The 72089-nt window shown below is 39.8% G+C and overlaps 1 long non-coding RNA gene across 1 annotated transcript; it reads right to left on the reverse strand.

Annotated features, from left to right (window-relative positions):
- Window positions 1–5940: 5940 nt before the first annotated feature.
- On the reverse strand, window positions 5941–25487 carry LOC145982149 (uncharacterized). The gene is made up of 2 exons (XR_014441025.1): window positions 25401–25487; window positions 5941–6471 (listed from the first exon to the last, which is right to left on the reverse strand). It is a non-coding gene; the product is annotated as an uncharacterized LOC145982149 (long non-coding RNA).
- Between the last annotated feature and the right edge of the window lie 46602 nt (window positions 25488–72089).

A 72089-nucleotide genomic window follows, 5' to 3' on the forward strand; every position in this document is an offset into this window, starting at 1 on the left:
ACGAATTACTAATTAAATTACATATTACCTCCCTTGCAAACAGAAGAACCATACATAAGCTTCTTTTTCTTTTCAAACTTCTTAACGGCAAATTGGATTATTCCTCTCTGGTTTCAAAAATAGCTTTCTATGTTCCGATCCAAAGTTGCGATCAAGAAAGCAATTCTTTGCAATTTCCCGCACCCATATAAAATCCGCAGAAATGGCTCCCCTGCGAAGAATGTGTAGCTTGCATAATGAATGGTGAGAGAGTGGCGTACACTTGAGACATATTTGCTAAATTTTCTGAGTATAAACGCTATTCATTCTTACTTAATTTTTAATTTTTTATTATTATTTTTTTACCTTCTTTATGTGTATATATATACCCATACATATATGAATGTAATTGTGTAAGACTTGATTCATTTTTATCCATGGTAATGTATAAGGATGATATATGTAACCTCTATATGTATTTTTTTATATCTGAAAATGTATATATATATTATTTTTATGTGTATAAATCCTCAAATGTAGGGCATTTACTGTGCACTGTAAAAGGGCAGATACCTGTTGTGCACAGGATAATAAATAAATAACATACTGCCTTACATAAATGACCTCAACTGGCTGAATATGACATGTCGCAGAAAACTACATCTGGCCTGCACAATTTTTGAAATTCTGCAAACAAAAACTCCAACACACTTATACAACAGACTCCAATTTAGACACGATACACAACTCGGCACTCGATGAAACTTCACCTGGACAGATTTTCACACTTCATATTCCTGTCATCTTTCTAAGTTGTTTCTGCATATTGTTGAAATATGCTGCCAACAGATGCTACCTCGTGTGCAACATACAACAGCTTTAAAATGGCAGTAAAAAAATACTTCTCGATGAGCAGAGACAGAGCCACAATACACATGACACATGATTAGATTCCGAATGCTTACGTTGAAATCGAAACCAAATAAATGAGATTAGAACCAGAAACTAATGTTTTGATATTTGTGAATAAGTAAACTTGTTTTATATGCTTTGTAGTGTTAGATACTGAAATATTTATTACGGATAAATGTAATGGAATACTTATGTTATAGTAGAATTTTTCAGCAAAAAATGCAGGCTCGACCAGGACTCAAACCTGGCATACCGTGCCAGTGCTATACATACCACTGAGCTACCAAGCCAGTCTGGTATCGCCTGTAGTATTGTATTTTTGTTTGTTAAATTGTTCAAGATTTTGCAGGTTAAGTGGTAGAACAGCCACAGGCTGAACTTCGCCCATGAATAAAGCATTTCTAATTCTAATTCTAAAGGAGCACTTAGCACATCTAAAGAGAAACACAGGACAACACAACACGTCTCCACAGAGGATTATCCTGCCTGTGGATCCACAGTTACCGGGGTGTCCTACGTGGAAGTGAGGTTGACACTTGGGTGCCTAATCAGAAGGTCACACCTTACATATCCAACATTTTACTTTTCTAATATCAGTATTTTACTGAAAAGTTTGCAGTAGTTCCAAGGTCACAATTTGCTTTGATGCATTTACTGTTGAATTGAAGAATTACAAATATTATGTATAGCATCAGCAGTGTTAAAAACACTAATCATTTACGAAGTACGTGTTTTACATTATAAAATAACATGATCAGATACAGGAGTGAAGGAGTTCCAAGTGCAATTTCAGTTATTTTAGCCACTTTTATATCAATTGCTTCATTTACTTTTAAATTTCAAATCAGCTTCAATCTATCATCAACTCGTAGATGGCATATCAGAATAGAAGTTCCAGGTAATTTTACCATTTATAGCCCATATATTAATTAGTACTTCTTCGGAATCAGAATCATTGATTTTCCTGCCTTAAAAATCAGCTTGATAATATATTGCTAGGAGGTTTTGTGTATCGCACTGTTCTTTATCTTAAGCCCTCTTCCACTTCTCCCCCTACCTTTTTCTTGCAAATATACTACCATAAAGCATCTCTATGGCATTAATTACGGTATGCATGATTTATTTTTCAACTAAAGGGAAAGCTCTCACACCAGCTTTCATTGTTTATGTAAGTTTGATACTTCCTGATACTCCCAGCAGGATCTTAAATTATAGTATTTGGTTCCCACATAATCACTAATATAGGCAAAGGGATGTGACGACCTCATTGCCCAGTGACTTGTTCACTACAGTCAGTCAACCAACAGAGTGAAATGGTCAACATTTTGCTCTGTTGGGATTTACAGAGCTGTCCTGTCATGCCTCTATGAGTGTCCCACAATCGGCAGAAGTGGGGTATGGTTGGTGGACTACAATGTGATCCTTCCAGCTAGATCCAAGGGATCCGCTGACCAACGACAGGTGCGGTCCTGCATTCATATTAGGGGTTAGGCGTAGAGCTGACAACTCTGCACTGTAAAAAGACATGTCAAGAAACAGCAATATGAGGTCATGGATGTTCCCAAGGTAAAACATTCCGGAGGTAAAATAGTCCAACATTTGGATCTACATTAGGAATAAGGATATTAAATTAGGCACCTGGAATGTTCTGAGCCATTAGCGGCCTGGGGCATTTCAGTGTACAGTTAATGAGATAGTTAAGTATAAATTAGATGTAGTAGCTGTCCAGGAAGTTAGGTGGCCAGGAGAAGGGAATTGTAAAACTAAAAATTATACTTTTTTCTATGGTGGTACTGAAAATCATAATTTTAGAACAGGTTTCTTCATAAATAATAGAATTATCTAGGCTCTTAAAACAGTAGAATTTATTAATGATAGGATATAATATGCAGTTTTACAGGGTAGGTGGTGTAAAATTATTTTAATAAACATACATGCACCAATGGAAGATAAAGATGATAATGCTAAAGATGATTTTTATGCAGAGTTAGAACAGGTCTTTGATAAATTTTCTCAGTATGATATGAAAATTCTGTTAGGTGACTGTAATGCACAGATCTTGCCATATCATGGCCATGATCCGTGTGCAACTTTGGTGATAGATTTGGCGGGAATTTTGGCACGTCGAGTAGCCATATTGAAAGAAAAGTTTTGAAGTTTATGGAAGATTACATATGAAGTACAGTATATGTCTCATTTCAGACTACATATATTTGAATAAGTTGGTGAACTGAGGTATAGCTTAGGTGACCAAGATATTTTGTAGATCACTGAAGTTTATGGGTAAATTTTCATCGGAGGGATGAAACTCATCCTGGTACATTCATTTGCACCCGCATCGCAATTTTCTAGTTGTAAGAACAATGTAAAATAAATTGCTTTTATTGAATTAGAGTCTTGTTCAACTCCACATATAAAATATGCGCTCATCAATGTAAATTCTTAAGACAAACATTTGGCATACAATTTGAATTAGCATTCACGAATGTTATAATGCCAAAACATTATATTCTTTCCTAATTGCTAGGAAAGTGAAATCGCTATGGAGCATTTGGTACATGGCCTTCACTGAGGATGCTCAATGACAATGATACACTAGTTCATGTTCTTGCTTAAATATTTGCTGTCAATAAACACATAATATTGACTTGGGATTTTGCAATTCATTAAGCCAATGTATGTCCATCTCGTAGGGTCACAAAGAATTTATGAATGCCTACCGGTTTAGTGGGTTCATGACATATATTGGAAAGGAAGGTTAATTAGTTGGGATAAGACTGAAATTTTGTTGGGTGTGGGGGGCTAAGTGAATGGTTTGACTAATCGAGACAAATTGACAATTGTGCTTCATATCTCTGTGGTCCCATTGTCATCGCTACAGCACTAATCGAAACCTAAACAAAACAGTAATTTTGCCTGTAGTATTATATGGGTGTGAAACTTGGACCCTTACATTGAAAGAGGAACATAAATTGAGTGTGTTTGAAAATCAGATCCTTAGGAAAATATTTGGGCTAAAAGGGATGAGGAGGCAGGTGAGTGGAGAAGGTTACATAATTTAGAACTACATAATTTGTATTCATGTCCAGATATTATTAGAATGATTAAATCAAGAAGACTTAGGTGGGCAGGCCATGTGGCACAAATGGGAGAGGAAAGAGGAGTTTACAGGATTCTTGTTGGGAAACCAGATGGTAAGAGACCTGTAGGATGGCCAAGACGAAGATGGAGGGACAACGTTGAGATGGACCTAAAAAAAAATCGGTAGGGATGGAAAAGAGTATATAGAACTTGCTCAAGATAGGGAAAGATGGAAGGCCTGTGTTGCTGCAGCCATGAACCTTCGGGTTTAAGGAGGCTAGAGAGTTAGTTAGTTCGTCATTTACTTTATTTTACTTCACTCTTCTGGCAAGTTTGGCTATTTCTGATGATGGGGGATGAATGGCGATGAGATGGGTGAAAGGATTATCATAAGCATACAGAAACAACACAAGACAAGCTCCATATAAATTATACTGACTGTGGATATAAATGCCACAGCCTCTGCAGTCTGCTACATTTGGTATATTTTATTTCGCTTCTCTGTCACTTGCGGCTAATTGTGATGAGGATGAATGATGGCAAGATGAAATAGATGAAGGGACAATTACAACACAAATCCCATAGAGGATTATACTGGCCATGGGTCAAGATGCCAGAGCCTAGTACAGTTCCGGGTGCACTGCATGGAAATGAGGTTGACATTTCTGTGCCTTTACAAAGAATTGCCCTTTAAATCCAGAATAAATGTACCAGGAGCCCTTATGTGCACTCAACGTAGACTGAAAGACAAGTTGGGAGCAGTACTCAAAGAGTTCTAACCTAAATTTTAGAAAAATCTTATTGGTATCAAATAAAATTAACTATTCTTATCGCATTCCATCAAGATCTGCATTGCTATAGCAAGATGTCTGAAATTCCACAATCTAGGAAAAGTACCCAAATCTCGTCATGCCTGCCACAGTTAACTCTCTCCGGTCCCACTGCACGAAAAGGTCCAAAGTGATAAATAAAATCAAGCAGCGCAAAATCTGCACATGGAAGTTCACAATGAAAGGAAGGCTGCAATAATAAGGATTGTGGCAATGAGTTCACCATGCGAACAAAGAAGAAAGGCTCAAAGCACTGCAGCTCATTAAAACAAAGCAAGGATAAAAGAAGAGAGCAAAAGTTAACTATGTACCCAGCAGCAAAAGATTTCATTGATCGATTGATTGAATTAGCTCATTTTAGTTCGCTTTTCGGCCAATTTTGGCTAATCGCAAAGATGTGGATGAATGGTAACGCCATGAAACAAGAAAGGACAAACACAAGTGGTGGAAATCATACAAAAAGTCCCAGAGAGGATCAAACAGACCATGGGTCCAGCCACCAGAGCCTTCTTACTCTGCAAAATGCTATTCAGGGTGTACTACATGAAAGGGTCATCCCTTACACCTCGGTTGACACTTGGGTGTCTTCTGAAAGATTCACTCCTTACACTCCAGATGCCTTGTAAAGCAAAGTGGTCAAATTGGTGATGCTAGGTGGGAAATATACCATGGAACCCGCCATGTAAAGTTTAACACAGGCACAAGTATTTGAAAAACACATCCCCAGGTAGAGTGGATGTTCTTCCCTGCCCTCTTCAGCATGTCTTTTGGTTGATTGATTGCTTTTCTTATATTATGGGCACATCAGCACATAGGCTATTTTTGGCCGGCACAAGACAGGCTTGAGTTGGTGTTTTAAGTCCACTTTATGTATAGTAAGGCTAATCAGGACTGGATATGCCTTCATGGCATGGTGCTGTGCACAGGGGAGCACTTTACCTTTTTACCTACAGTTTAAAGTGGGATCCGAACCACTTGTGCCTCCACTGGGGATCGAACCTGGGACCCCTTGATTACAAGGCAATCACGCTACCACTGCACCATGGGGCACAAGACAGGCAACTAACAAGAAAATAAAGTATATCTATTAAAAACTTTCTCACTCAATATTTAAAACTAATTCATTCATTCATCACTGAACAAGAACTAAAACTAGACTGCCTCTGAGAACTAAAACATCCTCAGCTGAGGCTCTAAAAGGGCACTTAGAACACGTCTCCACAGAGGATTATCCTGGCTGTGGATCCAGGTGTCAGAGCCTCGTTGGCTGCAAGAAGCAGTTACTGGGGTGTACTACGAGAAAGTGGGGGTGACTTTTAGGTGCCTTGCCGGAAGGTCACCCCTTTCACCTCAGCATGTGAATTGGCACTCTGCCACGCTCCTCTCGAATTACCACTTGCAAAGCATTCCCATCTGGAGTGTTGGTGGCGTACACATTCTCCTCCAGGCATCCCCAGAGTTTAAAATCCAATGGTGTTAAGTCTGTCTCTCTCTCTGGCCACTCAAGGTTACCACGACACCTGCTGACTCATCCAAGAAAAGTATTCCCGGTTTATGCGTATGGCATAAGAGCAAAATGGGGTGGTGCACCATCCTGCTTCAAGTGCTCATCCTCTGCTAAAAGGCCATCCATCTTTGTAGGTTCTCCCAGAATACTTTTTGGATCAACCTGTGCACATCATAAAAAGAAAGAAAAAAGTTACAAATGTTGAAAAAGGGCAACTCCACTACAAAAGGGTACTACTTAATATGGCATATATATATAATGTCTTAAATACTCAGTTCAGTTACTTATTTGACCTACTTCCTGTCAAAGGGCAAGGGGGTTTTTGAAAGGAAGAAACTTTGTTCAAGGTAAGCAAATGGCATTTATTTTCTCCTCCAATATAGTGTTGATAGATTGTAAACATGCAAACAAAAGTTACTGTCTTATTCAAGTACGTATGAAAGGGCAAGGGGGTTATCTTCTTTCAGACGTGCATGTATTCTTAATCAGCATAATTGCTGATTGTTGTAGTAAGAGATTTAGGAGGCTTCATTCTCTGCACAACAAGGTAAATGTTCATTCTTATTGAAAAATTTGAACATTGCAAGGAAATCATCATGCTTAACTTCTGTTTAAAAATGGCCACTTTCGTTATTACACGAATAACAGAAAATATTATGTGCAAACTGTTAGCTCTAAACAGAAACTGCCAATGCATGTTCTGAAGATCAGGAATATCAATAATGCAATGTAATGTTTACATATATCTCTACACTAAAGTTACGTAGCATGGTTGTGTCAGCAACAATATATCAAGAAATGCTTACTGATTCCTGTACTTACAATATGTTCACTTAACTGGACTAAGTGAAGACAAGAAGAAACAGAGCAGAGAAAGGAAGCCTGAATGGATAGGAGTCCAGAAGGAAATAAAGCATTGGACCATTTCCTGCACCCCTCAATGTGCATGCACTGTCTCATCCCCCACCCACTCATCATTTGGGCACCAGGATGACCGAGAACCAGTTTCTCCCATTGTCCTCTGTGCAACCTACAACGTACTTTTACACCCAGTGAAACCTATGGTGTGGTCTTGCACTGACTTCAAACAGAAAAAGAAAACTGAAAATGATTTTATCTCTCTCATGTAAAAAGTAGCTTATTTCTAAATTTCAAATGTTATTTTCACGTGGAATTAATTTGTATACAAAACGGTCAGTTTTTCGGTGGTAACTTAATATTTGAGTAGGTCCAATCAAATGAAAAGGTCCAACGGAAAACATCCTGAAATACGTGTTACCTGCGACAGTGCTTTTGGGTGCTGTGTATGCCCATAGGTGAATGTGACACGTCAGTGGCAGGGGACGAGAGCATGCGCAATGTTGACTCGGGTGGCGTTGACTAATAACCACTCTTTCTCCCCTCCAGGTGAAACGTGGTGCTGTGTGACGGAACAAAGGAGGTTCCGCTCACGGACGTGACCATGGAAGAACAACGTGGTGTGATACGCTTTTCTGCACACTGAAGGTACACATTCAGCGGACATTTACCAGAAAATGCAGGCTGTATACGGTGACAAATGTGTATCGGAAAAAAAAATACTGAGGAAATGGTGCCGACAGTTTTGTGCTGGACACAACACACTAAAGGACAATTGACAAAGTGCATTCCTGATGTGAAAATGAATGCTATTGACTCTCTCATTCAAGAAGACAGACGGATTTCCCTCTCAGCCATTAGTGACCAAGTTCAAGTGTCATACGGTAGTGTGCAGGACATTGTCGAACTAGTCTTAAAGCGGAAAGTCTTTTGACCTTGACAAGGCCATCTGAACCCCCTGTGATGATTATCTGTTAGCATAGCATGCTTTCCTTCTTGGCGTTTCGATGGGGGCGTAATGAAAGTGAAAACAATTGTGTTAACCTTCTAACGTGTTATGGTATTACATCTAGAATTGCTCAACTACTTTATAACCCTTGGCATATTTACTGGGGGTACAATGACAGGTGCTTCCCCCTCCCACCAAGTCCCATGATTAAATATATAATGAAAATAGATGAATGGCAATTGTTCCCACAAACGGAAAGACGTTCGAGCAACATAAAAATAACTTTCTTCAAAAATATCCTTTCAGACTGTCTAAGAATAGACAGAAAGCCAGACCGTGGTACTTTACCTTTCACCTTTTTTTTAAAGAAAGGAGATAATTTATTTTGTACTTTGCTCAAACATGGGTCTCGGAATCTCCCTCGGACCCTAGTTTGCTGTAAAGGGAGAATCTTGCACCACTATAGGCATTGAACTGGTTATGTAAATCATTTTGCAATATATTATGGGCACTACCAACAAATAATATATATATATATGTTAATATTTATCGTTAAAATAATTTACTTGACACTCAACAAACAAAAAGGAACCCGTGATTAATGATCAATTACTGCTATTTAGCTGTCACCATCTTGTATTAACTTTTGCATTAGTTTTATGGGGGAATTTTGTATGCTATTTACAGGATCTGCAGAGCTCTTATGACCGCCAGTGAGCAAAATCCTGAAACACCACATTCTCTTTCCAAACACCAGGGTTTTTTTACAACCAGTTACAGAATGGCTTGCCAGTAATGAGTATAAATAGGAGATTTCACCTCACAGCAGAAGAGTTGAGAGAATTATTTTTTTTGAAATTTTTTATATTTAAAATACACAGCGTAATACACAGGGCAAGAAGGTGCCAAACTGGGTGGCAACGATGGTTTAACTTCCCTTGGTATATAAGATTCAGCATAGCGTGGGGCAAAAGTGGCATACACTTCTTACCGTATTTGATGCGGTAAATAATTCATAACATTTGAGATATTTACAGTTCACAGGATGCCTAGTCTACATGAATCGTACTCCAAATTATGTTCCTTTCCAACAGAAGAAATACTCATCAATAGGCAGTAGGCCCGTACCCAATTTTTTTTTAGGGGTGGCCAGATCAGAATATGTGGGTGTGTGTGCGCGTGCATGTGGCGGACCTCACCGACGGCATAGTGGTGGCCTTGTAATCAAGGGGTTCCAAGTTCAATACCCCGTGGAGGCTCATAGTGCTTTGGGCTCCACTTTTAACTGTAGGTCCAGTCCTGATTAACCTTTCTATGCATAAAATCGATTGAAAATCAAACTCAAACAAACACATTTATATGTGGTATTCATAAACTATCAAATTAATTCCTTAACTATCTGGCCGGCCCCAGTGGCAGAGTGGTAGTAAGCACATCACGCTACGACGCCAGGGGTCCCAGGTTCGAATCCCGGCCTGGGCATGGGTGTTTGTGAGTATCCATTCATCATATCATCACTCATCTCCATTTTCGCAAATTGGTCAAAAGTGGCGCAGCAAGCGAACTAAAATAAAGCAAATCAATCAATCAATATGAAACCTTTACTAACATGTTCAAAATGTCAAGAAATGATGAAATATTTGAAAAGTTTGTATGAAGTGTGAGATTTTATTTAATTCTCGCTTTCTATTAACAATGATCAATAACATTTCATACTTCTATTAGTCTTGCATTCGTGTTTTACTTTGATTGCATATACGTATGTTGCTATTGGTGTAAAACTGTTAGTGGTTGCTCGAATGGAAATATTTCTTTGTCTGAGCTCAGTGCCGGATCTACAAGCTGCAAAACCCAGAAATGCGGGGGGGGGGGGGGGAGAGACAAGTAAGCCTTTAGGGGCCCTCAGCCATGTGCATAGTAGAGGGTTCGTATATGTGTATGTAAAAACTAAACGTAGTTACTCAGGGGTACAGAATGGAATATAATATGTGTATATACAGTTAAGGTAAAGTTAAAGTTCCCTGTGCATAAAGCACCGTGCCATGAAGGCACATTTAGGGTATGTGGGCACCACACATTTTTGATGTCGACCACTTTGGAGGTGATGTGACCAGCATGACGCTGTGACCACCTTTACCCTCCACCACCGGGTACCAGTTTGTTTGAGGCTGGGTGGGCCCTAGAGCAGCTTGATGCAGGGACAATGCCGGAAAAATTTTGACCATAAATCACCCACCCCAGGTCTCCCGTGTGGCAGTCAGGCTAAAATATCGAGCTCCATAACAAAGACTGTATACATATGTGTTTTTGTCCTCTTAACGGTCCAACCCTTGCTGATCAGAGCTATGGCACGCAAACCATCAAGAAATGACACAAACATGACCGATGTGCTGCTCTGAAAGTGTGTTGTAAGAAGGAACATTTTCTTGCCAGCTTTTATCTGCCACGCGGCCTTCGCGAACAACAGTTCCCGGTGTTCCAGTCCCAGTGACGGGAGATGTGCGTCCCTTAGGCACATACTCTGTGTTATATTGCTATCAGGTGATGTGTCGCTTAACCCAGGTCCTCCAGGATCGGTAGTGAATGACAGTGCAGTGTTTAACATACATTACCATAATGCCAGAAGTATAAATAACAAATTCCTACACGATTTTAACGTGGCTTTTGCTGGTGATTTTGACTACGACGCAATTTGCATCACTGAATCGTGGCTTGATAGTTCTGTGTGCGACAGCGAGTTGCTTAGTGACCATTACATGGTATTTAGGAAAGATAGGCAAGATGTGTACTCTGAACGTGCGGATCATTGTGGTGGCATCCTGACTGCTGTTATGTCGGACATAGGAGCGAGAAGACTGACCTCCTCCGAGACCGAAATGGAAATAGTTTGGGTGGAAATCCCCTTGAACGTAAGTAGGAAACTTTATCTAGGACATGTCTACATTCCCCCTCCCCCTCTCCCAACGATCTGGATAAGCTTCAACATTCTCTTCTCCTCGTACAATCGCAGAGTCAAAATGACATATTAGTGCTGATCCGTGATTTCAAACTTCACAACAATAATGTGGCAAAGAAGTAATAATGAAAACAAGTTACATCCAGAGTGTATTAAAGACTCAGGAATAAATCGGGACTTTCTAAAATTAGTATCTGAAGCAGGCCTATCTCATGTCAACCCCTTCCCCACCCGCAAGGACCGGTTTCTAGACCTTATCTTTGTGAATTCAATGGAAACCCACCCGAGCGTGTCACTGGAGGAATCCGCAGTTCCCTTCCCTCTGACCACATAGCGGTACAATGCAGTGTTGCCATATCTCGTGTCACCAAGGCTGCTAACATTAAAAGTGGTCACTCACATCCTTGGCATAAAGCGAGTATTTCTGAGATCAAGAGCCTACTTGAACGTGTACCATGGGACATCATGCAGCTGACAGATATGACGTTGACGAAATGTGCGAAACCTTCTATGAACTGTTATTCTCATCATTTGATGACACTGTCAAATTAGCTCACACTGACAAGTGGGGAAATAACATCAAAGCTTAAGGGCGTACAAAAAGGCAAATCCACAGGTTCAGATCTTCTTCCCTCACACTTCATTTCTGCTTGTGCAAATGAACTCACTCCCCCGTTAGTAATCCTCTACAATAAAATCCTGGAAACAGGTTCTTCCCCCGCCGATGGAAGAAAGCTCTCTTGACCCCAGTTTTTAAATCAGGAGACAAACACAATATTAGCAATTACCGTCCAATCTCCCTTCTGCCAATATTCTCCAAAGTATTCGTATCACTCATTTTCGATCACCTCAGATAGAATCTAAGAACTGTCATAGGCCCTCAGCAGCATGCTTTCGTGTAGGGCAGATCCACAACCACAAACTTAGCATTGATAACACAAAGCATAGCGGACTGTATAAACAACAAAGGACAGTTGGATGTAATCTACACAGACCTCAGCATTCGGCAGAATAAACCATTCCATCCTTCTCCAGAAACTACTTAGTGTTGGAATCTGTGGTAACTTGCACAAATTACTAGCAAGCTATCTTTGTGATCGCACACAAGCAGTTGTACTAAACGGGTTCACCTCGGCCGAGAGAAGAGTTTCGTCAGGAGTCCCCCAGGGATCCAATTTAGGTCCATACCTTTTCCTTCTGTTCATCAACGATATTTTGAGCCACCTACAAAAAGTCAATATTCTAATGTACGCAGACGATATGAAACTGTATTATCCAATCAGCTCATTGAATGACTGTCACACGCTGCATGAAGGCCTAAACTCCTTCGCAAACTGGTGTAATGATCATAAATGTGAATAAGTGCAACGTAATGTCGAACCTGTCGTTCAACACCCATTATCAAGCCTTAGTGAAAAGGTGTATAAAGCTAGTTGGTTTCATTAGAAGAAATTTTCTGTTTAATTTTTCTGTGCCTACGGTTGTAAAAATATACGTCGCACTCGTTTGTCCTGTACTGGAATACTGTAGTCCCATATGGAATCCACAGTACAAAACATAGCAAGAAGAAGTGGAGATCATCCAAAGGCAATTTGTGAAATGGCTGTGCTTCAAGGCGAACATTGAATATCACAAAAAGAACTATACATCTTATGCAAGCATTTTGGTCTGGAAACTTTGTTCAACAGAAGAGTCGTCAGTGATGTCATTTCTTTTATAGAAACTGATTAATCACGGCTGTGAGTGTTCTGCACTGTTAGCAAGTATACACTTTAATGTAGGCGGACACAGTGCAAGAAACCGAAAATTATTCTACACGGAGAGGTCATTGGTCAACACGCATAGGTTTTCACCTGCAGTGCGCATGGAGGACACGGTGAATGAACTATTAAAAACTGTAGACTTTGATATGTTCACAGATTCACGTAGTGTGCTAAAAAAAAGATAATCTCAACAATAAGTTCATAAATTGATGTAAATATTGTGTACATAAACGTTCATACTTTCATGGATTCTTCTTTTTCTCTCTTCTGTCTTGTTATTTATTCACAGTGTATTATGTTCAACATAATTGGGAAAAGTATCCTCTGCTGGACAAATAAATAATAAGAATAAGAATAATAATCACTGCATGATTTTAACAAATGTATAATTTTCCAGGTGTGAGAAAACTGTCACATATACAGGGTGTCTCATCTAACATTGCAACCTAAAATATTTCGTGAACAACCACAAATATTGAAAAACTGTTTTCGCAGATATATAGGTATGAGAGGGGCTCATGGAATTAGTGGACACAATATGTTCAGCTACATAAGGAAGTACAATTTTCAACACAAACTTAGTTTTTCTTAATGGAAACCCCATTAAGAATGGAGTTTGTTACATTGAAATACGTCAAGTAATTGTAACCTGAAGTTGACGCTTGAAACAAACATTCTCACAAGTTGATTCGTGTGTCGTAACATACATATCCCCCTTTTGAAGCTATTTGTGTATCATAACAAACAGGTTACTCTTCTGCATACTATGCGTTGTGCTTAGGAAAGTTGTTACGTTCCAACAACTGCGGGTTACAATAAAATGTACAGGGTGGCTCAATAAGTCACTTAACACCCCCAGTACAAGGCCACTGCGGCATGGAACGTGAAAATGGCGATGACCAATCGTTGACTGGCCAAGGAGGAACCACATTGACGTCACCCGCATGGTCGGCAGCTATCTTGATGTCCGCCATCTTGAATTCAACTTCAGAAATTTAAATGGGAAGGTGGTCGTGCGACATATCAAAATGGGCTAGAATTTCACCAGGAACACAACTGTGACATTTGTTTTCACCTAACTTTAATTGTTGCAGAGTTAACAATACCACAAAGTTATGGCTCAATAAGTCACTTAACACCCCAGTACAAGGCCACTGCGGCATGGAACGTGAAAATGGCGATGACCAATCGTTGACTGGCCAAGGAGGAACCACATTGACGTCACCCGCATGGTCGTCAGCCATCTTGATGTCCGCCATCTTGAATTCAACTTCAGAAATTTAAATGGGAAGGGGGTCGTGCGACATATCAAAATGGGCTAGAATTTCACCAGGAACACAACTGTGACATTTGTTTTCACCTAACTTTAATTGTTGCAGAGTTAACAATACCACAAAGTTATGGCTCAATAAGTCACTTAACACCCCCAGTACAAGGCCACTGCGGCATGGAACGTGAAAATGGACATGACCAATCGTTGTCTGGCCAAGGGGGAACCACATTGACGTCACCCGCATGGTCGTCAGCCATTTTGATGTCCGCCATCTTGAATTCAACTTCAGAAATTTAAATGGGAAGGGGGTCGTGCGACATATCAAAATGGGCTAGAATTTCACCAGGAACACAACTGTGACATTTGTTTTCACCTAACTTTAATTGTTGCAGAGTTAACAATACCACAAAGTTATGGCTCAATAAGTCACTTAACACCCCCAGTACAAGGCCACTGCGGCATGGAACGTGAAAATGGACATGACCAATCGTTGTCTGGCCAAGGGGGAACCACATTGACGTCACCCGCATGGTCGTCAGCCATCTTGATGTCCGCCATCTTGAATTCAACTTCAGAAATTTAAATGGGAAGGGGGTCGTGCGACATATCAAAATGGGCTAGAATTTCACCAGGAACACAACTGTGACATTTGTTTTCACCTAACTTTAATTGTTGCAGAGTTAACAATACCACAAAGTTATGGCTCAATAAGTCACTTAACACCCGCAGTACAAGGCCACTGCAGCATGGAACGTGAAAATGGCGATGACCAATCGTTGACTGGCCAAGGAGGAACCACATTGACGTCACCCGCATGGTCGGCAGCTATCTTGATGTCCGCCATCTTGAATTCAACTTCAGAAATTTAAATGGGAAGGTGGTCGTGCGACATATCAAAATGGGCTAGAATTTCACCAGGAAAACAACTGTGACATTTGTTTTCACCTAACTTTAATTGTTGCAGAGTTAACAATACCACAAAGTTATGGCTCAATAAGTCACTTAACACCCCAGTACAAGGCCACTGCGGCATGGAACGTGAAAATGGCGATGACCAATCGTTGACTGGCCAAGGAGGAACCACATTGACGTCACCCGCATGGTCGTCAGCCATCTTGATGTCCGCCATCTTCAATTCAACTTCAGAAATTTAAATGGGAAGGGGGTCGTGCGACATATCAAAATGGGCTAGAATTTCACCAGGAACACAACTGTGACATTTGTTTTCACCTAACTTTAATTGTTGCAGAGTTAACAATACCACAAAGTTATGGCTCAATAAGTCACTTAACACCCCCAGTACAAGGCCACTGCGGCATGGAACGTGAAAATGGACATGACCAATCGTTGTCTGGCCAAGGGGGAACCACATTGACGTCACCCGCATGGTCGTCAGCCATCTTGATGTCCGCCATCTTGAATTCAACTTCAGAAATTTAAATGGGAAGGGGGTCGTGCGACATATCAAAATGGGCTAGAATTTCACCAGGAACACACCTGTGACATTTGTTTTCACCTAACTTTAATTGTTGCAGAGTTAACAATACCACAAAGTTATGGCTCAATAAGTCACTTAACACCCCCAGTACAAGGCCACTGCGGCATGGAACATGAAAATGGACATGACCAATCGTTGTCTGGCCAAGGGGGAACCACATTGACGTCACCCGCATGGTCGTCAGCCATCTTGATGTCCGCCATCTTGAATTCAACTTCAGAAATTTAAATGGGAAGGGGGTCGTGCGACATATCAAAATGGGCTAGAATTTCACCAGGAAAACAACTGTGACATTTGTTTTCACCTAACTTTAAATTTAAGGGCAATTTCCGCATGGGAGAGTGACACGTCCTTTCCTTTTTGCTTAAATGTTTATTGTTCAAATAATCGTTAGTATGTGATTATGTGGTATTTATTGTTAGACCAATCACTGAAAATGTCCGGATATTGACTTACAGGTATGTACATATCTTGTAGTATTGGTTGGCATGGGAAATACGATTGTGTTTTGTCTTTACATAAAAGTTTAAAAGAGTGATGATGTGAATTGATCGTGTCAAGAGTAGCATATTTCCTTTTTCACTGATCTGAACGAAAATGCCACTAACACGTGAGGAACGGATTGCCATCATATTGATGTCAGGGGAGAGAAGTACGCGAGACATTGCCCCAGACTTCAATAACCGCAATCCTGCAAGACAACCGGTGTCACATGTGGCCGTCAGCCAGTTGCTGGCAAAGTTTCAAGATACTCGATCTGTGGACGACAAGCCGCGACATGGACGTCCGAAAACAGCTACAGATGAGGGTACTGCTGTAGCAGTGTTGGCATCATTTGCAAAGTCCCCAACCCGTAGCACATGGAGACTGGCGCTGGAAAGCGGTGTAAGCAGGGGTTCAATTCAAAGGATTGTACGTGACCACCACTGGCATCCGTATAAGATACAGCTGCAGCAGCACCTTAGTGAGGACGATCCAGACAGGCGTTTGCAGTTTTGTGAGTGGGCTATAGCACAACTGCAACGTGACCCTGCCGTCGGTAGCAAGATTCTGTTCAGTGATGAGGCTAATTTTTATGTGTCGGGAGAGGTGAATAAGCAAAATCTGCGGTACTGGTCACCCAAAAATCCACATTGGACAGATCCCAGCAAGGTGACGGGAGGCGGGAAGCTAATGGTGTGGTGTGGTACTTGGGGTTCCCGACTTGTTGGTCCATTTTTCATTGAGGGCAACTTAAATGCAGAGGGCTACTTGCTTCTGCTACGGGAGCAGATCTTACCATCCTAACTGTCTGAGGATGGGAGCTATCCTGAATGGTTCCAGCAAGATGGTGCTCCACAGCACTATGGGATGATAGTCCGTCAGTACCTGGATCAACAATTCCCTCACCACTGGATTGGTCGCCGAGGGATTGTGGAATGGCCTGCACGCTCACCTGACCTGACACCATTGGACCTTTACCTCTGGGGACACCTGAAAGCCATGGTTTATGCTACGAAAATCAGGGATCTGGCCACTTGCGCACACGCATTGTGGATGCCTGTACTGCAATAACTCCTGAGGTTCTTCAGAATGTGGTAAGGTCATGGGAGAGATGATTACACGTGTGTGTTGCGCAAGAGAGACGTCATATTGAGCATGTGTTATAACTTTGTGGTATTGTTAACTCTGCAACAATTAAAGTTAGGTGAAAACAAATGTCACTGTTGTTTTCCTGGTGAAATTCTAGCCCATTTTGATGTCGCACGACCCCCTTCCCATTTAAATTTCTGAAGTTGAATTCAAGATGGCGGACATCAAGATGGCTGACGACCATGCAGGTGACGTCAATGTGGTTCCCCCTTGGCCAGACAACGATTGGTCATGTCCATTTTCACGTTCCATGCCGCAGTGGCCTTGTACTGGGGGTGTTAAGTGACTTATTGAGCCATAACTTTGTGGTATTGTTAACTCTGCAACAATTAAAGTTAGGTGAAAACAAATGTCACAGTTGTTTTCCTGGTGAAATTCTAGCCCATTTTGATATGTCGCACGACCCCCTTCCCATTTAAATTTCTGAAGTTGAATTCAAGATGGCTGCCGACCATGCGGGTGACGTCAATGTGGTTCCCCCTTGGCCAGTCAACGATTGGTCATCGCCATTTTCACGTTCCAAGCCACAGTGGCCTTGTACTGGGGGTGTTAAGTGACTTATTGAGCCACCCTGTATAGTTTGTACATAAGTAAACTGACAAATTATCTAAAACATTCTGATACATCTTTCTGAGTTAACAAATAACTGTTAATTAAAAAGTATAAATTTTAAACATTCCGCCATCAGTTACATGCATAAATGTTAGTGCATTAACATCTTTCTAATTTTTAATTGGGGTTCATTTATTTACGTCATAATTTTTAGTACATTGGAACAATCAACTCTTCTAGTTTGGTCATGACGAATCTTTAAGTTTTCAACTATTAAACTTTGCAGATTATACTCTTTTTGCGTCAAATTGATTTATCAAATTTATCAAATAAAGCAAGGGCGTAACAAAGTACACTAATTAACAAGACGTTTGTGATAATGTACGTACCTCAGAACTGTTGCTGAGAAAATAGTATTTTCAGACTCTGAAAAGGCCGGGATGATACTTATCTATGGCGAGTGTAGGAAAAATTCAGCACATGCGTGCAGCTGTATGCACGACGGCATTTGCGCTCAGCTCTACAGACAGGCATAGTGAAGGATGCGCTTTTGCACTCAACTTCAGGTTACAATTACTTGAGAACTGCTTGACGTATTTCAATGTAACAAAAGCCATTCTTAATGATTTTTTCCATACTTTCAAATGAGCTGAAAACAAAATGGGGTTTCCATAAAAAAAAGAAGTTTGTGTTGAAAATAGTACTTCCTTACGTAGTTGAACGTATTGTGTCCACTAATTTCATGAGCCCCTCTCATATCTATATATTTGTGAAAGCAGTTTTTCAATATTTTTTGTTGTTCACCAAATATTTTAGGTTGCAATGTTAGATGAGACACCCTGTATATACAAATTTTGAGTTGAATTCAATATGACCAATGGGGTTCCCTCAAAGCCTACGTGTTGATTTATTTTATTTTACTTTGCGTTTTGTGCCTCTTGGCTAATTGGCGAAGATGGGGATGAATGATGACATTGATGAATGGACATTCACAAACAACCATGCCCGAGCAGGATTCGAACCTGGGACCCTTTATATACACTACTACTCAATATGCATAAAATATTAATCAGAAAATTACTTTAATCAGAGCAGGAAGGACGTCCGGACCCCAACTCCCCACCCGAAAGACTAATTAAGTGCGAAAATTAAATAATGAAAATATACTCATTTAGCCTTTGTTGCATAATATCCTCTGAACTTATTGGAAGACAATATTGGGATCATAGGACTTTGAAGAACAGGAAGGACGTAGTTAGGAGGTCCGAACCCCTCTTCCCACCCGAAAGACTTATTAAGTACGAAAATTGAGCAATTAAAATATTAGCATTTGTTGCATAATCGGTGGTTATTAATTCCCTTTGAACTTTTTAGAAGGCAAGGATTATATTGGGATCATACAGCACTGAATTACATTACAAGGAAAATTTCTGTACATTATTACTCAAAATAATATGCATAAAATAACTTTTTTTTCTCCAACTACATGTAACATCATTTTTGTTATTCGATAAACATTCAATTTTTCATCTATTTGACATTAATTTCATTTCCAGGGCACTTGCTTTTATGTAAGTTATTCCGATCTTAACTACAGGTAAGCTACGTAATGAATATGCTGTTATATCTCTATTATTATCTATTTGTATAATAATAATATAATATTAATTTGTGTATTGTAATTATTATAAATTTGATTTAATATAATTATTTTAATTAAAACATTATTATTATTATCCCTGAGACACTTGGTTTGGACCCCCCAAAACATATTTCTAGATAGGTGTCTGTATTAAACAGACGATTCATAGGAGTAATTAATATTCGTGTTATTGATCTGACAGACACACTTACTCAGAACATTTTTCCTAGCAATCTAGCCTTCACACTAATGATGGCCAAAAAATATCCAGATTCCGAAAAATCTAAAATCCCGATTTGGAAATTTTACTGTCTGAATTTCGGGGATAGAGGTTTATATATAACCACTTTCCATTTTTCAGGTCAAATTTATTAAGAAAGCTCTCGATGTGCTTCACTTTAAGTATCGCTTTTATCGCCCAGAGTTTCCTCCAAGTACCCACCAAGTACTCTGGCTGGGTGCCAGAGCCCCTTGAACATGTGCAAAAAATCCCGGTTCTCCCACCGGGGATCGAACCCGAGTCTCCAGAATGGTAGGCAGATCATATACTCCGTAAGAAGAAAAAGTCTGCATTTAGCAACCCCAAATTCACATGTCTTGCAAGAACACTGTTATCGTCACTAAGCTAGTGTAACAGGAATTATCATTGTAGGAATGGCGCCTTTTTTCAGACTCTTCTTTGGTGTAATTCCTACTAATTCGGAATATAAATCACATTCGTAACACACTGGTTTAAAAAGAAAAATAGCAACGTGAAATTTGTCTTTCAATAGCATTTGTTTGGAACTTCACATCGGACGGAGATATGCGGTAAACAATATGGGAATTTTTCATTTTTATATATATATTTATGCACTTGCAGCGTAGCGAGACATAATTTGTTGTCACCCAGACACTACAATATGAAATCCATAAAAAAAATTACTGGAAATACACAAATATAAGCGCAAGGGAAGAACATAGAAACAAGTTTCCCTTGCTAAAACTAGCGGATACCAAACTTTCCCCAGCGATCTGTCATTACTATGACGTCACAGTTTTACAACCACCTTGGCTTGCTCAAAAGGGTCGTTATGAATGAACAGACCTTCCAAAGCAGGCGGCAAACAAGTCAACGGACCTTGGATAATATTTTGCGACGGGTTCAAGATCTGTCGATCTGGCATTGTCTGCAGAGCTGTAGCTGTAGCTAGAAATGTCAGTGCCCAGGACACGAATAGATTTTTACACTCTCTGTACCGAATGTTGACTTCCCCACCTGGATGTAGCTGACATATTTGGATATTAAAGAAATATTATGTTTGAATCTGATGAAAATACACCTTTGCATTCAAGAATTATGGCTAATAGAAGCCAACTTGTGTAGCCAACTTCATCTCCATTGTACCAACTCCTTCTTAGCAACTCCGACATCCCAAGTCAAGGGCACATAAGACCCTCTTCCTTGTTCTCTGTTTAGATAAAACCAGTTATTTTAGTGTCAGTCTGTCTTAGTACATAATTTCAGACCAACATTTTTTGATATGATGGAATTCTGAGGGGAATTTTTTTCACTGCATCATCGGCAAGAGCTGTTATCATCAAGTTGCAAAGGAGATATATTCCGGGAAACTAATGGTTAGATATGTAGCAATCAGGAGACAGGAAACTGATTCTTATCTCCAGACACACAACAAAATATGAATTGTGTACATTGATGTTTATTCTGTCGATACATGTTCGGCTCTTCTTCAGAAATCGCCTTGAGGAAATATTTCAGTCAGGAAGCGGAGATATTGGTAAAATTTCAGTAACCACCAAACGTCTCTAATTCCCTTTTTTTCACATTGATACTTACGTATTCTGCATTCCTAAGGATTCTTGAAGGTGGCATTTCGTTTTTTTTGTTCGGTTTCGCTTGCGTTACACGTGCTATGGCAGAGAAATCTTGACTAGCATTGTCCATAATCAGTGGTTATGCAGTGTTACAACCTTCTTCATAGAAAAATACCTACTTTCGTTTTACTGATTTTGTATGTCTTTCAAGGTTCGAAAAACGAACGAACCATGCACAGCAAGGTTAGGTTAGGTTAAGCAAACAGTTAAATTTGTTTTTTTAAAATCAGAAAAAAAAATTTCGGGTTCAAAAACACCACGAACCATGCACGGATAGCCCCACAAACCATTCATAAATAGACCCACGAACCATGCACGGATAGCCCCACGAACCATTCATAAATAGCCCCACGAACCTTTCATAAATAGCCCCATGAACCATTCACAGATAGCCCTACGAACAATTGATAAATAGTGCCATGAAACATGTACGGCAAGGTTTGGTTAGGTTCTGTTAGGTTATGCAAACATAGTGAAAATTGTTTTTTAAAATTAAAAAAATATTTTTTTTCGGGTTCGAAAACCCCACGAACCATGCACGGATAGCTCCATGAACCATTCATAAATAGCCCCACGAACCATGCATGGATAGCCCCATAAACCATTTATAAATAGCCCCATGAACCATGCATGGATAGCCCCACGAACCATGCATGGATAGCTCCACGAACCATGCATGGATAGCCCCATGAACCATGCACGGATAGCACCATGAACCATTCACAGATAGCCCCACGAACCATTCATGGATAGCTCCACGAACCATTCATAAATAGCCCACCGAACCATGCACGGCAAGGTTAGGTTAGGTTCTGTTAGGTTACGCAAACATAGTTAGAATTGTTTTATTAAAATTAGAAAAATTGAAGATAATTTGGCAACTGTCTGATATCGCCCAAACGGATTTCTTCAAATTTACAGGCGAAACTACTTACTGAAATCACTTTCTGTATCATTGTCGAGGTTCTTCGAGGTATTTTCTTTCGCGGAAACTAAAAACTTCACCATAGAATGCTGCAGAACAATAAATAATCAATTGTTACATAAGGAACTTGCATCTTCTATAATATTAGGCCGTTGTTTCCATTATGTATGTGCAGGTGGCGCTCGAAAGTCATGCGGTCTCGGCAGTGTTTCCAAACGTGCCTTTTTTATTTATTTTTTTTAACTATGCTTACCTAACGAAACCTAACCTAACCTTGCCGGAAATGGTTCGTGGGGCTATCGTGAATGGTTTTTGGGGCTATCCGTCAATGGTTCGTGGGGCTATTGTGGATGGTTTTTGGGGCTATCGTGAATGGTTTTTGGGACTATCCGTCAAAGGTTTATGATGACATAATAAACACGAAAGTAGGTATTTTTGGGTTAAGAAGGTTGAAACACTGCATACCCACTTCAAATCGACAAAACACAAGCACGACTGCATGCCATATTGTCTGTTACCCAAGCATAACAAGGAAGACAAATAATGACTTCCAATATGAAAAGCTAACACTATTTTATGGAAAAAGCCATAACTTCACCTTAAAGAATCTTCCGCAATGCAGAATATGTAAGTATCAATGCTAAAATTAAGGAAATAAACGAGTGAGAGGTATTCAGGCCTTATCAGACAAGTACCGATAATTCATTTCGGTAACAGTAGTATAAGCTGGAGACGGATTTCTTAAAATTTACAGGACAAAAGACGAGAAAGTACTTACGGAATTGCATTCTTGAGGACTTTCTGAAGTCGGGGAAATTGTTTTTTAGAATCGTGCAACGTATTTTGCCTGTAAATAAGATATTTTTCATCAATCATGCATCTCCGTTGTACGATAGCTCGTGCCGCCATTACCGTAGACTACGTGAATCAAATGTTCCGTGCGTTCGGTTATGTAACCCCCTCACAGTGTAGCAACCACGCGGAAGTTTGACAAGATGACGTGTGAGCGGTTTTTTTTCCAATGTAAGGTAAGACTCTAGTTTACGTCGTTTTCATAAGGAATACGTGTCATATATCGTTCGAAGGCTTATTTTATAAGGAATTCAACAACGTAAATCTCAAAGCGAGCAAAAATTTCCTGAAGGAGTAAATCGAGAAAAACCAATGTTGTCCGGATATGTACAATTGAACGTACTGAGGAATTTTTTAGATGATGAAGCACATATTTAGGGGTGAAATGAGTGCTAATGGAACCTAACCTAACAGGCCTAACCTAACCTCATAGGCATACCTCGACCCCGTGAATGGATAGTGGGGCTATCGTGAACAGAAAGTGTAAAAAGAAAAAGGTACTTACCCGAAGAGATGCCGGGTGCCGCACCACGATCGCGCACCGCGAACGCAAAGAAGTAATCACCATGCAGATAAGGACGTAAAGTAGAGTCTAACCTCAATTTTAGCTTAAAAACCTTTTGTGAATAGTTTGTGCGGCATTTATTGGTTCATAAGTTTTGAAACACTGCACATCAGCTGACGATAGACAACGTGAGTCAAAATTTGCCCGCTGAATTAGCAACGACCAATAAATGATTATAACGTTAAAAATAACGCTTTTCTCATGGAAAAAAAAGTGATTTCCAGCTTGAAAAATCTTCCGCTATGCATATGAGGTAAGTAGCAATGATTTTTATTTGAAAACAAACGAGTTTAATGTGTCTCCGGCTTATACTACTGTTACCTTTATTTCAATATAACATATAATCTGGGTTTTTGGACATTCAAATTCCTTCACAATTCCATGGTGAATTACAAATTCGGTAACATTATCGTATGAGGGAAACGGATTCCTTCAAATTTACAGGAGAAAGTACTTACGGAAATCATTTTCTTTAGCATTTTGAAGTTCCTGAATATAGATTTCATCCATTTTAATGTGAATGCAAGTTGTTTTCTGCGAAAATCTCTGTCTGACATGCTGTTTCTGCTCCTGCCATTTGCTTTCTGCATGAGAGTGCATTCTGTGTGTTAAGATGATGCAACCCAGTAGCCAGTATTTCAGCCTCCCCGTGTTTTCACTAAAACCACGTGTCGAGTATTTTTAATATTTTTTTTTAACTATGCTTGCCTAACCTAACTTAACCTAACCTTACGGAAAATGGTTTTTGGGGCTAACGTGAATGGTTTTTGGGGCTAACGTCAATGGTTTGTGAGGCTAACATCAATGGTCTGCGACGTATTAGCATAATTTCAAATCCGGGCACGAAAGTAGATATTTTCCGGTGAACGAGGTTGCAACACTGCATAAATCGACAAAACACTCTCAGAACGCCTCCTAAACCAGTACGCTATCACGGCCATAATGTGTTACAGATTCGAAACAACAAGTAACAGTAAGTACTCCTAAATAGAAGAAATAGACATTATCTTAGTTAGAAATGCATTATTTCACCTTAAGAAATGTTCCGCATTCGAAAATAACACGTTAGCAATGTAAAGAAGTCCGAAATATATGATTCGTAGGTGTTTCCCTCATACGATAATAGTACCACAAATTCTACTGGATCTTCAGCGCCGTGCAATTTCACCATGCATCCTGTGAACGTCATGTTGTCGCAAATTCGTAATCAGAAATGATGAACAGTAGCCCATGTTACAACTGTTACACAGTTACAAAACCGCGTATTTGGAAACACTGACCGGTTGTTACGACATGAAACGCACGCAAAAATTTGGTTCACGTAGTAGACGGTGATCAAGGGAACACCTTTCGTGCATCGGAGTGAAATTAATGTCGAAAATTACATGGTTTACCGGCAAAAAATTTCAGCGAGGATAAAAGACACTTACAAGACCTTCCTAAAGTATAAATAAACTCATTTCGGTAAGTACTTTCTCCTGTAAAATTGAAGAAATACGTTTTTAGGAAACGAAAATTTTACCCGCGTATTGCAAGCAAATGAAAGGAAAATCCATCCCGCTATCCCTCTCGCTGGGTTCCAACACGAACCATCGCTGTCGCGCTTTTCTATTTACTAACAGGGACACAACAGGGGTGGCATCGCCACCGGAAAAGTTTCAAATATACTGTCTAATCACAACGTATGTGTAAAAAGAACGTGTACGAAGATTAGATTATATTGCAAATTAACCACTACTCAATAAATTTACCTATAATCACCGCAAATAATAAAATTAATATCCAAACTCCAATATATATGAAATAGAACGTCCGTGGAACACACAGATTATATACTACGATCTCACAGCTACGCAGGGCAAGTTGAAAATTTCCTCTTCTTCCTCATGCCATTCTCTTTTGCATCTTCTTCTTCTTCTATACTTGACCTTTAGCTGTGGCGAATTTCTGGCCAGTGTCCCTTAATTTCGTTCGTCATTTGGTTGCCCCAAGCTTTTCATTGGAGCGATGTCTATTCAAACGTTACTGTCAACGATGTTAAAAACTTCTCGTGCAAATCGATAATTAAAATGGGTTTAGGGCCAGTTTTTCAATGTCCTGTTAATCTTTCTGTTAACTAATTGCCAGTTAGAGATAACAGCCAGTCGTAACCAGCACCGGGTTTTTCAATGTGAAAGTAACTGCCAGTTAACTAAATCATGGTTCGTTCTCCGAAACAATGTGTTGGCAATTCTGAAGCAAGGAAATTACAGGAAATCGATCTGCGCGCCATCTGTGAATATAGTTTCAAACCGCGTCGACTGGCACACAGCCTGGCGTTTAAATATAGAACTACACGCACGTTATTGCATTTTGAAACGATAGGAACAATGGCTGCGCATCCATTTTGTATGCTTACGAAATAAATTAACGAAAGACAGCACTACAAATTTGGTTTTCTTCTAATAAAGGCCAATTCCCAGTCGGGGGAATGTTGTTATGAGGCGCAAGCGCAGATACTCTCTTGTAGAAGAAGCGTGAAGAACTCGAAAGTCGAGTCATTAATAATACAAGGTGGTTATAATTAAAGTGACGGTGTTCAGAGTGGTACAGCACGGGCTGTAATGAGAGTAGCAGTCTGAAACTTCGTAGATATGCTAATGAAGCAATGCGCTCGCGAATTATGCAAAAAAAAAAAAAAATAGTTCCAATTCTCGCCACCAGGGTAAAAAATGGCGCTGTAAGCAGTCAAAACGTGGTATAGTTACAGGAAATAGGCAGGAAAGATCAAACACACCAGAACAATGATTCTGGCATGTTTATTAGGAACTATGGTTACAAGAACTGTTCAATATGGCCTCCCAATTCAGCAACATGCTGCATTCGTAACACGGCATGATCGATAGTTGCTCGCAGCATGTCTGGTGAAATCTGAGCGACATGTCGTTGTATGCAAGCTTTCAGATCAGGCAGAGACCGGACATGTCCCTGATAGACACGATCTTTTAAATATCCCCACAGCCAGAAGTCACATGGATTAAGGTCGGGGGATCTGGAAGGCCAATCATCTGGAAACTGCCTAGAGATGATGCGGTCATTAGTGAAGGTTTCTCGCAGCAAATCTTTCACGTGGCGAGCGACATGTGGTGTTGCCCCATCTTGCATGAAAATGGTGGTGTGTTCACAGTTCCGTTCTTGCAAAGCTGGAATCACGTGTTGCACAAGGAGGTCCCTATAACGTGCAGATGTCACTGTACACCTAACAGGCCCTCGAGGTGTCATATCCTCAAAGAAAAACGGACCAAGAATGAAGGAGCTAGTGAATCCACACCAAGCAGTCACGTAAACTGAGTGCAATGGTTGTTCCTGCACAACATGTGGACGAGTGGAACCCCATATGCGACAGTTCTGAGTATTCACTGTACTGACCAGAGTAAAATGCGCCTCGTCAGTCCACAGAATATTCCCCGGCCACATGTCATCCACTTCCATGCGTGCCAAAAACCGATGGGCAAACTCACGGCGTTGTGGAATATCTTGGGGTTTCAATTGGTGCACAATTTGAATCTTGTAGGGATACCAGCGTAAAATGCACTGCAATACCTTGCGAACTGTTGACCAGGGGAGTGACAATTCACGTGCCACAGCTCTAGCACTGGTTGCAGAAGTTGAGGCATGTGCTGCACGGTCAGCTACAGCTACAGCAACTTCGTCCACAACTTCCACGGGGATGGGCCGCCTTCCTCTCCCTGGTGCAACACCCAATTCACCTGTTTCCTCGAATTTCTTCATCATCTTCTTCAGCCCATTAATTGACATGGGCCCTCTTCTCAGCCCTTTCTGTTGGCGATATTTCCGCAGTGCAGCGTTACTATTGCTCCCATTCTGGTAAAACAACTTCACTAGCAGTGCACGGTCTTTCTTCGCAATAGCCATTGCTTTTTACACGGGAAAAATCAAACTTTTAATGTTCGGCGAACATTCACATCACTAAAGGAAAAAAAGCAACAAGCGTCACCAACAACAACCAGGGAGCTCACACAATGGTTAGGCAATGTCACCGACTTTGACGTCAGAGTTACGGAAAATTCCACGTTTTGACTGCTTACAGCGCCATTTTTTACCCTGGTGGCGAGAATTGGAACTATTTTTTTTTTTTTTTTTTTTTTTTTTTTTTTTTTTTTTTTTTTTTCATAATTCGCGAGCGCATTGCTTCATTATCATATCTACGAAGTTTCAGACTGCTACTATCATTACAGCCCGTGCTGTACCACTCTGAACACCGTCACTTTAATTATAACCACCTGGTACCTGTTTGTTGATACAAACACTATTATTATTATTAATATGTAAATATTGTACATTTGACTGCATGCTTTGTACCTCTCTATGCATGTTGTTGAGCGAAAAAACATGATGTTAATAGTAAGCATGCTTTCTAAATTTGAAAAAAAATATGAAGGTACGAGTAAAAATAATTTTAAAATTTACTCTAATATTTATCCGAGAAGATCATTCAACAATAAAGTGTGAATTAAATGCAACACACGTAATAAATAATTGACAAGAAAAAAAATACCCTTGACCAGGACCCGAACTCGTATTACAAAACACAACACACTCCGAAAGGTGGTGCCGCTAACCACTACACCAAATTCTAGCAACTACGCTGCTTAATTTCCATATTTGTATGGACATTGGTAAGCTCTGCCAAACAAAATAAGTCTTTTTCTGTACGAATTTAAAAGTTTTATGAATCATATCTTGTTTAATCTGACAGTGAGGTTGCGAGTGTGGAACTTCGATAGCTGCACGAGGCTTCCATGTTGCCTCGTAACTTCCAGTTAGGCTAGCATGTTTATCAGCGGTGTAGTGGTAAAATAAATGAAGGGCTCGGTGCAATAAGGAGCTAACCCTCACTTCTGTCAAAATTGAGATACACCGTGCAGTACGTGCGGCATGAACGTCTGCTGCATTCACCAAGAGGTGGTGCTGGTGCTGTGTCAGTGGCGGCTGCTTAATACGTGCTACCGTGCTATAGCACATTATTCAATTTACTAAAATGAAAGGAAAGAAAGGGACACATTTCATAGATTGAAGAAGTTTAATAAAAAACTGCAGTGAAATGAAACTTCTCACGTTAAGAGGCTCAAAAATTTGCAGCGCGATATAATATTTTCCGCATGCTGTTAAGCTGCAACGAATCGAATACCGTGCTACTGGCTTCATAGCACGTTTTCACCACCTCGCGCCGCGCCGAATCTGACCGAATGTCCCTCGGTTCTACGGGGGAGGTATGGTCGGAGCCAATCAGCTCGCGTAATCAGTCTGCTAGCGTGCTACACAGCACGGTAAGTGTTGTCATCTCAGTATAAGAAGAAAGTTTGCGGATAGCTTTACAGAATCAGACACGATTTTTTTTTCGCGCGGTTCATGGACATGCGCGTGGCATATGGAGCAGTCATTGCAAAGGACAGTTGTGCTCTGTTGTTCCAAGCAGTGGCGTTCGAGAGGTTGGGGCTAGGAAATTGATTGGGCTACAGCCCATCTCCAAATTTTGAGAACTCCGAAACAAAAAAAATAGTGTTAAATGCAAACACCCCTTAAAATGATCTCCGATTACCATTTTTGTCTTTGAATAACTTAAGATGATGGTTTAAATCGGTGATTGCATAATATTTTTATACTTTATTCCAGCCGTACGTAGAAAGCAGCTATGTAATACAGACATTTACAATTCCAGACCCCTCGGGGAAAAAAAACCTGCGTACGCTAGCAGCTCCAAGTGAGTGTGTAAATTTGTATGTGTTGGCGGAGAGGGGGGGTAATTGTAAATGCAAGAAACAACATCTACCTGTAGCACGGATCTGTGAAAAGTCACGAGCCGCCGCTGTGCTGTGTCACATTCGCCCGCAATCACATGGTACCCTTCTTCGAAAGGAACGTACGAACGGAAAGTTCTGTGCAACAAGGTGTCAAGCCACAGGAAAATGTCGGATAACGAGGAAGGTCTGCAGAGCACCTCCACATATATTTGTGATTCTGATGAGGAAAATGGCACTGTGTGCGGTGACAACAGCTTTGATGACCAGACTATGTGTGTGGAGTGTCGAGCAACGAAAGCACCGACTCTGAGGTAAGAAAGAAGTTTTTATTTTTTGGTATTTTTTGAAAATGTTGGTTAACACCTTATTGTCTCAGACTTCGGCACGGTGAAAACGGTTGGTAAGTGTGCGTCGTGATGTGCATGTTAATGCGCAAATCAGCTCACTATGCATTCGTCAGGCCTCTTGCAAGTTGGTACAGTAAAATCATGAACTTATTCTGATAAAAACTGCTGCTAACATAATGAATGTAGGTTAGCACCATATTGCTTAAATGATTAATCACGAAAAAATCGACATGACACACGTACATGGTTCCCTAATAATGACAAATTCTGACACCGTACCATGAAGGACATTGCGATAAATCGTATAGAATAGAAAAGGTGGCCTCCCGGATGGCGCAGTGGTAGCGTCGTCGCCTTGTAATCAAGGGGTCCCGGGTGCAATTCCCAGTGGAGGCACCTAGTGGTTCGGATTCCACTTTAAACTGTAGGTCCAGTCCCGATTAGCCTTACTGTGCATAAAGTAGACTTAAAACAACAAATCAATCAGTCAATCAACAGGATAATAATCAGAATTGTTTTGTCATTTGCAAAAATGATGTGTTTCGGAAATTTCTGTTTGTCGAGTGGATTGGACTGTTATTGCTTAGTCCAAGTTTACATTTTCAAATAAATTTTTTACTCTGATCCATTTCAGAATGACCTTCACATCACAAGGACGACAGAGCGATCTCCTGTGAAACATCCTCCAGCCAGAAAGAGACGATGCGACCAAGATAACTGGGAGAGAGTGAAACGTAAGAGAAGAAGAAATAAAGGGGAGCAGTACACATCCGGGCACACAAAGGATGTTGTTCCAGCCAGGAAAATAGGTGAGCCATGTACTTGTCCAAAGAAATGCTGGAACAAAATTAAGGAGGATGCAGAGTTCATTTTTCACACATTCTAGGACTTGGCTGATTATGCAACACAGAACACATACCTCATGCAAAATATTAGAATTCAGAATACGAAACGTTCCTACACAAAGGGACAATCTTCTAGGAGGTAATTCACATTTTCCTATAATATACGATATACAACAGATGAATGGGCAGATATGATCAGCAGTGCAAACAGAAAGAAGAAATTTCATGTAACACGCATGCAGCAAACCGACTTCAAGGATCTCACACCACTTGTGGCATCAATTACCAAGAAACCCACCACAAATGGTAAGGAGCCCCTCAAGTTTAAAGAGGCTGCGGTGTTCATGATTGAATCCGCTACTCGCCATATTCTGCATGAGAGTTATTCATTCCAGAAAGAAGCGCCAGTATGGGCTAGGTGCACTATAAAGAAAAGAGGCCGTCCAGTGCCAGAGGTATCCCCTAAGTGATTTGCCATGCAAGTACAAGGAACAGATCCCCGTAGATGTCCGGAAATATTCAGACATAATGTCCCTGTTGGAATGGATCCCTCCAATATACCATAATTTTTATCTCAGCCTTGTTCCGACGGAAGTAGCTGCCGAGGATAGTGTAGAAATTCTGGATGGACTTGATGACTGATACATTAGAGGGGCCTGGATCAGTTGAATTCAGAATAGTTTGTGCGACCTGCATTCATATGCCACTATTTGGTATCCGTGCTGAGAATATTTCGGCTGACACTGAATGTGAATGAAACTTGTATGTCATTTTTTTCTCCCTACAAAATTAACTTGGATTTTTCATTCTTATGTATATTTTTTTGTTCACAATATAATGGTCATGCATTCCTGTTTGTTGTTATACCACAGAACTGACACCGAAGATTGTGATGCAATAAGGATCTAACCAACAATGGGAAACAATGAACTGAAAAAACCTAATTTAATCATCTTTGCAACAATTGTACCACATTTGAATGTGCCCATGGAAACTGGACTCTTCAGACATGCTTTTGAAATCAACTATACGACAATACATACAAAACTCAGATTTATGGATTTTTTCAAACTTTCAAATGCTAATATCTCGAAAACAACTTTTTGAGGGTTAGCTCCTTCTTGCACCGAGCCCTTCAAATAGTACCAGGGCGGTCCCTTCCCTTCGGTGTTTTCTCATAATATACATCTTCGTGCCACTAACGCGCCTGTTTCGAGACATATTCACTGCACAGTATTTCATAAATAGAATAAATATTATCGTAACTTTCCAATTTCTCGCATACTGAAGCAAATGCCGAATTCCAATTGGGTTTATAAAAATACAAGAAAATTTTGATATGAACTACAAAATAGAGGATAAATCAAAGGTTAAAGTAATAATTGTAGCAGCGAAAAATAAGAACAATATATTTAAAGCTTTATATGTAAACCTCATATTTTCTTATTTAATAAACGTGTTATTGTAAAAAAGAAAAATCGCTTTTGCACTTTTCAGAAACTGTAAAAGAAAATTTGTGTACATTTTGTGTTCGAAAGTTTACCAAATATATTGAATATATGCAATATGTCAAAATATTTTGACCATTTTTTCATTAGAAATGCATGACAAATTGAATCTTTACTCACCTATCAGAAGAGTTTCCAAATTCCCCCTCTTCTCCTCCTCCTCACACTGTCGAGTTCTGGTGTCATTAGCTGAACGGTGATGCAGTAACCAAGAAGTAATGTAGAGGTGGGCGTGCCATTTAGAAAGAGTTGGTTCATTGAGTTTTATAAACATCGCACACGAAACATTCTGTATCAGTAGTTTTGTTCTAAGTTTATTTACAATTATGTTCATTGCACTCAACCCACGTTCACACTCAGCTGTGCTGCATCGTATTGACTGAACTGCACTTGTTAAGGGAAGCAGGGTGTTCGGAACTTTCTTTTCCCCTTCGTCTAAGTATTTCCAGACACCATTTACTATTGTCCTTGCATTAGGAAGACGAAATTGTGAACACATTCTCATTACACTCTCTTCGCCGTACCTCAGATTATTTTCAGTCTTCCGGCCACATGTCAGGATTTAGAACTTCAAAATCCACCAGCAGTTTATTGTACAATTCACATTCTTTTTCAGCAGTCTCAGTTTTGCTACGACATGAAGCAACAGTGGTGAAACAACGGGTATTCAGATTGTTGGCAATGCTTGTAAGGAACTGCAGTCTGTTTATGCAAACTATTTTCTTGTTACTTTTTAAGCAAAGTCCTGAGTAAGTCATGCTCTCTGAAGCTTTCATTACCACTTTTTCTTTTTGTCCTGGGTTTTCTATAAATGTTTCAATAATTCTGATACTTCTGATTAATCCATCTGCGCGGGTTACAGTAACTTTTCTCTCCTGTAGTTGCAAAGACAAATTTTCCAACTCTTCCAATACATCATACATCAAAGCTAGATCCTTTAAAAACTCTATTGATTCCATGCGTAATAACATAACATGTAATTTATTTATTTCATTCAGTGATCTAGCACCGTTATTGGCAGCAGTTCCAGAAAAAGTCACCAATGCTACGCATCCCATACTGCAGGAACTGATCTAAAGCTACTCGAAACCCACCGCGAATCTAACACTCTGCCAATTTTGTGTAATTGTATACTCACAGAAGCTGCGACTCTTTTCAGTTCATTCATTTGTTTCGGTGATTGATTGAATAAAGCGTACAATGTGTCGATGAAACTTTTGAAATGATTTATAGCATTCATGTCATACAATAATATTTGGTTGTTGTAACTTGTCCTTAAGAATACAGACAATTTAAAATTTCATTGGCTATTGTGTTTTCTTTTTGATCACTGACAGTTACTAAATCAAGAAAAACTATTTCGTCTTTACCATTTAGGGTGATTTTAATATACAGGATTAAAACTGATTCCCTGCCGAGAGTTGTTGGTTCGTCTAATAGGAGAGAAAATTTATTGTCTTCGAAACTTAACTACAAAGTTAACCTCTTCTTCATTTCAGATGATATGTGTTTAATTATTTCTGTACTACTATAACGAGAATGAAGAGTTAACCCACATCAAGACAGTTTTTCCTTTGCAAATTGATTAGATCCTTATGATCACTAAATGGTCTATCCTTCTTAGCTAAATAGTATGAAGTATTGAAGATTTTTTTCTGTCGCATCAATCAAACGCTCCTCTTGTTTTAAAGTACCATTTTCAAATTTCTGTTTTTTAGATGCAGCAAGAATTTGTGTTACCGTCTGATGTGTTACAGATAGCTGGTGGGCCGAAATTTTGTTCTTAAGGGCATCAACTGTTGTTCCTTATTTGTGTCATTAAATGAAACTTGACACTTAACCCTTTCCTTACTTAATGATAATCCCTGACTTTTATCAGGCCCCAAAATAACCTTCGAAGCAACAATCACATCCTAAATACCCATTTCTTGCTATCAATCATGTATGTTTTTGCTTACGCTACAACCACTGTTGCTCAGACCATGTAGAGGGACACGAAACATTACCTGTAGTGGCTTCATGTTGGAATGGCGCCGTTGTTGTTGCCGTTTCTGAGGTCGTTGTTGCTGGTGTTACGTGTGATACACTCGGCGAAGGATTAACACTATGTACAGCCAGTACTGCAGAAGCACTACCATTGTCACTCACAGTTCTATTTTCTGTTTTTGTACTTTTTGGAAATAATTTGTAACCTTGTTCTTACATCTTCTTTTAATGTCGAATAGAAAATCAGAGCGCGACCGAAGAGACGTTTTAATTACCTCGAAACTCACAACGCAAATGCTAAAAACAAAAGAACAGAGGTAAGTGAGAGTCAGCCACGAATTCTCCCTTTTTTATGCTTCACCGTCTTATCGCAACTAAAATCCATTGTGGAGAGTGAAAATGCCGGTGGTGTCGGTCTTAACTTCCATTGTCAACAAAATGCAGCTAGCTGATTGATTCTTTCGCCTAAATAACGGTTGCTTTACTGGCTATTCATAACACAGTAGATGTATTTTATTATATCAGTTAATATGTTTTCGATATAGGCCTACATATATTTTAAGGAAGACTATTAAAGGAAAAAAATAGTTCTTACAAAAGTAAAGAAGCAGGGCGGTCCCAGGGGTTAAAAAAAGTACCGCGGCGGCACTCTAGCACCACTACATCCCTGATGTTTAAGTACAAAGAGCACCAGCATTGGCAAAATTTGTGTTTTTTTTTAAAAAAAAAAAAACTGTTTTTTTGTTTTAAACATAGTTTTAAACACGAGTTAAAAAACATGTTTTAAACAAAAGAAAGTCAACCTTTTCCCAGTAAATTATAGTTAAAGTCGTTAAAGAAAAAGTACTCATTTTTATGAGTACAGTGGCGGCAAGGACAGTTTATTTACCTTTGGAGATAAGGTTTACCATACTGCAGGGTAGGGGTGTGCGGTACAGAATTTTTTGGGTCGGGACCGGAAATTCTTTTAATCCCGACATTCGGGACGGGGAAAACTCTCAATTTCCCGACAAAGTCGGGAAATTGTTTGGACAGGATATGTTCGAAATTTCCCAAAGCTCTTGAAATATTCAATTCTACACGTAATTTCCATCTTAAGTGCTTGTTTCTGGTACAAAAACTAACAATTTCCGATAAATGCCAGACATTTACAATGCAGAAAACGTCGAGAATTGACGACTTTTTGAAATGACCATTTGGTATTTCCCGACTGCTTGGGATCCCTAAAAGTCGGGAAGTCATTTTCCGAAGTCACGATTGGGACGGGAATTTTTAAGGTTCCCGCACACCTCTACTGCAGGGACAAAGGTTGTGGGTAATAGTCCCCCTTTTTCCGTCACTCCTGAAGTAGGTTTAGATTCATATTCATCTAAATTTCAAGAAACTAAATATTATAGAATTACTATACTCGTCCTGGAAAAATCAGGGTGAAATATTTCCTGCTGCCTGAACAGTTTATATAGCAGAAAACCACCTGCAGTGTCATAATAGATTCTCAAGATCAATTTATCTTTCCAAGTACAAAATTATGTTACCAAAAGTAAGCATCTGCGCTCCATTCAGTTATACAAACCAATGAATCGTATCGCAAGAGAAATAAAAATCATGTTATGATCCAAATCACGCATTGTGTATTCAGATATTAGTTTCCAGCTTCCACCAGCCTCAAACTTACAGGACGGTACGAAAGAAATAACTGAGAAGTATCGATTTCTACAGTAAAGCACGGGTCTTTCTTGTCGCACAATAGTTTCGCTACAATGTGCCTACATAGCTAGTGTGCTTATCCTAACAACATATGGCCCGTTCCGAAAGTCGCACGAGTTTAACGCGTTAAACGAGTTATGGTAACTGGCTGTCCCATAAGTGCTTCCGTGCCTTTCGTGATTTTCATTATGCTGTCCCAAAAGTCGCATTCCGTGTGTTTCGTGCAAAAACGAGAGTCACCAAACGCACGGGCCAGGAGGCTGGTTTGTATCGTGAGAATCGTCTGCTTCTTGCAGACAAAGCGCGTGCTGTTGGATTGAAACTGCACTAGCATAGAAAAGGATGCCATGAATTAACAAGACATACTTTTTTTTTTTTTTTTGCCTTTTTCTATAGCAGTTTTCAATCGGTGTTCAGGCTGCACACAAAAAATAACTCGATCGCAAGTGTATTGTGTTAGGAAATATTAACACCTCCATAACATATAACTTACGTGCAGGGGCGCCGACTTTTCAAATTATTAAGGGGGCTCTGATCACTGAAATAAATGAATGAATGACTCACTCCCTCCCTTTTTTAAAAATAAAATTAGGTCTTCGTATAGCAGTTTTTAAGCAGCTACTATATTCCTCATGTAAATGAAATGTAACATGAAAAACCTTTAGAAAATGTTTCCGTGTCTCTTTATGTCTTTTGTGTCTGCTCATTTGTTTTTTTTTAGATAACAATTAACATTTTTATTGAAAAGTATGTATTTACATTAAGAGACCAACCTAACAGTTTTATGCTGGCCTCGGTAGCCGAGCGTTTTGGGTGGTCGTCTCAACTCGCTTTGATCAGAGGTCTCGGGTTCAAGTCCCAGCGAGGCCATGGGTGTGTTTTAATGTCCTCAACAGACATGTGATGGGTTGCAAATAACCCATAAAATAACGAATATTTATAATATTTTTAATAGTTGTTTTTTAATTATTTACATAAATGCTAACACAAATCGCAGAAAAATAGTTTTACTTTTTTGTTCTTGCTACAATGTTTTACTTTTTAAATTTAATTTTGCAATAATAAAAAAATAGCATGTACACTAAGATATAAAGTGACATACACAAGAAAAACATATGAACATGATTTAAAAATAAAGCAAAAGTTGCTCTACGCAGTGGGTTATTTTTTATGAACTCATTAGCAAGCGGTCTCAGGTCTAAATTATCAAGCACAGTTTGATGTATGTGGGGTACCGCTAAGCTGCTTAGGGCCAGTTTTTCAATGTCCTGTTAATCTTTCTGATAACAAACTGCCAGTTGAAGATAACAGCCAGTCTTAACCAGCACTGGGTTTTTCAATGTGAAAGTAACTGCCAATTAACTAAACCATGGTTCGTTCTCCGAAACCTGGTGTTGGCAATTCTGAAGCACGGAAATTACAGGAAATCGATTTGCGCGCCATCTGTTAGTATAGTTCCAAACCGCGTCGACTGGCACACAGCCTGGCGTTTAAATATAAAACTACAAGCGCGCCGCGCTCTAAAGCACGTTATTGCATTGAGAAACGATAGGAACAATGGCTGCGTATCCATCTTGTATGCTTACGAAATAAATTAACGAAAGACAGCACTACAAATTTGGTTTTCTTCTAATAAAGGTCAATTCCAAGTGGGGAAAATGATGTTATAAGGCGCAAGCGCAGACACTTCCTTGTAGAAGAAGCGTGAAGATCTCGAAAGTCGAGACATTAATAATACCTGCTTGTTGATATAAACACTATTATTAATAATAATATGTAAATATTGTACATTTGACTGCATGCTTTGTACCTCTCTATGCATGTTGTTGAGCGAAAAAACATGATGTTAATAGTAAGCATGCTTTCTAAACTTCTAAAAATATGAAGGTACGAGTAAAAATAATTTTAAAATTTACTGTAATATTTCTCCGAAAAGATCATTCAACAATAAAGCGTGAATTGAAGGCAACATACGTAATAAATAATTGACAAGAAAGAAAATATCCGTGACCAGGACTTGAACTTGCATTACAAAAGACAACACGTTCCGAGAGGTGGTGCTGCTAACCACTGCACTAAATTACTGTTTGGGGATTGTACCGCCTGGTAGACCGGATATCATGGACACAAATTCTCTAACACAACCTTGCCAAGTGAATTCTAGCAACTACGCTGCTTAATTTCCACATTTGTATCGACGTTGGTAAGCTCTGCCAAACAAAACAAGTATTTTTCTGTACGAATTTAAAAGTTTTATGAATCATATCTTGTTTAATCTGACAGTGAAGTTGCGAGTGTGGAACTTCGATAGCTGCACGAGGCATCCATGTTGCTTCGTAACTTCCAGTTAGGCTAGTAACTGCAAGAAGAAGTACCAGTAAAGATAATCGCCACCAGAGTTCCAGTTACGAGCTAACTGTACATTGAAAAACCGAAATTTTCACTAACTTCCAGTTACGTGCTAACATGAACCTTAACTGAACATTGAAAAACCGGCCCTTAGTCTCTTCTGCCTCGTTGTAGATCTCAAATATGTCTTTAGTCGGTGAATAGCACTGTATGAGCTTTCGGCTGTCGCTGTCGTCACTTGCACAGTGCGGAGAAGCATCATGAATTTGACTCCTGGAGAGTGCTGTCCTGCAAAATTAACTTCCTTATGTCACGCATGGTAGTTATAACCACTTTCTTTTGTTTGGCGATAGCACCAAGAATGGGCATGTGTAAGGAGAGCCTATCGGCATCCAAATCTTGGCCAAAGAATTCTCGCGTTTGCTGAAAATTTGTTGTGCAACTGTTCACAGCTGAGATGCATTCTTTCTCTACGGCTGTTACTTTTTGTAGTCCTGTAGATTCATGTGCTTGTTTAACACATGATTTTGCTGTGTCACACACGTCAGTGTATATTGATTTATAATACTATTTTGGAGTATAGAACTTGTGATGTTTGGCAGCATCAGGATTTTCAAGTCTCTTGGGAACGTGACGTTGCCGGGGCTCTGGCTCGTCAACGAGGCTGGGTTAATGTCAGTCAAGTATTTTAGTTTTGATTCCACTTCTGTAGCACCAATGCGTGGAGACTGAATCTTACAGTTTACCTCTTCTATTGCACCCATCACATGGCAGTAGAGGGAGAGAAAGAAAAATGTCTTGAAGTGAAGCATTGTCTCCAGGTATCCAGCACTTTTTAATGCTGCGACAGTAGAATCTTTTTCAGAAAATTTCTCAAGAAAATTGAGAAGGTTTTCATAGTTCCTTGTTACGGGCGCGACTCCTGCGTATGCTAAACTAAATAACAACAAAACAACACAGAATCGCTCGCCGTGACACACCTGTCACTCTAATTAAACATTACATGAATTATAATAAGACTGTCTGCTGATAAGTACCTTCAGTCGGAGTTACCGAGAAGGATTTGTTTTCAAGCACCTGAAATGACGTGACATAGTACTACAGTGGTTCAGGATATACATATATATTAAAACACAGATAAATAAACAGTACATCATGCCCCCACTCTCTCTCTCTCTCTCTCAATCATTCATACATTCCATGGCATATTGGGACAATATGACAATTACACATGTTAGATTAATTAATACTTTGACTATACTCATGCTATTTCTTGGCTACATTGCCTTTTACAATTTACCGTTTAGACTTTTTAAGTATAACGTGAATAATTGTTCTTTGTGCGAACCCTTTTATCGTTTCTGGAGGTACAAATATATTTCAATGAACTATTGTTTGACTGTCAACATATACCTTGATCTATAACGTTGATTTGTCCGCCGAAATAAGGATGTCTACGTAGTTATGCCATAGCACTGAGTTAAGTTATGAAATGATTTTATTTACGCAGCTTCGCGGTAGATTAGCGTCATCTCTCTCACACACGCACATGGTTGGATCTTACCTTCGCTGCATTCCCTCTGACCTGGGTAGGGTGAAAGTGGTCCTACAGTTGTGTAAAGCGTCAACAATCCGGCGTTGTACTTCGCGGTTATCCTGGTCGGCGAAAGTGGATCACTCGGCAGTTCCATATGGCATCAACGGATCCTGGCTTCACTCGTTCACTTCGTTGGCACGTCCATGACGGTACACGTACAGTGTCGATTACATACGACAACTAGCGCAGTAATAGGCCAGTCCTTCGGTATCACTTGTACGTAGAAATACGTGGCTTGGGCGTTGAGACAAACATACGTATTGAGCCATTCGCGCTTTCACATGGACACACATGGATATTAAATGTTATTAACTTTCGTATGACTGTATGCACTTCGGTATTAACTTTGTTATAAATTGTTATTAACTTCTACTAACTTAAGACGTTTTTTCGGACGATTGACACAGGTGGACGTGTCTGGTGTTATTCTCACATAACCACACGTATGTGCACGGATGCGTTGACGGCGAGGGGGAAACGACCCCATGGGTCTACTCTGCTCTACTCCATGGCTCTAAACACTCACTCGAGTCAAAAGACAAATCCAGACCACGGGTCTGATCGCGACTCGGAGCTAGGTCGCGCGTAGCTCACATTCCGGTGTCGATTGTAGGCAAACTGTGTTCTGACTATCCCGAATCATCTTCTTTTATTCCAGATTTGAACGTGTTGACGCCCTAGCCTCTGTGTTTATGTGCCTATATATTGTTTTCGGTGCTTTGACCGTTGTCCTCCTATCCTGGTTGAAGCTCTGGCCGTTCCTTGACCTCTGCTAGCAGCCCCTCGTGCAGAGATTAGTCCAAGTCGTTTGGTATTGTGTCGGGCACGTCCAGCGAGGACTATCTCAACAGGGTATCGTCTTACATTGTATCCAGCGATGGATCTTTAATACTTTATAACGCCCGTTGTTCTGTTCTGATTATGCTGAAATTCTGGAATCTGTACTTTCATGATGTGGTCTTCCGCTGGTTAAAATCTCATCCAATTCGGTGCATTGGTTTAGAAGTTGTTCTTTTCCTGCTATACTCCATATGAATGCATGTAAATCCAGATTCGGGCGAAAAACGGTGGTTGAGCAAGCTCGCATTAGCTAAGGTAGTCGCTAGACACCTTTATTCGCGACGGATTTTAATATTACCAATTGTAATTAATTCTTAACAACGGGCAATTAGATCAATTACCTGTTACTCAATATTCGACCGTTATATCCTGAAGATCTGTTGCATACTGGAGGCTCTCAACGTCCACCGATAAGGGCAAAGTGGTCGCAGTCCAGTATGGCCAGCCTTCTCATTCACATCAAAAATATTCCTAAATATTTGCATTCTTTTAGGGGGATTCCCAAACAGTCTTTAACAAGTCGTTGGCTAAATTCATCATGTCTCTGATTAATATATGTAAAATAGTAAATAATAATTATATACTTAGTATATAGTAATAAGTCATGTGTTTTGCTGTGTCCGGTCATAGACCCCCCCACAAAGTTAATGGTATAGCGGTCTCAGCCCCCCAAAGTTGATGGTCTAGAACATTTCAAATGTGTATTTAAAGTTAAGTTAAGTGGAACAATTTATGACATTTTTCTACGCGGATTAATAATAAAAGCATTACGTTATATTACCGCGTGAAAAACCTCACAGTTTTCCTCATTGCTTCGGTACGCATTGCGTCAGTCTTTTGTTAAGTTTCTAGTTGTTTGAATCGCCGCTAGAGGCCCTCAGCTTCATCATTTGTTTCTGCGATTACGCATAGATACAGCAGTAGTTTCGGGAAGGGCGTTACCCCCCACGCCCCCTATACGCCTTCATGGCGTGGTGCTAAGCACAGGGGAACACTTTACCTTTTTTACTTTTTTTTTTAGTCTCGACTCGAAAGAACACAGGACACGTTGGTCACGATATACTTCCTCCTCCTCTTGTTCGATCTTCGAGAACAATGTCTGCGTTTAACTCCTACTCTCGGATCACGTCGAAGAAGTTCTTTCTAAACTGTATTCTGACTAATACCTGAGCGAGTTCCTGCTGTTTAGAAGGAATCAACGTGGTATTGGGACTATACGAAGTGTTTGACTGTTGCCCACTTTGATTCCTGTTTTCTCGAAGTTGACTACGCACGAGGCGAGCGCAATTGACGATGTTCGAGGGAAGGATAGAAGCTGTCGTCAGGAAGTTACATCGCGTGAAGTCTGCAATGCTGACGTTGGAGCAATTGCAAGTTTGAACTATTCGCCTTTTTTTCACTGCTGCAACGTATGGACGTCGTTTTGAAAAGGGACGTGTTTGGTCAAAACAACGCTTAGGGAAAAACGTTTTAAATCCATTCATTTTACACATAATGACACAAACATGAGATGTGCAAAATATCTCGGCGATATTTGTTTGGTTCTCGAGAAACACGCCTTCAAACACCGCTGAAATTCACCTCCTACGTCACGGATTTGAAAATGTCCTCTCCACAGACACGAGGTCCTCTGACGTCATCACTTAGAAATACGTGCAGGCAGGGCTTCTGCTCGTCCCGTCAACTTATCATGAGCCTCGGAAGAGACAGCAAAGTCACTTGTAACTGTGTAAAACAAGTATCTTGTAACTTTCAGTGCTAAAATCTGTGCTCCATTTCTTGGAGATGAATTATGCCCTAGCAGTATAGCAGTATTTACTATAAATCAGCCACTCGGTAGAGGGATTTCCCATTAGGGTGACAAAGCAAAATTTGTAACAGTCAATGGCTGAACACGTGAACAGCCTTGTTCATTGCGAATACATAGGTTGGTTCTTACTGGCAAGAACTTAATGTTATAGGAATGCCTTTTCTGGAATTACAATTATTTTCGTCATAATATTTTCTTCGCAAATGTCGTTTAGAACACTCTGATCACGCCAATTTCTGCAATATAAGAGGTGATACGGTATAAAATGATACGGGGAGTTTTTAAGTGTACTGCAGTAAATGACAGTTTTCTTCAGTTAATATATATATTGCACATTTTTGTATTCAGCCTACTTTTACGTCGCTTTTCCGTCACTTTGTTTAACCGCAACGATGAGAACGCATGGTTAATTTAGCATGTATCTTCTCTAACATCACATTTCTTCCCACTTTTGGCTAATCGCTACATTGAAGATGAATGACTACAAGCAGTATTCAAAGTCGGGGTGAAGGAGGACACTCCCCTACACACAAACACACACACACACACACACACACACACACACACACACACACACACACACACACACACACACACTACCAACACCACCAACAAGCACAATCTAAGTATCACCCAACCTGCCACGATACGAGACGAACTTTATCTTCTGTCCCATCTCATTTCGAAAACATTCACTTCTCCCATCTCCTTTTATGAGACGAGATGGAAAATGTCTCGTCTCATGAGCAACACTAACATTAACAATAGAAGCATCCCCCTAGCTGTCCCCGAAGTCTCGAGCAAACATCCTCCCATGTAACAATTTCCAGTTCAATGAAATGCCACTCGCAAGGAAACAGTCATGCCCAGGTCGAGAGTCAAACCTGGAATATGCGACTTCCTCAGATAAATCATGAATTTTGTGTATAATAATTACAACGCCAATTCATTCCTGGTAATTCTGAATCTGCGGTTTGGTTTGCATATATAAGCAGGATAATATTCAGTTTTCGAGGGCTCGAAACGAGGAGTCAAAAAAAAAATATTAAGAAAGTTTTTTTTTTTTGTATTTATAATGGTAAGCCTTTGCATACGTTTTTCGAGACTTGAGACAATAACTAGAATTGCTATTTCTAACCAAGACGGATTTTATAAATCGAGACGAGACTGTCAATGACGCATTTACAAATAAACACGAGACAGACATTTACAACTCTCAACGAGAACGAGATCAAGGCTGCCATGTCTCGTGTAGATAGGATCCTTAGTGGTGAAGTTGTGAACCGACTAATTAACGCGTTCGGGGTAACGAGATGAGGCGTCTTTTTCGCAGTACAAAATTCAAAATATATCGTACCATTTCAGTATTGGATATTGTTATACACATGGGCGTATATACGTATAGTTCACGTGCGGGTGGGGGATCAAATTTTGGCATGATTAGGGTTGCTTTATTTCGTAAGTGAAAATCCAGGACCCTGCTGGCCGGAAGCTTGTTGGGGAGCAAGGGGTGCTGGACGACAAAATTGTGTGTATGTATTGATACTTTTCTGTTCATCTGGTGTGTGGAATTACGTAATTTCCTTCCCGTCCGTATCCCGTCCTACGTCTCTAATTTAAGAGAATACAATAAGTCCGAAGAAATTTTTATGAACAAGCGGATAGAACAGGTAACTCTAGTAATTTTATTGAACCAAAGGGGGGTGAACCCGTTAAACCCTCCTTAAATATGCCCTTGGTTATACACATTGTTTCCTTGTAATAATTATACATAAACTAAGTATTAATATGTACTGTGTAACTGATGTAATCTTCGGTGTATTTTCTCTTAATTGCCGAAAAATATTTTATCATAACTAGCGCAACAGAAATGAAACACAAACTGAAATTGCTTTATGGAAAATAAAGTAAAATAGGCTTTATAAATAAAGTGAAGAATGTCAAAATTCTTATTTTGCACCACATAGGTTACGGTAGATTTCGATAATATATAATTTTTCAAAATTTGGTGAGGAACCAATTTTACAAGCAATATTTTTCGCATGACCTGAGAACAAGCACGCAGCAGAACCCTTTCATTTATCTTGCACGTGAGCAGCAGGGATGTTTCATGGAAGAACGATCATTACAAAGCATAGCTTTCATTTCCACTATCGTTCATTCTTCCATTATTTAAATCTGTACAGATTTGTAAAACTGCTGCACATGTTCGCTCACTGTTGGTTACCCGCAGTAAACTGGACGCTCCAAGCAGACGACAAACGAGCTCTCTCTAAGTCGTGACGTATTAACATGGCGGGGCATGTTTTCAGCGCAACGCTAGCTCGCAACTTTGAAAGTCTCGTTTCTGCCTTAAACTGGGCGCAGAGAAACGCGAGAACTTGCAGGGGTCATTTTTCCAGGGTGTAGTTTTTAAAATTGTTGTAAAAAAAATTGAGTGGAAATGTCCATTTCCCAACAAAGTCGGGAAATTATCGGGACGAGAAATGTTCAAAATTTCCCGAAGATATGGAAATATCGAATTCTACACGTCATTTTCACTTAAGTGATTGTTTTTGCATTTTTGGTACAAAAACTAACAATTTTCGATAAGTTCCAGACATTTACAATGCAGAAAACGTCGAGAATTAACGACTTTTTAAAAATGACCATTCGGTATTTCTCTACTGCTCGTGACCCCTAAAAGTCGGGATCGGGACGGGAATTTTTTCCCTGTCCCGACTTTTCGGGATCCCGTACACCCCTACTAATTTGCAAAACTCAAACAAAATACGGGAGAAACACAAAACAAATAGATTGGCCAGAAGTTCCCCAAATGAAACAAACACAAGAAGAAGAAGAAGAACTTGTGTAACTGTGAGGTCGTAGCATGTCTTCTGTCTATTGTCTATGGATGTCTGTCTGTGTGCTGTGTGTCTATGGTCTATGGTCTTGTGTACCAATATCAACAGTTTTTTTTTAACCTTCCCACATACTGAATATTAATTTTATTTTCAGTGTTTATAGGTAAATTTATTGAGTAGTATTTCATTTTTTGTAATTTTTTGTTGTCACATACTTTATGATTGTACAGTGTATTTGAAACTGTATTGATGAATGTGTAATATTTTGTTGATTAGCGACGTGGTGAATGCACGTGCATGTGGTCCACTCATTCCGAAGATGTTGCATTCATAATTCGCGTGCTGATAAATTAGGAAGGGTAGTATAAATGTGTTAAAATTTACGGAGTGACTATGTTCACCAGGATGTGAAGCTATTTGAGCTATTTTCACCAGATTTTAAACTGTGCATCTGCACATATACACGATCTACAACCTGCTTAGCCTGTTACATACATACATAAGATCAGTGGCGGCTGGAAACTAGTATGATGGGTAGTGCCAACGTGATCAAGAAATCGAAAGAAATTTGCTAGCATATGTCAGAAATCGGTAACATTATCGTATGAGGGAAACAGATTCCTTCAAATTTACAGGAGAAATACTTACGGAAATCAGTTTCTTGAGCGTTTTGGAAGTTCCTGAATGTAGATTTGATCCATTTTAATGTGAATGCGTGTTGTTTTCTGCGAAAATATCTATCCGACACGCTGTTTCTGCTCCCGCCATTTGCTTTCTGAACGAGAGTGCAATGTTAAGTGTGTTAAGATGATGCAACCCCGTAGCCAGTGTTTCAGCCTCGCCGTGTTTTCACTAGAACCATGTGTCGAGTATTTTTAATGTTTTTGGAACGCGTTTACAATACCGGACTCTCCAATTGCTATGAAATTTCGCCTACTCACTAATTGAGACCTCCTAATCACGAATCTGCATGTAATAATTGGCGGTCAAGTATGGAAATCGATAAAAAAAACGAAATAAACTATGTTTTCTTAACGTAACGTAACCCTACCATAAGAACAGCAGCTCCACGGAACAAACCATTTTCCCCGAATGGGTGTCACTTATCGCACAACACTGTAGTAAAAAAGGTAACATTATCGTATGGGTAAAACGGATTCTTTCAAATTTCCTTCAAATTTACAGGAGAAAGTACTTACGGAAATCATTTTCTTGAGCGTTTTGGAAGTTCCTGAATGTAGATTTGATCCATTTTAATGTGAATGCATTTTGTTTTCTGCGAAAATCTCTGTCCGACACGATGTGTCTGCTCCCGCCATTTGCTTTTTGCATGAGAGTGCAATGTTCCGTGTGTTAAGATGATGCAACCCTGTAGCCAGTGTTTCAGCCTCGCCGTGTTTTCACTAGAACCACCTGTCGAGTTTGGAACAAGCCATTTTTCCCCGAATGGGTGTCACTTATCGCACAACATTGTAGCAACATTGTGTTCGGACGTCACAGGAGAGAGCTGTTTTTACAATTTTTCTTTGTATTTATGCTAATGGAACCTAACCTAACAGGCCTAACCTAACCACGTAGGCATTCATCGTCTGACGTCAATATTCAAGGTTGCAAGATTGTTGTGCGTAAAGGAAGAGAATTAACGAATTACGAAAGAAAGATGGTTCCGACCCGAATGGGTGTCACTTATCGCACAACACTGTAGCATCATTGTGTTCTGACGTCACAGGAAAGATCTTTTTCATGTTAGGCAAAGCAAGCTAACGCGTCTCTTAGCGAAAATATTATTTTTTCTTTGTATTTATGCTAATGGAACCTAACCTAACAGGCCTAACCTAACCATGTAGGCATTCCTCGTCTGACGTCAATATTCAAGGTTGCAAGAGTGTTGTGCGTAAAGGAAGAGCATTAACGGATTGCGAAAGAAAGATGGTTCCGAATTGCTGTGTATGGACAATGAACGTGGTAAATCGCAAGGTTATTTTACAAGTTCTACACGTAAATGCGACGTATTAGCATAATTTCAAATAGGGGCACGAAAGTAGATATTTTCCGGTGAACGAGGTTGCACCACTGCATAAATCGACAAAACACTCTCAGAACGCCCCCCTAAACCAGTACACTATCACGGCCATAATGTGTTACAGATTCGAAACAACAAGTAACAGTAAGTACTCGTAAATAGAGAAAATAAACATTATCTTAGTTAGAAATGCATTATTTCGCCTTAAGAAATGTTCCGCAACACGTTAGCAATGTAAAGAAGTCCGAAATATATGATTCGTAGGTGTTTCACCCATACGATAATAGTACCCAACATTGTGTTCTGACGTCACAGGAGAGAGCTTTTTCATGTTAGGCAATACAAGGTAACGCGTCTCTTAGCGAAAATATTAATTTTTCTTTGTATTTATGCTAATGGAACCTAACCTAACCACGTACACATTCCTCGTGTGACGTCAATATTCAAGGTTGCAAGATTGTTGTGCGTAAAGGAAGAGCATTAACAAATTGCGATAAAGATTGTTGCGACCAGAATGGGTGTCGCTTATCGCACAACACTTTAGCAACATTGTGTTCTGACGTCCCAGGAGAGAGCTTTTTCATGTTAGGCAATACAGGGTAATGCGTCTCTTAGCCAAGATATTAATTTTTCTTTGTATTTATGCTAATGGAACCTAACCTAACCACGTAGGCATTCCTCGTCTGACGTCAATATTCAAGGTTGCAGGATTGTTGTGCGTAAAGGAAGAGCATTAACGAATTGCGAAAAAAAGATGGTTCCGAATTCCTGTGTATGGACAATGAACGTGGTAAATCGCAAGGTTATTTTACAAGTTCTACACGTAAATGCGACGTATTAGCATAATTTCAAATCCGGGCACGAAAGTAGATATTTTCCGGTGAACGAGGTTGCAACACTGCATAATTCGACAAAACACTCTCAAAACGCCCCCTAAACCAGTACGGTATCACGGCCATAATGTGTTCGAGATTCGAAACAACAAGTAACAGTAAGTACTCGTAAATAGAAGAAATAGACATTAGGTAATTTTAATTGAACTTCGTTTACTAAAGTTCCTAAGTTTGGTTTATTTTACTTCGCATTTGTACTACTTTTGGCTAATTGCGAAGATAAGGATGAGTGAACACTAACAAAGAACACCGATGCCCAGGCCGGGATTCAAACCCATGATCCCTGGTATCGTGGCATGATGTGCTAAGTTCGGCCAGAGTTTCTAGGAAATAAATGAGGGTACTAGTTTAGGTAAAAATTTACTATCCTTCGGACAGATTTCTTCATTTCTACAGAAGGAACTACTTACCGTAATAAGGGTACCAGTTTCATAGATCGGAGACACATTAAAATCGGATATTTTGTGTTTCGTATGGTTCGTACTTACCAATTGCGTATTGCGGAACATAGTTCAAGGTGCCATTATGATTTTTACACGAAAACAAACTCAATTTTTCACATTCTGAGTGTTTTTTTTTTTATTCCTTTCTTCGCTTCTGGAACACCAAATATGGTGGGTATGACTTAAGGTGACCGGACACCTCTCCGATTTTCTTCATATTTGACATAGTCATTAATTGAGGCCTCCTTATCACGAATCTGAAGTTAAAATTTGTCGGAAACGTCTAGAAATTGCGAAACATTGACGCTAGCCTCACGAACCATTGACACTAGCCTCATGAACCATTGGCACTAGCCCCACAAACCATTGGCACGTGGTTAGGTTACTTTCTGTTAAGTTAGGCAAACATAGTTAAAATTTGGTGTCGTGGTAGTATCAGGAATATATATATATATATATATATATATATATATATATATATATATATATATATTAGCTTGTGAAACAAAAAAAATTTCTAGACGTTTCCGACAAAGTTTAACTTCAGATTCGTGATTAGGCGGTCTCAATTAGTGAGTATGCCAAGTATGAAGAAAATCGGAGAGGGGTCCGGTCATCTCAAGTCGTTCCATATGGTGGACACATCTTGACTCACGTTGTGGGTATGCAGTGTTTCAACCTTCTTCACCGAAAAATACCTACTATCGTGTTTGTCACCGGTGGAAATTATTCATTATGCACAGGTAGCTGATGGATAGCCCCACGAACCATTTCCGGTAAGGTTAGGTTTGGTTACGTTAGGCAAGCATAGTGAAAAAAAGGGGGGTTGAAACACTTACAGGGGCTTACGTCGTCAAAAGTACGCTGCATCCGGTTGTCGTAGGGCAAGCAAATGAAAGCAATGGCAATTGTGCGTCTGTGGGATATTTCTCTTAAAAAATACATGATTTCCAGGTTAAATATATTCCACGATGAAAGAAAATACCTCGACGAACGTTGTAAACCTTGGAGAAACTCATTTCCGTAAGTAGTTTCTTGTGTAAAATTGAAGAAATGTGTCTCCGATGTATGAAACTGTTACCCAAAACCGTGCTAGCAGACAGCCAGCGCTCCGGCATCCGTAGGGTAAGTAAGTTTTTCTTTTTACACTTCCTGTAGCTAACCATTCACGGGAACGAGGTATGCCTACGAGCTTAGGTTAGCGTCCATTAGCACTCATTTCACTCCTAAATATGTGCTTCATCATCGAAAAATGTCCTCTGTACGTTCAATGACGCATATCCGGACAACATCGGTTTTTCTCGATTTTCTCCTCCAGGAAATTTTTCGTCGCCTTGGGATTTAGTTTGTTGAATTCCTTATACAATAACCTTTCCAACGATATATGACACATATTCCTTATGAAAAGGACGTAAACTAGACTCTTACCATTTAATATTGTATAGTACCTTGGAAAACGGTGTATGTAATAATGCTCTAATCTGACTCATCTTTACTAACTACCCTTCCTTTCACACACCTTCGGACATTTTCACTTCAGTAAAAATAAAAATACTAAACAATTAGATACACCGAGTCGACCACAGTATTCTCGCCTCACCTTGTTTTGTTTATAATTTGCAACCCAGCACAGCAGTAACACAATCGGTGTTACTAACAACTGAAATATGATTATCTGCTAAATGAATTTTTAAAATTCAATGCAAGAAATTGAATTATATCTCCAAGTAAAATTCTTATACTGATAGATTTTCCGTGTGATTTTTTACAAATATTAAAGTAAAAAATCCCCTGGTGATGCGAATTTCCTTTGATATTTACATATTTAAGCAATTCTTTTGCACAGAAAATGTCTTCAATGTTGTCAACGTCAGTTGCAACACGTGAGTGTTTGTGTGTGTGAGAGCAAGGGATATATCTTTTCTTAAGGAAGAAATCTATAACAAAAAAGTGTGGATGGCTCTTTAGACTCATCTATCTAAATGGTTATATGAATTTGGGGAAGATATTACATTTGTTCTTGCCAAGTATGCAGGAAATTATCTTTCACACTTCCAAGACCTTCCTAAAGTATAAATAAACTCATTTCGTAAGTACTTTCTCCTGTAAAATTGAAGAAATATGTTTTGTGGAAACGAAAATTTTACCCCAGTGGACTTTTTAATTTAATTGAACACGGGATCGTGAAGAAAGGAAAGGGATGTCGATGGGATGGGCAGTAGGTATATGCCTAATATGACGTGTCGTGGATGCATGTTGAAATTCAGGTAAGTCTTCTGTATCCTGGAAACTGATTTCTTCAAATTTGAAAGTTGGGGCAGGTGACTCTGGCCAATTTCTAACATGCCTTTAACAGGAACTCTATAGGGAAAGCCAGAGGGGAGGCAGGGCCACGGTAGCGGTAGGGGGTGGTAGGTCAATTACCCCAGGGGCGGAGCCCGGAATCTGTGGGAAATTTGGACTCAAAAATTTCAAACTAAAATAATTTTTTTGTTTAAATTTCCCACCGATTCCGGGACGATAGCCCCAAAAACCATTCACGGATAGCTCCATTACAATTTTCTTAGTAAAAGAATGAGAACAAGTTTAAAAAAAAATAGATCAGATGAGCTTTGTTCACGGGTATTTCTTGGGTTCCGAAAGTTTAAACACTACATAACAAATGAAAATCGACAAAACACAAGCACAACGTGCGATTATGTAGGAAGGTTTACGTGCCATATGGTGTCTCAGGCAAGCGAAAAGACTACGAGAAAGAAGTACTTGTAATGTGAAAAATTGTAATTACTTTGATCAAAAAAACATCAATACACCTTAAGGAATGTTCCGCGAAGCTATAGGTAAGTACGAATGTCAATAATTGACGAAACGAAGAAGTTATAGGTGTCCGACGGAGAGTAAATTTTTACCGAAACGAATTACTTTATTCAATTTCTATGACGTTGTGGAAGTCCGTGAAGGTGTTTTCTTTGATCGTTTAAGCTTTCTGACCCGTAATTCTTTTTCTTTCCTGAGAAATATTTCCAACACGCAGAGGTGATTGCTGCCATTTCCTTGCTATTTGCCTACTTTCGATGTCAGTGTTTCCAAACACGCTTTTTGTTTCCTGAAATCGAAAACAATCTGTTCGACACGTAGTGGCTGTTTGTCGTAACCCCCCCTTTTTTTTTATCTGTTTGCCTAACCTTGTCGTGCATGGTTCGTGGAGGTAATCTTCCAAGAATCTGGAAATATGTAAAAAAAATCGTAATAGTACGTAATTACGTAATTTTGGCTGTTCGTCGTAAACCCTTTTTAATTTTTTTTAACTGTGGTTACCTAACCTAACCTTATCGTGCATGTTCGTGGAGGTATTCATGCAAGAATCATAGAAACATGTAAAAGAAAATCGTAATATTAATTTTTGGTCATGAAGGTTTGAAACACTGCTTGCGCACTGCAAATCGACAAAACACAAGCACGACGTGGCGATGATCCTTGACGAGTGCACACCATATTTTCTGTTACACAAGCGAAACAAGGAAGACATAATATGAAAAGTGACACTTTTATGGAAAAATGCATAACCACCTTAAAGAATCTTCCGCAATGCAGAATAGGTAAGTATCAATGCTAAAGTTAACGAAATAAAGGAGTGAGAGGTGTTCGGGCGATACTACATAATTACCGAATATAATAAAATAAGATAAATACAATATTATGTTATGATTCATGGAATTACTTTCACTGGTAAAAATAGCCCCATATGCTGTTCTCAGCATGTGGTAAAAATAATCTTTGCCCTTATTTTGTTATCATTCAAACTTGAGTACTTCATGGAGAAAAGATATTCCTGAAGCTGAAAAAAAAGAAGAGCAAGGAAAGATTAAATTCACAGATATAATGTGTATGAAAAATTTCCATGAACTTATTTGAGTAGCTATGAGCATTTTCGGAACCAAATATTTTAACAAGATTTGAGACGATGTGGATTCCACCTTCCCCCCTTCCTGTTTCTTCTCTTCCTTTTAAATTTTTTAAAAATATTTCTCATCTACCTTTCTCGCATGGCTTTTGTTAATTTTTCTCTCTCCCAATTTTTCTTAAGGGATTTTGTCTGTCTATTATTTTCTTATTTCACTTTGTGACACTTCCATTAGTTGTAAATGCCCATGTTCGCTACTTTATGATGGTCAGTAAGAATATGTCAGTCACACCATTAAATTATTCGTCAAGGATTATTGGGAAGAAAAAAGTGCATTGACTGGAAACATCCACCTGAAAATGAAGAACAAGCCCCCCCCCCCCTTTCGAAATTGACACTGTCACAACCTAACTACGCACCTGTAAAGAAAAAAGGATCAAGGACAGGAAAATGCTCCGTAAGTCCGGGTGGACAAACCAGTAATACCCAGATTTGACTAAACATTAACAAAGTGCTATTGATGCGGTCCTTACTATGTACGACGCTAATTCGTTGGAAGTTGAATCGGGCTCGTCTAGTCCCGCTCTCGAGGAAATAACGTATATACAACCCTGGAAATTGAATTTACAAATGTTCGCAGAAATATTACCCACTCGAAAATGTGTACACAAGAAAACCGGGAAGGAACTAATTGTAATCCCCTCCTCCAACACCTTTCAAATAGAATAAGGTAGCTCTTCACTTCATTTTGACTTTCTTTATTACTTAACAAACAAACAGCCAGACCCTGTGGCCGAGTGGTTAGCACATCGAGCTGTGATGCCAAGGGTCCCGGTTTCGAATCCCGCTTGGGCTTGGTTGTTTGTGAATGTCCATTCATCCATTTCATCACTCATCCCCATCTTCACAAATTAGCGAAGAGGCACAAAACGCAAAGTAAAATAAACTAAATCAATCAATCAATCTTCAGACATCAAAGCATCTCTGGTGTCTTTGAGTATTTTTATGGGATGGACATTTGATTTATATATTATTGAACTCAACAGGCGTACACTAATCTGCAGAGGTGGTAAAATTTCTTATGTTACTCATAGAATAACAATACTGTAGTGTTTCATAACACATTTCAATCTCTTTTTGTAGCCAATGTATTCATAACTGTTTTCTTGATTTGACATACAAACAATTAAGTCAATGCTTTTATCTTCTTCTGTAGCATTTTTTAAAAAGTTTTAATGTTAGGAATCCACGGAAGAGATCAGTTTGCCATTAAAAATTTCCATAGTAGCATAAAGTCTTGGGCCGTCCTTCAGTTGTCAAGTCTGTTCACATGGAATTGCTCTGTTAGGGTATTACGTGATTCAAACCTTCCAGTTAGAATTTCTTGTATCACAGTAATGTTGACTTCACTTGTTCTAAGTTTGCAGCATGTTTTTGAACTTCTGTGCTCCATATGACAGAGCCAAATTCAAGTTTTGTACGCACTAGAGAACAATATAGTGTTCGTATGTTTCTGAATGGTGTATGTTTTTGAAGCCCCTGCCCATGCAAATAATAAATCCAACAAGCTAGTAGGCTTCACATATTTTGTCTAGATGATAGGCGAACGTTAATTTAGAATCAAAAAGTATTCCTAGATCTCTTGCCTTTTCCGTTTCTTTAAGATTAACATAATTTATTTTATACTGGTATTCTACAGCTGTTTTTTGCTCAGTGTATGAAACAGAAAAGCATTTCTTAACATTTAGGGAAAGTTTGCTACATAAACATCACACACACAAGCTAATTGTCGCATTGTAGGGAGGCACAAACGTCAGCACTTGTTATTCTTTCATAGGTATCAGGGCAGCTTTAATATAAACATACGAACCTTATATACGTCTATCATTATTGACATTCCTGATCTTTAGAATATCCATTTGCAGTTTCTGCTTAGAGCTAACAGTGTGCGCATAATAACTATTTCACTACAATTTCTGTGACGTAACAAAAGAGTGGCCATGTTTAAATCTAAGTTAAACATTGTGATTTTTGTAATATTCAAATTTTTCATCGGCCTACCTGGTGATGCAGTGGTTGCGTTGTCGCCTTGTAATCAAGGGATCCCCGATTCGATACCTGGTGGAGGCACATAGTGGTTTGGATCCCACTTTAAACTCTAGGTTCAGTCCCAATTAGCCTTTCTGTGCATAAAGTGGACTTAACAACAATTCAAATTTGTCGAGAAGAATGAAGATTTACCTTTGCTTTTGACGAAGTAATACTTGGTTTCAGGCTATGCAGAGAATGAAGCCTCCTAAATCTCTTACTATTACAATCTGCAACAATGCTGTTTAATAATACATGCACGTCTGTCTGAAAGAAGATAGTGCCATAGGCAATATGACAGGAAGTAGGTCAAATAAATGACTAAACTGGAAATGTAAGAATTTACAGATGTATACTATACTGTATTAAGTATTTTACAAAAAAAAAATAGTCTAGTATCTTTTTTTATTGTTCTTTTGAAACATTTGTAATTTATTGTTTTTATAATCTGCATAGGTGGATCCAAAGAATATTCTGGGAGAGTCTAGAAAGATGGACGTCTTCTTAAGAGAGGATGAGAGAACTTCATGCAGGATGGTGCACCACCCCATTTTGCTGTGATACAAAGTGCATGGACTGTCAATGATTTTCCTGGACGAGTCATCAGGCATTACATTGAACCTTGGAGGGCCAGCGAGAATCCCAGACGTTAGACCGTTGGACTCTTTTCCCTGGTGATGCCTGAAAGAGAATGTGTACAACAGCAACACACCAGATGAGAATGCTTTGCAAGTGGTAATTCGAGAGGAGTGTGGCTGGGGTGTAAGAGTTGACCTTCCGGTAAGGCACTTGAAAGTCAACCTCATTTCCTGTAGTACATCCCGGTAACAGCCAACGAGGCTCTGACACCTGGATCCACAGCCAGGATAATCCTCTGTGGAGGCATGTTGTGCTGAGTGCTCCTTTACAGTCTCAGCTTTCAATAGGTGAGGGTACATTAGTCCTCAGAGGCAATGGAGTTTTAATTCTTGTTAAGTGATGAATGAGTGAATTAGTTTTAAATATTGAGTGAGAAAGTTTTTAATAGATATATTTTATTTTCTTGTTAAGTGCCTGTCTTCAGATTGTTTCAGTTAAGGGGCTGATGTGACCATAATATTAGAAGCGGTCATTGAACCAAGACATGCTGAAGAGAGCAGTGAAGAACATTGAGCCCTACCTGGGGATATGTGTTTGAAATACCAGTTCATCATAAGATAAACTACCTGCGCCATGAAGGTACATTTAGGGGATGTGGGGGTACTGCCCCACCCATTCTTCATCTCTGACATTTCTGGAGGTGATGTGATCAGTACCACATGCCAGCTGGCTTTATTTCCAGGGTTGCCCTCTGGTGTCCATTAGTTTGAGGCTGGGTGAACCCCAGAGTCACTTTATGCAGGGGACAAGGCTGGAATAAATTCTCACATTAGATCATCCACCCTATGAATGGAACCTGGGTCTCTCACGTGGCAGTCGGACAACGTACCGACTGGACCACCACAGCTCTCTCAAATACCAGTGGCTATGCTGTTTGACATGGCAGGTTGCATGGTATATTTCTCACCTAGCATCTTCCTGGAGACACCTTAATGTCAACCAGGGTGTAAGGGTGACCTCTGTGTAGTACATCCACTTGTCAACCTCACTTCCACCTAGTTCACCCCGGACTACATTGTTGTGGACCAACGAGGCTCTGGCATGTATTACATACGTGCAAAAGTTGTACTCATTTTTGGTGTGCAGATAAAAGTGCGAACAACACAAACTGTAACATACCTATGACTGTGAATAATCGCCATTGCAATTTATGACCTCTTGTCATCTTGTTTGTAGGAGATGAATCCCGGGTTGATAAAAGTCCTGGGGTTTGGAGTTGAACTGTTGTAAGGCAGTTTTCATAGCCTCCACGTCATCAAGGGGTGTAAGGGATACCTTCCACGTAGGTGCCCAAAAGTCAAGCTCACTTCCAGCCATTACACCCTGGACTGCATTTTACAGATTAAGGAGGCTCTGGCGACTGGCACTATGGGCAGTATAATTTTGTGTGTGTTCTGTTTTTTTGTCCTTCTGTGTGGTGAGTGCCCGTTTACAGCCTCAGCTTTTAACAGAAGTCAGAAACATTGTACATAAATTATCATATCCAAATTTTTTAGCAGTTACAACAGGTCAATTTGGGGTGTAAGGGATGCTCCTTCCACATAGTGCACCCAATAGCCAACCTCACTTCCACATAGTACACCCTGGATTACAGACTAACGAGGCTCTGGCGACTGACCGACCCAATGGCCAGTATAATTCTGTGTCGTCCTGTGTTTTGTCCTTATTTGTGCTGAGCGCCATTTTTTTGCCTCACCTTTTAACCAAGGTAAGAAAATTTTAGTTTTCAGACACACTTTTATTTTTGTTATGATGAGGGGCTGGACCCCGTATAGTGTGACGGGTGCAAAATAGCCTTAGTTGTGACGCACCCAAAAAAAAATAATTCAAATTGAAATGAAGTTATTTAAGCATTTGTGTTTTTATGTGGCTGCCACATTTTACTGTTATAAGCAGATATTTCTTTAACTACACAGATTCTTCTGTTATTCGTGGTGGAGGGTCTTGAAATTTCTGTGAGAACATTATCTTCCAAGTACCAACACAGCTCAATCTTCTTTTCTTGTGATGTCTCTGGTCAACGCCATCCATAATCGCTTGTATTAAAATCCTTGCTTGTACAATCATCTTGTTTCCTTTTGAGGTTTTTTTCTTTTTTCAACTCTCACTTCCGTTCCTTTCTTCCTTCTCCTGCTTTTTCTTTTCATTATACATCTTATATTGCTCTGATGTTGCAACTGTAGGAATCCTTTCCTTCTTCTGTCTTTTGGACATCTTAACTTTTTCCTCGGCCTAAAAGAGAGCTCTTTTGAAAGGAGATGGGACATCAGGAGTACACCATACTTCATTTTTGGAAGTAGATGATGAGGAAGTCGCTGCTGTTGTTGCTGGATGGTTGGCTTCTTTGATTTTGGAAGAGCTGGCGCCGTTGTCTAATTCTGTCGTTCAATAAGGTAACGAACAGGCTTCTGCATTTCTGGTTGTACCTGTAAGTGCAGGAGATGTTTGAGCAGGCACTGTTTCAGAGGACAGTAGCAAACTATTAGACGCTTCATCTGATGCGGGCTTTACGATCAGACTAGGGCTCAATTCTTTAAAAGATTCATCCAGTAATAACAACGGAACTGCGGAACTACATCCACTTTCGTTTTCTAAAACTTCATCCAAATCTGCTTGAGTGAGATTTAGCAAGGTACTGTCGTAGGTAAGGTCAGGAATTTTGTGGGCAACTTTAGAAACATTCATATGAGGTGTATCTTCGGTTTGCACTGACTCGTGTAAGGCAATGTCATGCCGTTCTTCCAAGCATGGCAGTTTCTCCACCCTTTTTTTCTCTTTTTCCGAAGAGAGACCAGTTTCCCCAATTTATTTACATTGAAGAAAAGAACAGTTTTACGTTTTCCCCTGAACTATTGGACTTACGACCTTCAAATTTTTAAGGGACATTACTGAAAGGCGTATTTCATGGTTCGTAAATTGAGTGTATCACAAATGGTTTGATACTTGGTTTTATTTTCATTAAGTTTGGCAACATTGTTTCAAAATGCCATTAACAAGTGCAGTCTACCTCATCCCTTTACATGGGAGGGCTCTTCCCTGGTGGCTGGCACGTGTCCTTTCCTTTCTTCACCATTTCGGCAGGGTTGGTGTGGGGAGGGGAGGGGGTGCGAACGACTCAACTGCTTTTGGCATTCCATAGAATCCTTGAATCTTCGTCCGCCACATATGTCAAGGCCTACGCAAGTGGGAGGGTTAAAGGGGTTTAACCCCTCCCCCTTTGAGCTTTTGAAATATTATGAAATATGCTGTGGAAAAAAAATTAAATGCCCAATTTATCACAGTCAAAGATCTGTGATAATACTACTAGTACTACTAGTAATAATAATTATTATTATAATTTGAATTATTATTCCCATGCAGCACGGAGAAAAAGCAGAGCATTCCTAGCACAAGCATCTTTCAGAACGAATGCCTTGAAAGTAAAATGTGTATAACTATGATTTAAAAGAGAAAAAAAGTTACTTCGTATCTCAGCTGCAAGAATGTTCATTGAACATGTATCTTTTTGTTTGAACAATGAGCATTAAGTAAAGAAAGTCCTTGGTTCGTTGTAAGCAGCTAGTGTATAGACAAAAGGCTAGGCGTTCAATAATACATAGATGTATCCCAAACATGATAAGGTTTTAGATGCATCACATGCATCTTGGGAAGGTGACATTCGGTTTCCGGGTCAACTAAAAGGGCGGTAACAGGACCTATAACCAATATTTTTGCCGGTCCCGCCCAACGTTCCATTAATTTCGGAGCCACATGGTTCAAGGCATTACTTTTAGGAAAAACCTTATAAAGTACTAAATCCAAAGCGTTTAGTTTAACTGCCTGATGATGAGCATCATATTGAGTCTGACTTTTATTCCAGGCCTTAATAACATTCTGAAAATCTTCATGATCCCTTGGACTCACTGAAACTTGAACAATCACATTCAGAATCTCAGCTCTCATCTCAGCCATCTCCAAAGTTTTTGATAGCTGTGTAAGATCGCAGCTTCCCATACAAAAAATGGGAACTACAAACGGTGCGGCATATGGCACTAATATATAGTACCCATTCGGCACGGCGTTTACAAAGGAACTCAAACGCTCCAGATTAGGGCCTCACACCCAGAAGGTATTTTTATCCCCAAAAACTACCATGTGCCCAAGGGTCATGTCAATACTTTTCCTCTCAATGAATCTTTCCATCCACTCTTGACCGAGCACATGTATTTTTATGAGCACTCTTGGTAGTTCTGATACTAGTCGTTAGGGAGAACGCACTGCACCTTAGCTTCAGTTTCTCTCCAGGAGATTCGCAAGTCCCCACCAGGAGATGGCGTTGAAAAATTTTAAGGGTTTTCTTTGAATTAACGCGAGCTAAGATCACAGCAGATGGCTAATGTAAAGAAAATAACCAAAAATACAAGACAAATGGGGACTCAAGTTTAACTAGAATGTAGGGTGTCTAACTTATTTTATGGTTTAACAGGGTTTCCCCGATTGTGCAGTGGTTGCATCATAACCTTGTAATCAAGGGGTCCCGGGTTTGATACCCGGTGGATGCACATAGTGGTTCTTATCCCACTTTAAACTCTAGGTCCAGTCCTGATTAGCCTTACTCTTCATAAAGTGGACTTAAATCACCAAATCAATCAAGCATGGTTTATATATAGTTGTTGGTTCCATTCACAGGCATCATTTGCTGTCTAACTCACAGGAAATTGTGATCTCAGATAATTTCAGTTAATAAATTCCCTCAACAGATGAGAATAGTTTAGCCATCTCATCAGACTTGAATCAGGATATGATTAGATGAAAATTTCCGTATCGCTACCGTTATCAATCGGATGAATTATGCTGCAGTGACTTATAGTAAGTTTCTGTGTTCCACCCCATTCTGCACAAAAAAATATTATGAAGCTCCTTAGAGATAGGAAATTTATTGAGAATCCCATATTGTACATATCATTGTTGATAGTAGATAGGACAAAGGGACGCACAATAGTTAGACACCCCACCTAACACACACAAACTTGCACAAGAATTAAAATACATATCGAAATAACTGTATTACGGCATTCGGAATATTTTATTTTGCTTGACGCAGTGGCGAAGTCATGGTTCTTTCTTGGGGAAGGGAGGATTCGTCATGCGGAAAAAAATATATAATGCAAGATCTTTTGTATTTTTTTGCTTCATACAATCCTAAAGAAAAACAATTAGCGTACACATTCATGCATTAAAAAATTACAATTTTGGAGGATTATTTAAAAGATATTAAAGACTATTCTTTTGAGCTTCGAGGTGGGAAGCGATTCAGCACCAAAAACCTTCCCTTCGCTTAGAAAGTCCAATATTCAAAGGAAAAGCCACGTTCGTCGACCAATACTAATAGTAACAAATATACCACAGCAATCTTGTGACTTCAATGCTTGAGGTTGGATTGTCTGTGTTGTCTCAGCATCACAACGTCAATTGGAATCTACAGAAGGAAATAGAGTGGTGGTGGAACTCTATTCCCTGGTCACGTGTCACCCAACAAGGAAGTCTATTGGAAAGACTTGTCACACGAGCGTGGAATTATGTTGGTGCACTTCGATACTCTTAATCATAATTTTAACGATGATATTTTTTCCCCATATATCACTGAACATACATTTCTAAGAATTTTGCATAAAACAAACCTTCTTTTTACAGGAATAGTATAACACACTTAGAAAAGATTCAATAATTATAATCAAGGGGCCTTGGGTTCAATACCTGGTGGAGGCACATAGAGGTTCGGATCCCACTTTAAACTCTAGGTCCAGTCCCAATTAGCCTTACTCTGCATAAAGTGGACTTAAAACACCAAATCAACCAACTTGTAAGACAGAAGGGGAACGGACTACCAGAAAAAGTGTACGTAACGCCTTCCTTTTGAAAATCCTGGGGATGCCACTGTCTACGCCAGTGTTCCGAAACCTTTTTTTTACTCAGGGCACACCCCAGACTGGCCTAGACTCAACAAGGCACACCAAAATGTCTGTCCCCTCAAAATCATATGAAGCTTAATATAATTACGAAATATTACATCGTTATGTTATCACTTATTTTTATTATTATTATTATAAAACATGAATAGACTTATGCATTTATTAAAAATTTATTAAGGGGTGTAAGGGGTGACCTTCCACGTAGTACACCCAAACATCAACCTCACTTCCACGTTAGTACACCCTGGACTGAAGACTAACAAGGCTCTGGCGACTGACCCCATGGCCAGTATAATTTTATTTGTGTTGTCCTGTTCTTTTGTCCTTATGTGTGCCGAGTGCCCCTTTACAGCCTCAGCTTTTAACAGAAGTCAGAACATTTTAAGATTTTTAATTACGCAACGTTAGAGTTGTTCTTTGTAATGATAAGGGGCTGGCACCCGTATAATGTGAAGGGAGCAAAATAGCCTTAGTGCTGACGCTCCCACATTTTTAAAATCAAATTCAAATTCAAAAATTTATTAACTTTAATTCACTGTAGAAAATACATATTTCTAATACCAATTTTAAAGTAAATAACTCTACTCATACCTTCAATGTGATACTTGAGCCTGCTTAGCTGCACACAGACGGCTGATTCGTGGCAGAATCGTTGAAAAAGCAAGCATCGATGCATTTGTGTCTCTCTCTCTCTCTCTCTCTGATGTTTTAATTGCAGTCAACATCAAGAAGCCCAGTTCACACAAATAAGTAGTTGAAAATGGTAATAACACATTAACTGCCATCTCGGAGATAGCTGGGTATTCACTGCTTATTGACAACCAAAATGTATCCTAAGGCACTTCGAAAAATTTTAATTTCAATGTTCTGTCTGCTTGCAAATCTGCCAGTTCCTCTTGCAGGGTGGCGACACCTGGAAAACTGGGAAAAGTCAGGGAATTTAGTCTTCATTGACTTTTTAATTAATTTATTTAAAGATATTGTTGTAGAACTCTGCACAGGAACAGGAAATCTTGTTCGTAAGTTTTGGCCTCAACTTTTAGGCCCCTTTTATGCGGAACACTACCACGGCGCCAGAAACCAGGGATGGCAGGAGGAGAGAGAGAGAGAGAAATTTCTCTCGCCCGGAATTTTAAATTCGAACACTCTTTGGAGGAAAATTGTTATAACTCTGGCACTATGGGAGCAACCTACTTCGGATAAGTTTTGTTTTGCAGCTAAAACATCAGCGCATGCAACTGTGTACAATTCAGAACACTGGATCGAATAAGGGTGGCTTGCAAGGGGGGGGGGGGGTTGCATATCCCCCAAATTTCAATGGAAAAAACAAATATCTGGAATTTGCCCCCTCTTCTCCCGCTATTTTGCGGAGAAGGTGCAAACCTTAGTATTCTCTTCAAAGAATGGACGTTTCCAAAGAGATTGAAACATATTTCATGTTCCTGGGTGTCATACAAGTTGAATAATGAGCCAAAATGTGAAACTCTGTTCGGAAATGTGGCATGGATATGTTGCGGAGAGGGGGGGAGAAGGGGAAGATTGGTCATCAATATGAATTTCCCAGGCTTTCTCCAGACCTGTGTCAGAGTTTCCACCCAAACATAAGAGTATGAACGTCCAAAAAAGCACATTCATTTCGTAATCAGCACCATGATACCATATAGTATCATCAGGCCAGTACGACTTTACTCTGATTATACCATATGGTATCATCGGGGGAGTAAAGGTTAAGCCTCTAAATATTACGTGGAAAATGCATTGAATTATCATTTTTTCTTGTCCGTATGGGAGTAGTAAGGGGAGTTGTCAAATGATGGAGGGGATAAGAGCGGGTGGCACCGTCCGATAGTTGTCAGACGTCGTAGTAAAGCATTTTGTTGGGCAAACTGAAGGAACATGGAAACAAATAGATTCCATTGATACATACGATTTTTGTTGAATATCGCCACCCGGCAAAGTACCTCACTGCAACATTCAACAAAATCGAATGCATAAACAAGAAGAGCTTTAGACTGCAAATATGCTCCTTGAATTTTGTTACTCTTCTGGCTCACTTCACCTTATTTAATGTAGCAGTGCTTACGAAGGTTTTCTTTTATCATCCTGACGTATTACTGGCCTCACACAAGTTAACATACGTTTACAATGACATTGCGCTATTCTTAGATATCAAGAAGGGCCTCCCCCTTGGTGCAGTGGTAGCGTCGTTGCGTTGTATTCAAGGGGTCCCGGGTTCGATACCCGGTGGAGGCACAAGTGGTTCGGATCCCACTTTAAACTGTAGGTCCAGTCCCGATTAGCCATACTGAGCATAAAGTGGACTTAAAACGCCAACTCTTAGATATCAAGAAGAATCCAACAAAACGGGATCTATATTGAATACTATCACGAAGCAGTGAAACATAAATCTGCTTTGGTGTACGTTATAAACACAAATTTACTGCAACACTAGTATTGCAATGAAATTATCACCACTCTCTGTCCTGTCTGTCTAAACTCATGAGAGATGGTCATTAATCTCTCACTGAGTAAGATTAAGGTCCAATATTATGAAATAAAATACTAATAATAAATACGTAAAAAAAGGTAAAGTTCTCCCCTGTACATAGCACCATGCCATGAAGGCATATAGGGGGTGTGGGGGTAACGCCCCACACTTTCTTGATCCGGTCGTGAGTGGGGTGATGGATGTGATCAGCATCACGACCCTGACCGCCTTTACCCCCCAGGGTTTCCCCCAGGTACCCATGTTATTCGATGCTGGGTGGGCGCCGGGGCAGCTTCCAATGTTAGAAAAGTTCCCAGATTTGAACCGGCTGGGGATTGAACCCGGGACCTTTAGCATGGTAGTCAGACGCGTTACCGACGGAGCCACCGTGGCTACAATAAATACATAAATATTTTATTATATTTACTCAAATCATTCAATCATAAAAGCAAATCAGGGGTGTAAGGGGTGCTCCTTCCACATAGTGCACCCAATAGTCAACCTCACTTCCACATAGTACACCCTGGCCTGCAGACTAACGAGGCTCTGGCGACTGACCCCATTGCCAGTATGATTTTGTTTGTGTTGTCCTGTGTTTTGTCCTTATTCATGCTGAGTGCTCCTTTACAGCCTCAGCTTTTAACGAAAGTCAGAAGATTTTAATATTTTATGATTTTAGTTATGCAACGTTATAGTTGTTATGTGTAACTCTAAGGGGTTGGTCCCCGTATAATGTGACGGGTGCAAAATAGCGTTAGTGTGACACACCCAAAAAATTTAAAATCAAATACAAATAAAAGGAAATCACTTTCTTCAAGAATTGACTTTTCTATGCTAGCCCTGCTAAATTCTCACTTTCCATCTACTGATTTATATGAGGGGTAGCAAGAAAGTAATTTCCGATTAGTAGGGACATTGATTTTTTGCAAACGCCAAAACCATGAAAAATTGTAATTGCTGCGAAGTTATGTTTAGGAATGTGCAGTGATGTCTGGACACATATTTCGCCCCTTTGAAATATCGAAATAATGCGAATATGGTATAAAATGCAAATTGTTGGCGTTTTTAGCGATTTTTTTTAAGGAAATGTCCTAAAACAATGAAAAATTCCATAAAATCCAACATTCTTGTCATGTTTGTGTACATAGAACATGCAGTTTTTCCAACATTTTACTCAAGAGTAAACTATAGAGTTATACGTACATGAAATAATTCCGACAGCCACATTAAATCATGTATTATGTTAAGAGAGTAATAATGGAGTTCAGTAGTTAGGATATCTGACTACTATGCAAGAGACCCAGGTTCGATCCCCTGCAGGGGGAGAACGGGGATGTTTTCCACCTATTCAAACTGGGGTGTAAGGGGTGACCTTCCACGTAGTACACCCAACTGTCAACCTCACCCAGGTAGTAGGGGTGTAAGGGTTGGTCCTTCCACATAGTGCACCCAATAGTCAACCTCACTTCCACGCAGTACACCCTGGCCTGCAGACTAACGAGGCTCTGGCGACTGGCCCCATTGCCAGTATAATTTTGTTTGTGTTGTCCTGTGTTTTGTCCTTATTTGTGCTGAGTGCTCCTTTACAGCCTCAGCTTTTAACGAAAGTCAGAATATTTTAATATTTTATGATTTTAGTTATACAACATTAGAGTTGTTCTGTGTAACGATAAGGGGCTGGACCCCATATAATGTGATGGGTGCAAAATAGCCTTAGTGCCGACACACCCAAAATTCAAATTCAACTTCCAGGTAGTACACCCTGGACTGCATTTTGCAGATGAACGGGGCTCTGGCGACTGGCCCTAGCCAGTATAATTGTGTGTGTTCTCCTGTTTATGTCTTTGTGTGTGCTGAGTGCCCCTTTACAGCCTCAGCTTTTAACAGAAGTCAGATAATTTTAAAGTTTTAGTTATGCAACGTTAGAGTTGGTATTTGTAACAGTAAGGGGCTGGACCCCGTATAATGTGAAGGGTGCAAGATAGCCTAAGTGCTGATGCTCTGAAAATGTTAAATTCAAATTCAAATTCAAGAACATTTTCTGAACCTGATGTTTTTTTTTTTTCTGAAGTAGAGGTCTTACTTGTTCCAACAATTCGACGTAACAAGCCTCATCCATGCGGAGATAGTTCCTGTAATTTTCTGTATCAGTCAGCGTTAATTCATTAAGCAACCTTGTATGGCTGTGTAATTCACGTTAAAACCATTTCCAGGAGCAGAATCTATGTTTTCTTTTCGTTTTCAAAAGGACACTGGCTACAATAATACCGAAACAAGCAGCTCTGTGTTTTGAGAGCACTCGAGCCGTGTCTTGCTGTGAGAAGTTGGTTGAACTTTAACACTGGCACAATGGATTGGGGAAGTGAAGAAAACGCAACGAAAAATCAGTGGGGTTGATTTTCAAACTGCAAGTGTGCAACTATTTGACTCCTGCTTTTGGCAATCACAGGATCTCATCAAGTGGCTGGAAACATTTTCCTTCCGTTTTCTTTATGAATGGATGGCCCAGGTCAAAACAAAGTCGCACATCACCAGAATTTCACGGGGACAAGTTCCATGTAATTGAAACACACAGATTGAGGAACAGAATAAGATTGAATGGAGTTATTGCATTACTTTTGTATACATTAAGTAAAGCACAGAGGGGCTTATGATGCAAATGCGTGCAAAACCTATAAAAAGGCAGGTAGGAATGTTCACAGACAGGCCAGAACAGGAGAGACATGCACATGATTCAGAGGAAGAAGGCATAATAGGGATCATAGGATTTTTTCATCTTCAATATTCTTGCAAATTTCCGTTTATCTAATGATACCAACACAAGAGAGAAGCGAGAGAGAGAAGGCAAGCAGACTAGAGGTCATAAATAGACGAGACATGCATACAAACGTAAGAAAGAAGGCAGAGCGGCAATGCCAAGATATTTCTTCTTTGTTGTCCTCCCTTCATTGGCAAGTAGGTTGGAAGGTAAATTTACCTTCTCTGTGCTTAGACACATAAAATAACGAAGGCGTCGGAGAAATGTCAGGAATTTCAATCTTGAATAACTGTACAGATTTTCAAACATCTCAGTTTGTCAGCAGAATGGAAATTACACTTACTGAACCCCTTTCAAAGTTACAAGGATTATAACTTTTAAAAGCCTTGCATTTATAACAGTACACGTGAGGGACCATAACATGAGAGAAGAGAGTACCACAGAGGATTATCCTGGCTGTGCTTCCAGTGCTGAACGTCGTAAGCATTCAAAACTTATTGAATATCTTTAGAAATTACAAGGATCATAAATTTCAAGAGCCTTGCATTTATAACAGTACATTTGAGGGACCATAATATGAGAAGAGAGAGAGCACCACAGAGGATTATCCTTGCCATGGTTCCAGTCGCCTTTACGTCGTAAGTGTGCAGCAGTTATTGAACACCTTTACCAAGTTGCAAGGATTATAACTTTAAAAAGCCTTGCAATTATCACAGTACACGTGAGGGACCATAACATGAGAGAAGAGAGCACCACAGAGGATTATCCTGGCTGTGCTTCCAGTGCTGAACGTCGTAAGCATTCAAAATTTATTGAACATATTTGCAAAATTGCAAGGATCATAAACTTCGAGAGCCTCACATTTATAACAGTACGCTTGAGGGATCGAGAGAAGAGAGAGCACCTAAAACAGGATCACATGATTGAAGTTCATTCAATTCCGACGAACCAACTCGCTGTATAAGAAATTGGATAAATGATGTGGGTGTTTGGCAATACTGTAAAGCTCACTGATTTCTTAATTTTTTCAACTTTTGACTTTCTTTACTATTTTTTGAACGCTTTGGCCCTTGCGATGATATCTTTGCATTATACAGTTTGCGCCAAAATATACAGTACTGAAATGAAAAGATGAACAAAAGTACATCTCAAAGCTGCTTATTATGAATTATACGTTACTGAGGAGAACATTAGTGTTTTTTTTTACCACGGTATGCATAAGGTAAGTGTTCAAAGTATGCACCGCCTCGCTGTAGACAGGTTTCATATCATTCATTCTCAAACATATCCTGAAACAAAGGTTGCTGCAGACTCCTGCAAAAGGAGATGATTCACGTAATGCAGGCACAGTTTTTGGTGGATCTTCACAGTTGAACACACACTCCTTTAACATTCCCCACAAGTAGGCATCAGGTGGTGTTAGATCGGGGGAATGGGAGGGGTATGGGAAGTCAGTACCACATGAAATGATTCGTCCTGGAAAGTTTTCCTGCAGCATGGCTAGAGATTCTCGAGCGGTATGGCTGGTCGCCCCATCCTGTTGATACCACTGTCTATTCATCTGAATGTTCCTTGCACGACAGAACCTTCTCAAATCCTGAAGAAACGGCTCGATCACTAAACCCCTGTAGCGTTCTTGGTTGACGGTAAGAGCATTGCCTTCCTCATCTTCAACGAAATAGGGGCCTAATAAACCGTGTGCTGAGATGGCACACCATGTCGTCACACGTGCACTATGTAGCGGTTTCTGGATGATAACATCTGACCGCTCAAAACCAAAAAAGCGAGTTGTCTGTCGATTGATGTATCCGTTCAAGTGAATGTGACTTTCGTCGGAGAACCACACATTATTCAAGAAATCTGGATCCTCATACACCATGGCTAAACATGTTCCACAATACACCATCCTGGCTCGCATATCTGGCTCTGTCAAGCGTTGTCCAATCTGTATCCGGTACGGAAATCCACCTATGTTCTTAAACAATCAGCGAACGTACGTACCGCTGACGTTCAGTTTCAAGGCAGTTCGTCGGGGCGAATGCAGCACCTGCTGGAGAACACGTGCGTGATTATCATTTGTCAAAACAGTAACTGGTCGACCAGACTTCCCCTTCCGTTGACACAGTACACTACCAGTATGCCGAAATTTCGTAACAATAGACAGCATAACTGTGTTACTTGGTGCCGTCTTATTAACCTCCTCTCGGAATTGTTCTGCCACCTTTTTCAAATTCGGTCCACCTTCACGATCGCTTCCGTATGAGCGGAAATAATGCTCAACAATGAATACTTTTTCCTCCGCCGAGAGACCCATTTCCAACAACAACTGCACAACACAACTTCCTTTTCACTACTGCGAACACGTGCAGCTGGAGCTATGCCCCGTCGAGAAACGCAACCATGTGTTTGAGATGCGCGAGTTTCAGTACTGTATATTTTGGCGCATACCGTACTTGATTTCTCAGGACATTCACCTCAATTCACACCTGATCTTGAACTCAATGAACTTTCTTAAGAGTACACCCAAATGTCAACCTCACTTCCACATAGTACACCCTGGACTGAAGACTAACGAGGCTCTTGCGACTGGCCCCATGGCCAGTATAATTTTGTTTGTGTTGTCCTGTTCTTTTGTCCTTATGTGTGCTGAGTGCCCCTTTACAGCCTCAGCTTTTAACAGAAGTCAGAACATTTTAAATTTTTTAGTTATGCAACGTTAGAGTTGTTATTTGTAGTGGCAAGGGGCTGGCCCCCGTATAATGTGACGAGAGCAAAATAGCCTAAGTGCTGACGCTCCCAAAATTTTAAATTCAAATCAAAATCAAAACTTTCTTAAGAAATATACCCGATGATCACTACAAGAACCTGAGAAGCGGGTAGAGTTTAATTGTGGTGTTTCCTCTGCCAATACTGTCCTCATTCTCTCTCCTATTCCTTGAATATGTCTTAGAGGTGGGTGTGTCATGTCAAATATATCAGTATATTTCTGTATTAACTTCAGACACTCCTCTGTTGGAGCGTTAAAATTACCTAAGGGTGTGTTCTCTTTGGTCTTGTACGCCTTCCAGAATATAAGTAGTTCTGTCTCTTTCGAGGGATTTAGATTTCTTGATTAATGCATTAGAACAGTTACGGTACGAATACTTTTTTACTGTGTTCCAAGCTGTGCCTTGAGAATGTATTTTTTCCACGTCAGGACTTGCAACATTGATATGTAATTCCTCATCTACAGATTTAATGGTATTTGCTACATTTTCCTCTCCCTCGTGCTCTTTGTCTATTGGTTGTTCTGGTACGAAATGGATGCAATGTCCTCGTCGTCCACACATTGGATGTTTCCTGTGGTATTGCAATGTGATTTGCCATTATTGTCTGTAAATTTCTTCTGAAGGGTTGCTACAAAATCCACCTTTCCCTCGAATAACTGTAAAAATGTTCTCAAGTTGGTCCTGATTCAGGCAAGATGTCATGAGGAAGGACACTTTCCTCATTTTCAGCAAGAGAATACTTGCGATTGTTTGTTGGAAGCCCAGAAAACATGGAGGTACTTTGCTGTTATCTTTTATCTTCCATGTTTTGACCCACTCGAGTGATTTTCTGAGGTTTTCTTCAACCTAAGGGTTCTTTTCTGAAAGGGCTCTCTTGTGTGGATTGGCGTTATTCAGAGAACAGCTATTACACATATCAAACAAATGTTCATTTTCTTAATGAAATTTGCAGTGCTAATTGCTGAAGGGTCTCTCAATTCTCCTGTGGTAACTGCTGCCAATATAACCTAACACACAGTTACTGAATATTTGCACTGCAAGTTTGACATTCATCTTGTCAAAGGTGGTTGGGTGGAGATGCCGATCACTAAGTTTCACTGCCGCTCTAGTCATCCTGGTCTTCTCTATGTTGCACAATTCATTAACTACTTTCCATGAAATAGTTTGCCCATCAGAGATGAATTCCTTTGCCATTAAATTATTTCGCACGCATTTCACGAGGTGTGGTATGTCGTGAGACGTACACAGTCTCTCCTTTCACTGTAATGTATGGTTTATCTCTATATACACTCCCAATCGCCCCGGTATGACCTGTTTGTTGGCCCCTGGTCACGTATTATTGCCCTCACTTTCAGTCCGGCGTTCATGAGTTTCTCTACAACATCTTGCACAATAATTGTAAGGTTCTGTGCGGTAACAGATCCACAAGACAGAAAATAAGAAACACCTGTGGAAAGGACCGCGAGCCATAAATACTAGTGCCTGTGTTGCAAGTTTTCTATTTCTACCCGTGTCCCAGGTCTTCATAACCCTCCACCAAGTCACCCTTTGGGTCGTATTCTAGCCATTTACGAATTGACATTTCGTCAAGTAACAACGTACATTCTCTCTCACTCTCTTTTATTGCTTTAACTTTATTCTGCAATTTTGAAAAGAGCTTGTCACTAATTACTGTCTTCAACTCCACCTTGTTTATCCACTTCCAGATTGTGGAGACACTGGGTAGCTTAAAACCCTTCCTAATGATGAACCTGTACAGGTTCGGCGCTTTGTAATACATTCCAAGAGATAGATCTCTCTCCTCTTTTGACCAACGTGATCCTTTTTTGTGCATTAATTGAATTTTCAAAAATGTTAGTGGTATTCCTTCTGTATGGTGAGACTATTCTTTGGAATATTTAGTTTTTCACCTTGTTCAGCCATGAAATTTGGGATCTCTTCCGCGATAATAAATTGTTTTTTGTGCTTATTACTTTCCTCAGTTTCTTTTTTCTGGATATATCATGGACTGTATCTTCTTCAACGCAGTTCTTTGGGTCCCTTATGAAATTCATATTCTCTTTACTCTTTTCTGCACCATATTGGAGCTCGGAAACTGTTATTTCTGAGGGCAAGTCATTATTAGCTTGAATTATTGTCTGATCCTTTCCTGGCTCTTTCTACGACGTTCTTATCACTATCACCGAGAGCACAACTTTCGTTTGCTGCTCTTGAGATTTCGTTTTCAGATTGGACCAGGGGTGTAAGGGGTACCTTCCACGTAGGCGCCCAAAAGTCAACCTCACTTCCACGTAGTGCACCCTGGACTAAAGACTAACGAGGCTCTGGCGACTGGCCCCATGGCCAGTATAATTTTGTTTGTGTTGTCCTGTGTTTTGTCCTTATTTGTGCTGAGTGTTCTTTGCAGCCTCGGCTTTTAATAACAGTCAGAACATTTTCATCTTTTATGAGTTTAATTAAGCAACATTAGAGTTGTTACGTGTAACGGTAAGGGGCTGGACCCCGTATAGTGTGACGGGTGCAAAATAGCCTTAGTGCTGACGCACCCAAACATTTTAAAATCAAATCAAATCAAATCAAATCAGATTGGACCACCTCGCACGTGCTGTACCGCACTGGTACAGTGATGTACGTTAAAGACTTTTGTTCAGTGTTCATAAAAGAGGAATCCTCAAAGTGCTTGGCACAGATTCGTTTGTCATCTCTCCCACTCCTGAAGCACCATTCGATGCATCTGAAAGGAAATAAGTAAAATAATCAAGTAACGTAATTGCCAAAATTGTTTGCTTTTACACTAGATATACAACACACACAACGATAGGTTACAATTTGAAAATAATGTTTCTCAG

The sequence above is a fragment of the Lepisma saccharinum genome (genome assembly GCF_977018435.1).
Source record: "Lepisma saccharinum chromosome 12 unlocalized genomic scaffold, izLepSacc3.1 SUPER_12_unloc_1, whole genome shotgun sequence".
NCBI lineage: Eukaryota > Metazoa > Arthropoda > Insecta > Zygentoma > Lepismatidae > Lepisma > Lepisma saccharinum.